The 68886-nt window shown below is 35.9% G+C and overlaps 1 protein-coding gene across 7 annotated transcripts; it reads right to left on the bottom strand.

The window, feature by feature from the left end:
- Positions 1-11387: 11387 nt before the first annotated feature.
- YTHDC1 (YTH N6-methyladenosine RNA binding protein C1) lies at positions 11388-67829 on the bottom strand. Of its 7 annotated transcripts, XR_010409413.1 has the most exons (19): positions 67431-67829; positions 57388-57489; positions 56698-57026; positions 56146-56578; positions 51359-51448; positions 50834-50887; positions 50170-50264; positions 48574-48682; positions 48374-48491; positions 42188-42272; positions 41072-41238; positions 38509-38591; positions 37201-37237; positions 37065-37128; positions 36897-36959; positions 35150-35284; positions 29141-32879; positions 28790-28863; positions 11388-18162 (listed from the first exon to the last, which is right to left on the bottom strand). XR_010409413.1 is itself a non-coding variant. In XM_045881064.2 (17 exons), exons 1-17 carry the CDS (start codon positions 67456-67458, stop codon positions 32655-32657), a joined length of 2217 nt encoding a protein of 738 aa, XP_045737020.2. In that variant the 5' UTR covers positions 67459-67829; the 3' UTR covers positions 11388-32654. The 7 variants fall into 7 exon arrangements, 4 of the variants coding, with proteins under 4 accessions (XP_045737020.2, XP_045737021.2, XP_045737022.2 ...); XR_010409412.1 differs by having other exon boundaries at positions 28790-32879; XR_010409411.1 differs by having other exon boundaries at positions 11388-28863.
- Positions 67830-68886: the final 1057 nt, after the last annotated feature.

The following is a 68886-nucleotide window of genomic DNA, read 5'->3' as shown; positions in this document are numbered from 1 at the left end:
ATTTTTCAATTAAAAAAAAAGCAAATTCTAAACCAGGCATATATCCCCAGGTAGACAGCATGAGTAAATCTTATTTCCTTTTTTGCAATTTTTTATACTTTCGCAAATTTTCTTGCAATAAGCTTGTCATAAGGATGTCAGGGAATGAGAACAACCAGTCCACATCAGTGATTAATCTGCAGAAAATTTATTAGGATAATACTATAGGGAACTATCTTCCACAGCATGGATGAAGAAGCTTTAGGCCAATGAAACAAAACACTGAAAATAGGTAATCTTAACTGTTGCTACAAGTCACTGGAATCACACACACTATACCAGGATGCACTATGTGAGTCACAGGAAAATTCAGTATATTAAAATTAATGCCATCAGGGTGGAATTATACTTTTTTTTTTATTCATGTGACAGAGAGAGAGGAGAGAGGGAATATGAGCAGGGGAGAGAGGCGGAGGGAGAGGGAGAAGCAGACTCCTCGCTGAGCCAGGAGCCTGATATGGGGCTCGATCCCAGGACCCTGAGATCATGCCCTGAGCCAAAGGCAGACGCTTAACCATCTGAGCCACCCAGGCGCCCCAGGATGGAATTATACTTTTGAAGACTGCTCTACAAAATACAGTATACAAGACTACTGAAGTTTGAAAACTGTTTCCTTTCTCTGTAAAAATGATTTTGAAAAGTTTTATGACAATGATTAGGATGAGAAAGTATAGCTTTTATATTGGAAAGCTAGATCATTATGTTCCAGAGAGAAAAAAAGAGATGATGGAGGATGGAGGATGGGAAGGCAAGGCAAGGCAAAAACGTAAAAGGCAAAAAGGCAAAAAGGCACAGGCAAGGCAAGGCAAGGGAAGGGAGGGAGAAAGGATAAGCATATAGTTTTGATCAGGTATCCAGGAAACTACATTTTTCCCCCTTTGGAAGGAGAGTACACTGAACAATGTGGAGTTATTCTAGCATAGAAAGTAATATATATATATATATATATTTTAATTGGCATGGATCAGGAACAAGACAAAATAACTCTGAAACAATTCCAGGCAAACACATCTTCACTAGGAGCTTTATCTAGTCTGAACTGAGCTACTCAGGAGGGTGATTACAGCTCTGCTGTGGTGCAAGTGCTCCCTGGGACCCTCACTGTGGTGATGACTAGGGCCCCGCCCCTCACTGCCAGTCACACAAAGCACATTCTAATGAGACATCAATTTTACAGTATGATTTCAGGGCAAAGGGTGTCATATGTAAACAAACCCGCAATACTGTTACTCAAAAAAGGTAACTACACAATATATTTCTGGGTTATAAAGAAGACTTGTAGGATGATTTCATAGAAATTCCAAACTATAATATGACACTCCTCAGTGTCAGCAATTAGTAATTTAGGGAGAGAGTTTGGGAAATTTTGACAAAGTTTAAGGTAAGGCATAAAGGATTATAGGCCTGAGTTAATGTTATAAAGTTATCTTAATCGTAAGTAACATTTTCTTAGTGCTCATAGTCAGGGAAATGAAATACTAATGACTTATTTAATACTGCAGAAAACCTGTCTGGAATAAAAGCAAATGATTTAGTAGAACTATAATAATAAAGAATTAAAGTTAACTTAAGATCCTGCTGTGTGGCCTACTTCCAAGAATCTACCATCATAATTAATAACATTATTGATAGAGTCTGGGTATACTGTCTATTATTGTCTAAAAGTATCTCCCCCTCACTATTGTGCACAGGCTCTATTTCATTTCTTGCCTACACACACACTCATTTGCACAAATATACATAATAGAAGGAACTGACCTCATGCACACATTTCTTTCCCAAGGACCTGAGGGATTAGGTCTGTTAATAAAACAGCCTCTATTGAAAATAAGGAGTTTTCTCAAAAAATTAAAACAGAATTACCACATGATCCCCCCATTCCACTTCTGAGTATAGATCCAAAAGAATTGAAATCAGGATCCAGATGAGATATTTGCAGACCCATGTTCACAGCAGCACTATTAAGTGCCAAGAGGCCAAAGCAACCCAAGTGGCCATCAACAGATTAATAAACAAAATGTGGTAAATACAATGGAATATTTCTCAGCCTTTACAAGGAAAGAAATTCAACATCTGTCACAACATGGACAAAGTTGTTGTGAGTGAAATGAGTCAGTCACAAAAAGACAAACACTATACAATTCAACTTACATGAGGTATCTAGACTTGTCAAATTCACAGAAAGAGAAAGTAGAATGAGGATTGCCAAGGGCTGAGAAAAAGGGAAATAGAGTTCTTTTAATAGGTATAGACTTCCAGTTTTAGAAGATAAAAAAGTTCTGAAGATTGATTGCACAATACACTTACTGAGTACACTTAGGTACAATTAAGATGGTAAAATTTATATATATTTTACGATTTAAAAAAAAACAGATGCTACTTTATTCCTGATTATATCTGATTTTCTCTATTTGTTTATAGTAATCCTTTCAACAGTGCTTGCTTTGCTGTTCCTCTTTTGTGATGGAGCAAATTCTTTCTTCACTGGAAACGGAAGAGTTTGCCCAGAGCTCTGGAGAAAATGGTACTGTGGTTTTCACTCTGGGGTCAATGGTCAGTAACATGACAGAAGAAAGAGCCAATGTGATTGCATCAGCTCTTGCCAAATTCCACAAAAGGTAGATAAAATACCTTTTAGTGAACAGCTACTTAATGGTCAAACTCTCTAAAAGTTTTGATTACAAACATTTCCTGTAAGAAAGGTAAATTATTACATCTACAATTTATCTCAGATATCAGTTTAAAAACCAAAATATACATGGCAGATGCTGTAGTAGTACAGAGGGTATACTTTAAGACGATAACTTTGACATTAAAACTGTGAGATATATATATATATACATACACACATACACACACACACACATATGAGGTGCAGTATGAAATTTTGGTATTATAATGGTACTGTGGACAGGTACAAAAATCTCCAAATTTTGCTTTGTCATTTGTTCCTTTTCGATGAAGGATTCCTGAGGGCACTGTACACACTATAGATGTTACCAGGAAAAAGTTAAACTTTAATAGTAGCTGTACCAGCACAATGTTAAGCAATACTGATAAAAATCTGAATGCATAATGCAGTTTTTGCACTTTCCATGTAATCCTGGCCTCTTTTATTTCCCCTAAACTTCGGATAGGCCTATTCAGTGTGCTTTTCAGGGTGCTATTCAGAGAAAGGATAGCCAGAGCTCACCAAGCTGTGTCCGGGTGTCCAAGCAAGCTACAATGATTTAGAGGAAGAAAAATCGGTCTGCCCCAGTTGAATGGGCCCTACCAAAGTCTGAAATGGGAAGGTAAAAGATAAAGGGTGGAAATGGGTTCTGTCCTTGAGGTGAGCCCTGACCTCAAATGGACTCTGCTTCTAATCAATCAGATTACTGCTCGTGATTGAGGAAGAAGGGAAAAAAGGGGTCAGGCAGAAAGAAGACTGGCATGAAAAGGGCTCAGATGCCTCCTCCATAAAATATATTAGTTTTTACTAATATATAAATAACTTTTCCTTTCTGATAGAATCTTCACCTAATCACCTATGTTAATTTTTTGCTGAGAATCTAAAGTTACTTTATATTCACATAACAAATAGAAGTTAAACACTAATAAATCGTAATCCAGTTTATGGGGATTGCTTGGGAATTCCAAAGTCGACACCAGATTTTGGTACTGGCATAGGCAATGCTATGTGCCTTTTTTGAAGTGTTAAAAGTCAGCTGAATAAATTTTAGCATTCCGATTTTGGAATTTTTTCAACATCCATGTTATTTGTAAATTATCAACAAGCTCTTTCTAAATCAAAAGAATTTCCAAACCTAGCAACAGTGGTAATACTCCGGGTCCATGTCAAAAATTATCAACTGAAATTTTTCTTGGAGGTATTGCTTAACAATTTATAATCTAAAAGACGTTACACTTACTTCCTAAGCAGAATTAATAAATTATAAGGAAACACAAATACTTCTCACAAGCACCTGATTGCATTGATTAGCCTTTTTGTACATCAAAAAATGTAAAACTCTAATATAAGAACTTGAGAAACAGGTGGATATAAGTAAATTCCCTTCTGTGACAATTAAAAAGAAATACAGGTTAGTATTTAAATTTAGAAAACAAGAGTTAGTATATATAGCAAAATAAATGTATAGATTAATTTGTCACTGTTTTCTGTACTAGAATCATGATTGCCTAACAATTTCTTAAATATTTGAATTTGTTATTGATAATCTATGCCACTATGATTTGTCCATGCCACGATGTGTGAAATGTCATGACTTTATTCCATATCTGAACATAAAAAAATAGGTACATGTTATACGAGCATTTCTATTACATCAGTGTTTTATTGGTTCTCATTACCTAACACCTCCTGTCCTCATTTCCTCAGCTGTCATATGGAAGGCATTTAACTAGATGTCTTTAGATCTCTCTAGAATTCTAATATGCTGTAAAACTTTGAAGTTCAACTCATAGAATAGGTATTTTCTTTACCCCAACAAGTTCTATGGAGATTTGATGGCAAGAAACCACAAACCTTAGGACCCAATACTCAGCTGTATAAGCGGATCCCCCAAAATGACCTTCTTGGTATGACTCCGGAGAACAAATACTGCAAACATGAGTAACAGCTGGTAACAGCTGAGCAGAGCGATAGCTCAACAAAAAACGAATTTATTGAGCATTTACTATTGAAATACTAAAAAATAAAACTTAAGTTATTTGTATTCTTTCTAGTCCTAGGAAAAAATATAAAAGTTAGCATTTTATTACATACAGTCATATTCCTTATGGCCAGAATCAAAATACCTTTATTTCAGGTATAATTACTTCTCACAGGTGAATTTTTCAATAACAACCTAAATTGTTGCTCTCTTTGAATTCTCTCCTTATACCTTTCTCCTACTTGCAGAGGTACTTCAAATGCTATTGAAAAAGAATAGCTCTTCTATTGCCAGCAGTTCTCCATTTTCTATAGGAAAAAAATCTACAGTATTTTTCATTAATAACACATTTTATGATTAAATGTAGCTTCTCCTTCCTCTGGTTCCAGTGCCACCACCATCACTCTTCCTGCAACCCTGACACACCCTACATATCAGACTCAATGACTTCACTATTTCTTTAAGAGAATGTTTCTAACATGCCCTTCTCTTTTTGCACGTTCTTTTTTTTTTTTTTTTAAGATTTTATTTATTTATTTGACAGAGAGAGGCAAAGTGAGAGAGGGAACACAAGCAGGGGGAGTGGGGGAGGGAGAAGCAGGCTTCCTGCTGAGCAGGGAGCCCAATGTGGGGCTGGATCCCAGGACCCCGGGATCATGACCTGAGCTGAAGGCAGATAATTAACGGACTGAGCCACCCAGGCGCCCCACATGCTATTTCTTTTTATCCAAAATGTTCTTTCAATTTGTTTGCCTGCCAATCTTGTATTCATTTTTGAAGTCAAACACACCACTTCTTTATTGTAATTTTCATCTACCTCTCTAGAAGACTTACACGCTTCTTGCTCTGAGTTCTGAAAGTAATTTAAATGCACTTTCACATGTATAATAATGTTATCTAAAAAAAGAAAAACACTGCCTCTAGATTCAGTGCATTACAATGTTCATTTCTCATTTTAAAGATATAATAATTTTAGTGAAATTCACTCAATCCTAGGTCATCCAAAAACCAAAGCCTTTGTAACTCATGGTGGAGCCAATGGCATCTATGAGGCGATCCACCACAGGATCCCCATGGTGGGCATTCCTTTGTTTGCGGATCAACCTGATAACATTGCTCACATGAAGGCCAAGGGAGCAGCTGTTAGTTTGAACTTGAACACAGTGTCAAGTACAGATTTGCTCAGTGCACTGAGGACTGTCATTAATGATCCTTCATGAGTATGATTTTTTTTTTTTACTAGATACTATTTCTAGAGAGATGCTCATATGAAAGCCAGGCAGGAAGCAATGAGTCCAAATAGGAAAACAATTATGACTAAGATTTGCTCAATGCTTTGAAGACCACCATCAATAATCCATTGTGTCAGAGTAAGGTTTTTTTGGTAGTTTTAGGGAAAAAGTTTGTAAGACGTTTAAGGATAGTAAAGAAATTTTTGACATAATCGATAAAAAGAATCACCAAAATGGTTAACAGAAAGACTAAGAGGAAGCATTAAGAATGAGGTTGAAGCAGGGAACCATGAATGCTACAACAGTACTAATCTGCACAATTACGACTTTCAGCGTAACTCACCAACTGTTTTAAACTCTTCTAAAATGGTTTAATTTCTGTAAACCAGCATGGTGTTTATAATCTCAAATTCCCATTAAACACTTCCAAAATCTTCTATGCTAATATTTTGATCCCATCACTGATAAACGATAAATAACTACAACTTTCAAATTTATCCAATTAAAACTTTGTGAATACTACTTATAAATGCAGTTATATTCTTAGTAATTTTGGTTGTGCTTGTTTTGTTTTGATAGAACGATAAAATCAAAAAGTAATTGATTTGGAAGAGATCTATTGGAATATTTTTATTTTTTTTTAAGATTTTATTTATTTGACAGAGAGAAGCACAGTGAGAGAGGGAAAACAAGCAGGGGGAGTGGGAGAGAAGCAGGCTTCCCACTGAGCAGGGAGCCCGATGCAGGGCTCAATTCCAGGACCCTGGGATCATGACCTGAGCCCAAGGCAGATGCTTAACGACTGAGCCACCCAGGTGCCCCTAGAATATTTCTGTTTAAAAGCCAAATTTTCTGGACCAGAAATATTTGGTTTCCAAATTATTTCAGTATATACATTAATTGGTATACTCTTCCTATTATTACTAATATCATAATTAAGTATATGTTTCCCCTTTTTTTTCATGACTTTAAAAATAAAATTTTGTGAATGTTTGGTTATAATATCACAGGGGACATCTGCATTTTAAAAGTAATGTTGTTTAATTTTAATTTAGCCCAACTATTATTCATCCTAAGTAAACACCATGGGAAGCACATTTTTGTGTTTGTTTTTTTTTAAGGTTATCTTTGACCTGGCAGTTTTATGTAAAAGCATATCTTTCTAAAATTGATGTCTTTTTACATTTTTTAATTCTTAATAAGGTAAAGTTGTACCCCAAAAATGAAGAAAATTTATTAGCAGATATGTATTGAATGTTTATGATATTGGTACACACTGTACTAAGTTCTTTGTACGGATTAAGTAACTTCATTATAGTTGTTCCCTACTGTATTACAGATATGTTTCAGGATTACTTCTCTCCTCTCAAAAACCCTGTGGTGCTCTCACTGTGGTTTTCACAGGACAGACAGAAGTTACCTCCATGGTTATTGCTACAGTGCCATAGCACGTTGTGACCTAAAGTTTGTAAGCCCTCTTTATTAATCCTTCTTCTTTCCGTTAGTCCATAATCATTTCAATAGTAGAAACAAATGCAACTGGCAATGCCTGCAAGAGAAATGTTGAGCACTCTCCATATTCTAAAATGACAATACTAACAAGAAAAACCACAATATCAAATACAAATGGAGTCTCTAAATGATAAGGACATCTCCAAGAATCAATACATTATTCCTCAAAATCATCAGATTAAGAAAGGTACTATGCCTATCCATTCAAAAATGAAAAACTGAGAAACAGAAATGATAAAAAAGCGAAGTGTCAGAGTCAAAACTCAAACCAACACAATCCATTCCACACTTACAACCACTAATTCACTGTTATCAAGTCAATACCAGCTCTTGATCAGCTCTGCCCAGACATGTCCCTGAACCTCACATGGATTTTGTCTCCTATCTCTGGATTATGATAGTATTTTGAAACTTGCTTACCAGATCTATTAACAATTCCTTACTGGATAATTCAAAATTTGCATGTCAAAATCATGTAATTTTTTTTTTTTTTTTGCCTTAGGGACTTAACTCATTCCACTTTCTAAGCTAGAAATACTTGTCATCTCCCAACTTTTTTTTCTTCAGTTTGAAATCCTAGACATTCAACAAATTCCAGCCCATAAAGATCTCTATAATTCCCTCTAAAAAAAAAAAATATTCTTCCAGTGTTATGTGGCACTCATTTTTACCATCCACATGAAAATTTCACTTATCTTTTCTACTTTGTTCTGTAAATCATTTGATTTTCTTTCGGCTATAAAGAAAATGTTATGTGGTTATCAACCATTCATCATGATCAGCTTATAAAGCCTCTGGATGGAGCAGTCTTCTGGATTGAGTTTGTCATTTGTCATAAAGGAGCCAAGTACCTACGCCCAGCTTCTTACAGCCTCACCTAGTTCCAGTACCACTCTTTGGATGTGATTGGGTTCCTACTGGCCTTTGTGGCAACTGTTACTTTCCTTGTCATAAAATGTTGCTTGTTTTGTTGTCAAAAGTTTAAGAATGGGGCGCCAGAGTGGCTCAGTCATTAAGCGTCTGCCTTAGCCTCAGATCATGACCCCAGGGTCCTGGGATGGAGCCCCACATCGGGTTCCCCGCTCTATGGGAAGCCTGCTTCTGCTTCTCCCTCTCCCACTCCCCGTGCTTGTGTTCCCTCTCTCGCTGTGTCTCTCTCTCCGTCAAATATATAAATAAAATCTTAAAAAAAAAAAAGTTTAAGAAAAGAAAAGAAAAAAAGGGAATAGACTTTTGAGACATAGTAGGCAAGTAAGCTAGCAAGCATAAGTAAGATCACTCCATTTAATTCAACCACTGTGGATCAAGTTGTGACAGATTCTCCTCCACATTTTATAAGACTTGTGCCTCATCCAAATATTTTACTCTTGGTTAAATATATTGTATTAGTTAATCCATTCTACCCTAAGGGGTAAATGATCCTATGTATTTTTTGACATCTACTTCCCTCAATACTCTTGTCATTATTCAATTCTGTTCATCAAACCAAAGAGACATGCTACCTATAAAGATGGATTATATTCCATTCGCAATTCTCATTTTAAAAATCCTCAAATAATTCTACTTTAATATGGACATATATAATCTCATAACTGAAAAAGACTCACTAGCGTTTTAGTCTGTGACTTAAGAAGCCTGATTATTTTTACCATGCATTTTCAGAAATATCTGCTGTATAAATAAAATCAAATAGAATACATGTGCCCCTGACAAAGAAAAACACAGCTGAATACTTGTTAAAGGTGGCAAGACAGATGTTATTCATACTACTGTAGTAGGGAAGAGAGATTCCAGTATAAACTTTTAACTCCAACTAAGACAAAGGTGACTGATGTTTTTAAAGGGAGAGCAACTGGGAACAAAAAAGAACTATACACAAATAAAAAGAGAAAGGAATAAAAAAGGGACTAGGGTCATATGATACGTGTCTTTCTCTGATTGACTTATTTCACTCAGCATAATACCTCCAGTTGCAGCCACATCGTTGCAAATGGCAAGATTTCATTCATTTTTTTTTTTTTTAAGATTTTATTTATTTGACAGAGAGACACAGTGAGAGAGGGAACACAAGCAGGGGGAGTGGGAGAGAGAGAAGCAGGCTTCCCGCCTAGCACGGAGCCGTGCTCGATCCCAGGGCCCTGGGATCATGACCTGAGCCGAAGGCAGACGCTTAACGACTGAGCCATCCAGGTGCCCCAAGATTTCATTCTTTTTGATGGCTGCATAATATTCCATTGTAGATATATACCACATCTACTTTATCCATTCATCTGTCGATGGACATCTTGGCTCTTTCCACAGTTTGGCTATTGTGGACATTGCTGCTAGTGGTGGGGGGTGGGAGGGATGGGGTGGCTGGGTGATAGACATTGGGGAGGGTATGGGCTATGGTGAGCGCTGTTAAGTGTGCAAGACTGTTGAATCACAGATCTGTACCTCTGAAGCAAATAATACATTTTATGTTAAAAAAAAAAGAAGATAGCAGGAGGGGAAGAATGAAGGCGGGGGAATCAGGGGGAGACGAACCATGAGAGACTATGGACTCTGAAAAACAAACTGAGGGTTCTAGAGGGGAGGGGGGTGGGAGGATGGGTTAGCCTGGTGATGGGTATTGAGGAGGGCACGTTCTGCATGGAGCACTGGGTGTTATATGCAAACAATAAATCATGGAACACTACATCAAAAACTAATAATGTAATGTATGGTGATTAACATAATTTTAAAAAACCCTAAAAAAAAAAAAAAGGGACTAGGGGGCTATGTGGAAATGGAAAATTACAGAAAGGAGTAAGTGGAAAATTACTGAAAATGGTTTGGCTAAGTGAGTTAGACAATGTATGTTTTGTTGTTTGGCAGGATCACATTTTCTTGAGCAAGGACTCAACACAGGAGGTGGGGCCATCTTTAAGGACACAAGCCATGACCTAAGTACAGATGGAAGAGAAGTTAAAGTTTGGTCAAGAGCCTTAGCACAGTGTTTAGACAAGTCCTTTGAGTTTATAGTTCACAACCCTCTTGATATACAAAATATTCTTTCCTGTAAATTTCCTTTGTTACAGGAATTCTGAATGGTTCTAACTGGCTTCTTACCTAAAACTATGCAACCAGTAAAATCTTTCGTTGAAAGGACAAAGATATTTTCCACACAAAGCCTTGGATATGTCTGAATTCCTGTTCTCACTTTATTGAACAACCTTTATAACTGGATAGTAAGACACGAAATAAAAGAATAGAAATGATAGGTGGGGCCCAGCAAGATTTAGTCCAATTCCTCTGGATTATAATGTTAGAAGATTCCCCTCCTCCTATAATAATCTCCCATTTTTTGGCCTTACCCTGTCAAGTCAGATATTTCCAACTCCTTTAATACATGGGATACTGAGGATATCAAAACAGAAACTTACATAACCTTTTTATTGATTCTTTTCTCACATCACACAGAAAAGCAAATTGCAGATGACATAAAGAGCCAAATATTTTGTGCAACAATTTTTAAAGTACATGCATAAGAAAGCATTTGAAATAGCAAAAAGGTCTCCAGCGCTTGCCTTTAAATATTGGTAATAGAGCCTTTAGACTCAGAACACAACTTACAAAGTAAACCACAAAAAGAAAAAGCAAACCAAGTTAAGAGCAGCTCTTCTGCGTGACAGGAGATATATTTAAACAGTTGGATGGAAATGAGGCATTCTTAGCACTTTTGATTATATGGAGGAGATTTTTATAGCATTCCTCTATACAACAAAATTACTTTTAGCAATAATCACTGATGAAACTAATTATAATAATAATATCCAGAAAGGAAACAATGAATATTTTCTTTTATTAAACTTAGAATATATAATCATCTCACTAAAAAGTAAAAAATAAATAGTAAAGTACAAAGAAGAAAAAAGTAATGCATTAATGTTCTTTAATTACATTAATTTCTTTTTGAAAAAATAGTGAGGTGGGGGGGGGCAGAAAAGGAGCGAAACCTTACACATACACGTTAGCCTGAGGCATAATGAAGCTCTGCGTGTACTACCCAAGCTGAATTCCAATCTACTTCTCTTAATGCAGTAACTTCTGCAAATGATGACTTTGTCAAAATTGATCTTTGCAATCCTTAGACCATACAGCCAGATACATAAACCTATGTCCAATCATAGATGATCAGGAATTCTCATTCCTTTTAATTTTGAAAAGTTTCCCATAAAGCGATGTAATACTTATAATTAGGAAAAGATGTAAACATAAAGACACATTCAGCAGAGTCACAAAAATCCCATTATAAATCCCCAAAATTGCAATACTATCCAAGTGTTTCTTCAAGATTGATTCTAGCGGTTCTGGAATGTCTAAGTCCAAAAAATTTAAACACAAAACTCCCAAGTGGTTACACAAAATGACAGAACTGATGTAACTTTTTTTATCTTTATAATCTCTGTGCTAGTATTGTTTATTTCAAATATATTGCTTACAACCAGAATTACATAAGCACCATAGAAGTCGAAGACAAAAATCAAATGATTGATAATAATGTAGGAAGCTGGGTCCATCTATGTCAGGAACTATGTAACCAAGAGTTTTAATTTCCATATTCCATATAGAATGCAATGTTTATTAAAGGATAAGTAATACGAATATACTACTAGTTTTCTTATACTGTTTAGTATATCTTTAGGATTTTGAAATACATTCTTTACATGTTCTTAAAATCCAACAAGAGTCACAAAAATTACTGAATAATAAAGAAAGATGAGGCCTTTAAAGGGATGGGTCCCCCTGACACTATGCAGTCGCCCCAATGTCCTCTACTGATGAAGCTTGACATTTAGCCAGCTGGCAAAGAAGAAATGTTGACAGTGTTCAGATTCAATATCACAAAGCTGAATCTGAAGCTGAGACACAATACACTGAAAACTGGCACAGCAGATGGTATTCCACATTTCTCATTTGTTCGAATCCCAAAGATTTTGTACCTTTGGGCACTGCATCATGGTAAAACTCAGATGAATAATTTTAAAATGAAGTTTGTGAAATGGGGGGTTATAGGGAAGTCCAGCCTCAAAGATGAGGCCGAAGGAGGCCCACGGAGTCTGTAGCCTCATTGATCTCCAAATGTATAATCAGAATAGACACACTAGCAGGCTAGAGTCTTTGTATCAGTAGTAGCTAGGGCAGTAGTGGTTAGAGGGAGTCATTCTGTTAGGCCCACATGTAACCACTCTGCACTCATCACCAATCTGTTCAGCCGGCCATTGAACCAGCACTAGAGTGATCCATTATTTGGTGCCTCTCCTACCGTGGATATGTATTTTACCAATTCAAAAGATATGGAAATGTATTTCATTGATTTAATTGGCAAATCCCTAATTCTTTATCTCACTGGCTATCTTTTTGTATGTTTTTGTCTATTCAGGTTTGTTGTTTGCATGTACTGCACTCATTCTCTACTGTGGTGTTTTTCTACTGACTCTTCTTTGGTGACAAGAAGCTACAAAGGGTAAATTTGTTATCTGTGAAAAATCTAAAGAATTCTGGGGATGACAGTGGCTCAGAGTGATTGACAAAGCAATAAGATCAATGAAAATGATATAAACTGGTAAAAATTAATCAAATATCCTAACCCAAAGATGACGACTTTTGGAGCTATGATTAAGTTACAAGTGTCGGAATGGAATGACAAAAACTGAGGCAAATACAGTGACTCAATCACAAATGCTGCAATGAAGCACAGGATGGGTGGTTAAGGTCAGGAAAACAATTAGAAACAAGAGAGCTTTAGAAGAACAACAAGTAATTAGGAGGGCTCTGATGTAAGGGGCTGGCAAGTAACACCTATATTTTAATCAGTTTACTGGAAATTCCTAGGGCCTTTGTCTAAGGTTCAGTCAGGAAAACAGAAAATTCACTAATTCTCTCTACAACTGGTCTTGTTCATTCTTCTATTCAACCATTCAGTTCTATTTTATTTCAAATAATCAATTATATTTCATGTAATAAATGACTTTCTGATTTCTAGAATTTTAGAATGGTGGTTTTATACATCCTTCTCAACCCAGTCCATTCTTATGTTAACCACTCTTTCATGTCTAAACAACTTTTTTTCTCTATCTACAATCTTTAAGTGCAAATCATCCTATTTTGTACAGTTGGTTATCCCCTCATGTAGTTTTCATGAATTAATCTTAAACAGGTATTGATTTCTGCAAACATTCCACACATCCTGTATTGTGAAAGCATCCCTTCAGAATGTTTTTTGATTGCCTCTGCTGCAGCCTAGCAGGATCACCAGTTTCATTACAATTTACTCTTTTAGCCTGAAGTCACTGCACTCTACAGAAAGAGTAAATTTCGATGCCTACTGTTGAGGCCCTTATCTTTTTTTTTTTGATTCTTTCCCAAAGCCACTTTTTAAATAGCTCCTATAAGCATCTATTTATGGTATTTACTTTTATGCTAACAATTGGCAGATATCCTTTCTTGGTTTCATATTTGGCTGTGTATGTTGTTCTATGTTGTCTATTCTTCAGGATGTATATGCAATTGAAGCAGAAGTGGAAAAGGGTTGAGTCAGTTAAAATCAGCTCCGTCTACTACACTGAATGGTACTCTTAAATGTCTATGTTTGGGGAAAGGGTATTTCCTTTTAATGATTTTTAAAAATGTTACTGCACTATAGTCCAGAGTTGTTTTATAGAGCTACTTTAGAATTTGTGACCCTAAGTTCAATTTTAAAAGTTTTTCATCTGCATTTGAAAAGAATGTATATACATTCTGTGAGCTGCCGAATTCAATTGATGAATCTTGTCACTTCCGTTGCTAAAATAAGCAACTTCCAACTTTTGTTACCAAAAGAATTTTCATATGAATTTTTCGTTTGCTTGATTTATCAGTTTCTGAGGTATACTAAAATCTTACAATTTTTCTTATTTGTTAATTCGTAGTGAATTACTTCTACCCATAGAAATGTTTCTCTTTATCACACGTTGTACTTTGCATCTTTTATTCTACTTTGATATTAATAGTACTACATTAATTTTCACTTAGTACTGGCTAAATACACACATATATAAAATAATTCTAGGTCATTTTGTATTAGTTATTTTTCTTTTAAACAATAAAAGGTGGATTAAAAAGTCTGATACTCGTTCTTCATAGGTGAGTTTATTTAATTCATATTTAATGTAAATGTATTACATTAAATGAAATGAATGTATTACATTAAAGTTTGCACTTACCTGTAACAATTTAACATTTAATTACCATGTTTTTTCTCACTGCATTCTCCTTTTCCTGCCTTTTTGTTAGAATGATCAAAATGTTTTTTCTCAACTGCCAATAAAAGTTACACTGTACATACATATATTTCTCAACTCTGACAGGAAGGGCCTAGAAGCAGTAACATCCTAGCAACAATGAGCATAGCTACAACCCAGATCTTAATTTCTAGGTATTATTCCTCAATAATAGGAACCATAGCTTCCTAGACAAATGATTGATTTTAGTTCTGGAACAAGAAAAGTACAAGATAAGCATGAATCATCTTGAAGTATATTAAATGATGGGAACATGTCAAAAGGAAATACGAAACAACTGGAGAGGGCTCCATTGAATCAGATCTGGAATAATTTGAACAATAAAATAAAAAAAATGATAGTTATAGATCATGACTCATAGGATAAATGAAATATCCATAAATCTATATTGAAAGAAACAAAAATAAGTAAGTGGAGGAAAGGAGGTGTTCTTCCTCATGGTAGAATTCCAATTAATAATTATAGAAGAAATTATGGATACAGAAATCACTAGTAGGCAGACACCACAGTAATATTTGTTTTAGGCAAGAATTATCTATCAATGGATACTAAAATTGGAAGGCAAAGGCATGATGACAAACAGGATATTTACACAATCTCCAAGTATCTCCTTATAAAATACTTAATTTTAAAAGGAAAAATCTAACTTTATGGTGCAGAAACCTGCAGACATCATCTTAAATCAAGTGATCAGAGTTAGTATCATTAATGAGATACATTAACAGCATATGCCTCATGAAAATGATAGCGAAAAGAGCACATCACTTCTGCAATATCCTTGCCAAAAATGCACAATCTGAATTTAATCACAAAGAAACATCAAGCAAACCTAAACTGAAGGTCATTCTATCAAATAACTGGCCAAGAATTCATCAAAAGTGTTAAAATTAAGAGAAAAAGAAGACTAAAAGATTATCTCAGATTAAAAAAGACTAAAGAGGTTTGACAACTAAATGTAACATATGATCCTGGATTGGATCCTGGTGCAAGAAAAAAAAGTCTAGAAGCTAGACACTTATACTATGGTCCCTACACCCTATCTACCTCTACCCTCCTTATTCTCCCCACCACCAAAAAATCTGGGTCCTTTTCTAAAGGAAATAAATTGTCTAGGGTAAAATAAATTAACTAGAATCAATGTAACACATCTAAGTAAAGCCTTTCTTATTCTGACATTTACAGGGCCCCTTAGGTAATGCCTAGTATATACAAACAGCATGAACGTCAAAGTTGGCCAAAAATAAAAGTCTTAGATGAACTTAAAAAAACAAACAAAAATCCATCATTATCAAGTCCTTCACTGGTACAAAGAGATCCCAGTGAGTCATTCTATTGCCTCATTCTTAAATATAAACAGACAACCAAAGATTAGCAAACATTGGGGAAAGCTAATAAAATGGCAATGTGTGTATTTTAGTGCCAAATACACACACACACACCCCCTCACAATGGACCTAATGAAGAGAGAATTTTTAAAAATGAAAGATTAACTGTATTAGTAACTTCAGATATCAAAAATACTTAATCCATACAATATACTGTAAAATAAAACAAAAAAGGGAGAGCTTTTGTATATTTCACACCTCTGATGCCCCATCTCCTATCTTTTCAAGCCCATTTTTTTTCCTCCAGTTTTTGCTGTGACAAGGAGTTACTGTACAGTTATAACCTAATAGCACAGATCTCTCACTTTCTGCACCATGCACCACTGCATACAACTGCTAAACAAACTCATCTAGCACTTATGTGTATAATCTAGCAGTATGTTCAACAGTTCTCTCCTATCCTTCAGGTAGTCATTTGTGGGTATATTCCATAGCTGCTTACTGGGTCTCAGTTGGATTAAGTCCTACTGATGATCAACTTTGTCCACAGTGATGATCAGCTTTGTAATACACAGGTACTGACTTTTTCCCTTTCCTGGACTTTCCTGTTTCACCTTTCCCTGTCCTTTACTCCCGGAACCCTTGCATTTCTCAAAATAAACTACTGCATTCTGATCCTTATCTCAGGCTCTGAGGAGAACACAGACTGATATCACATATACCAGAGCTGGCTTTAAAAGCAGATCCACAAGATGAAACTTGGGAATGGGACAATTCACTCGTAACTGGCAAGAATCATCTCATTGCTGATGACATGTGCAAGGGTGACAACTCCTAGAATTCAGTAAAATCACAATTTTTGATTCATACAGGGGAGTAAAGAATGGGGAAGTAAAGTACTGACTTACAGACTATATGGGCACAACCGTTAATTACATAGTATATAGAGTGAAAAAAGCTTTGTTAACAGTTTTAGAAGGCTTGTAAAAACAAAATGACAGCTCAGTTTAAACAAATATCAAATCGAAAGATGCTGTGAAAGAAGTTCTCCTTGGTAGTGTTTAGACTCTTTTCTTCTAAAGCATCAGAAAACCAGGTTTAGAATTTAATGGCAAAGATAGCAGAGCTACAAAAGAGACCCAACTCACAACCTCAACAGGCTTCCTATGCCAAACTCAGGGCCTGGAAAGAAAAAGAATGGAACCCTGAGACCTGGGGTTGGGGGAAAAGCCTGAAAATCTTGAATCCCCAGATTCTTCTGGGTTCTGCTTCTGAGGGTAGGTTGATAGAGAAAAATCTATCAGGGGACACAGTAAGGTTTCCACCAACTAAAGCTATGACTTGGTCATTTTGGACTCCTCGTATCAGTGAGACAGAAAATAGTTATTAGTGGGGACAACTGACTCTGACAATTACTCTGATTAGGATCACAGTTACATGATAGGAAAGAAATAGGGATTGTTCCAAGACCCAGGAGATGTAAAGGAATGCCTAAAATTCAGAGAGATAGGAACTCAGTGCCTAATGGTTAACTCTTAAGCATGTACTTGCAGCAACCATGTCCAAGAAGGCTAAGGTAACTTGGGGATGAAGGCTCATGTCATCCCATCAGACTAATAATTCAGAACAAAGAGCCAAACTGCTGGCCCACAGAGAGGGAAATATGAAATTTGTAATAAAGGAGGAAGATGATAAATACTTATTCCCTCAGAACCAGTTGCACAGTGAGGACAAAAGGTTGTTCTTACTAACACCCCTTTGTAAAGGCTGAACTTGGCCACCATGTTGAAAACTCTGTCACTGAATGGACTTAAGAGAGGGCACCAAGGGATAAGAGCATTGCAAAATGTAGACTATAGTTATCATTAATTTTGCCCCACCTCACCTCTTCACTGCTATCCCGCCACAACCCTTGTTTCCCTTCAGCCACTGCATTATCAGTCAGCTTCCTTAAAGAGATAACCAATCACTTACCAGCTGTCCTGCACAATCTTGCTTTCTGCCCGAGTCTCTCCGATGTTACTGTGTGGGACACCTATGAGAACCTCTGTTGACCACATGAAGATCCAAATACAGCAGAGATACACCATACAGAACCCTTGACAAATGGGAGACAGGAGCCATAATACATTCTCTCCTCTACCATTATTCTACATACCACTGTAGATGGTCCCAGCAGGACAGAAACCAATTCTCCACAACAGTGACCAGGTTGATACCTTGGTACTGGCTTTCCCTCCTTCCTTATGTCATTTTCCTTTTCCCACACTCCTGTTTCATAGGATCAGTTCGAGAAACAAAATACTAACATGCAAACCTTTGTCTTAACTGCAGCTTTCTGGGGGAAACTAAGCTGAGAGAGACATTCTTGAAAGATAAAAATATAGTGGCTGAACTTGAAATACGTGAAAACAAAAGACATGTTGGAACATAATATAAGGATATCTCTTAGAATGTATAAACAAAAGACAAAGATAACAAAAAGTGTGAGAAATGAGAGAAAGTATTAATCTAGGTAGGGGTCCAAGTAAGATAAACTGAAGAAAAAAAGAACTGAGAAGGTAAAAAGGCAGCAATTAGCAGAACAATGCAATGAAGTTTTCCAGAGTAGACATGTATGTGATCTTCAAAAACAGCCAATGGAGAGCCAAGCTGGATGCATAAAATTTTCATTACTATGAAATTTTAAACGAGGATAAATGGAAGATCCTAAAAGATTTGGGAAGGGAAAATTTCTGATTACCTGCAAAGGAACTGGAATTATACTTCCCCCAGCATCTCATCAGCAACAAGAAATGCTAGGACAACAGATCAATGTCTTTATTTTTCTGAGAAATTTTATTAATCTAGAGTTTTACATCTCTCCAAATTAGCTATCAAGTATTCAGAAAACAGACTTTCAAATATTTTAGGAATTAAGACAAACTCACACATCCTTCCTACATCAGTCAGAATATACTACGTTATGCTGCAATAACCCCCAAATTTTCCAGTCTTAAAACAATAAAGGTGTATTTCTCTCTCATGTTCCACGTCCACTGCAGTTACACTGGAAGTTCTGTGTCAAATTATCCTCACCCTAGAAGCCAGGCTGACAAAACTGCCACTATCTGGTGACTCTCACATAAGAAAAGAGGCTTTTCACTAAAGAAAGCAAGTTAACTTTAGGCAGTAGAAACATACAAACCTAGAAGGTGGGTGGTGTGTGCAGAGGAAAAAAATATATGGTAAACAGCACTAATGACTATTAAACTTTCTCAGGTACTTATGTGAAGAATTTACTCCAATAAAACAAAACTCTAAACCAAGAAACAAAAAGAAATTGGAATCACTAAACAGTGATTCTGTGGATTTGCTGGGCCAAGTCCTATAGTCAGGTTGGAAAAGGAAGACACATGCCTCCAGCAGAAGACCTCTTGGTTAAAAAATAAGTGAAAGAGAGGATGACTGAGAAACTTGAAAAGTGAGGAAATGAAGAAAATTACTGGCAGGGGGTGTTGAAGGGGATTGAGGAGGAGGAAGAGGTAAAGAGATAAAGAGGAAAAAGAGGAAGAAAGATGGGGGGGGAGAAATCCAATTAAAATTTACCCTAGGAATATTATCCCATTCAGGAGCATGGGTGTCATGACATGTAACACATAAAGAAGCAAGCAGTATATTTGGCTTTGGAGTGAATAGTTGCAATATACAAAGCAAAGAAAATGGTATTTATGGACTATGTTAAGAATCAATCTACAAATGACAGAAGCTTTAACTACAGCTACAAAACAACATAAACGTTATCAACCTTGACAATGTAAAAGCAGCATATTTTAGAGTAGTTAGCTGAAGGCAGGAGGTTAATGGAGGTAAAGAGGTAAGTAGAAGGAAAGAAGAACCAATTTCCTCATCTTACAAAATGAAGAGACAAGTGAAACTTTCTCTAAAAAAAAGATAGTGGTCACAGTTTCTCAGTGGAGGAACTGAGACTAAAAATACGGCTGATTTGGAAGGAGGCAAAAGTTTTATGAGGGTTGGATAAATTTATTAAATACATATATATTATCTAAACTTTATAAATTTTGAAACAGCTATATACTATTATTTAGAGATGTGACAACTATCAGCAAAAACAGAAACTGAAATGGTTAAATAAGGCTGATCGTAAGATACTTCTTTTTCAATATAAGCCCATAGATACCATTTGATATGTTCAACCACAAGTATGAGTTCTTAAGTTTTTGCTAAGTTGGTTTTTTTCCCCTTCCTCAATGAAGTATTATCATTAAAGTCAAGAACTAGACAAGAATGTTTAGTTGTTAATCTTAACTATTCAGTACTGTACTGGAAAGCCTGGCCAATTCAAAAGAAAAATATGTAAAAATAATAAAATTTGGAACACAGGAAGAAAATTTGTCATCATTTGTGAGTAATATGGTGTTGAGAAAAATCAAACACAACAAATGAAAAATTATCACAGATTACTTAAATTCTGTAAGATGACCAAATATAAGAGCAGTATCAAAACTCAGTTTATTTCCAGGGCGCCTGGGTGGCTCAGCTGGTTAAGCATCTTGACTCATGATTTTGGCTCAGGTCATGATCTAATGGTTGTGAGATCTAGCCCGACTTCCCTTCTGGCTCCACACTCAGCAGACAGTCTGCTTGAAGATTCTGTCCCTCTCTCTGCCCCTCCCCTCCTGACCCCTAAAAATAAATAAATCTTTAAATAAATAAAAATCAGTTTATTTCCTAAGAGAGAAAAAAAATCAATCATAAGGTATTGTAGAATTTGTCACAATAGCAACAGAAACATAAAATAAATAAAAATAATCCTAATGAGAAATGTGTAATACATATTGGAAGAAAAATATAAAGATTTACTTAAAAACATAAACAAAGACATGAAAAAATGACAAGAACTACCATGTACCTGGATGGGTAATCTCAACATTTAAACTATTCCCTCCAAAGAGTTAATGGGCTCAATGAATCTATTTCAAAATCCCAAAAATATTTTTAAAAGGCACGAAAATGTTATACTGTTATTATGGAATAATATTAAATGTACAAAAAGGAAAACTGAAAGTGAACAATACACACAGGGTGGACCACAGCTTTAAAATACGGCCCTGGTGCAGACATAGATATGGAGATCAAGTATCAGAACAGCATCCAAAACAGAACCAGGTGTATACAGATATTCAGTGTGTGATAAAAGAGGCTTGGAAAATCATTCAGACATGATTACTCAATGATAAATGGTGTTGGGACAATATGCAATGAGATCCCAAAGCCATATTCTTAGAAAAAGAAATTTCAGATCAAATAGTACACACTTAAAAAAAAAAAAACTTTAAAATTTAAAAATATATAAAAGAAACTGGCAGTGAAAACGGCAGAAAATCAAGAGCCCATAAATAAACTACTTACGTATTTAACCGTATGAAGATTTAAAGTTTTGTATGAAGGAAGATACCATAAACAGATAACTGATCATTAGTAGAGAATACACATCACAAACAATTAATATTCATGTGTGTATTATTCACATACTTAAAGCATAATAAAAAAGTACTCACAAATCTATGAGCAGAGACTAGGAAAGGCAATTGCCGTGAAAAGAAATATAAATGGTTAAATGAATTTATGAAAAGATGCTCAAATTTATAAGTAAGTATGGAAACACAAACTAATACAAAAATGAAATAATGTTTTTCTCCTGTTAGACTCACAGGAATTTAAGGGCTCTAAATATTCTAGTACTGATAAGAGAATATAGTAAATGGGCAAATCTCAGAGACTGTTTAAGTAAATTGTACAACTGTTTGAAGAATGACTTGACAATACCTATCAAAATGTAAAATGACCAAACCATATCATTCAAGACTATCTTATGAAAAATAGTTTAAGTATTAAAATATAGGTACAAGAATATTCATTATAGCATAGTTGTAACAGCAACATTTAGAAGTTCTGTAACTGTCCAAGGATAAGTAAATGGATAAAAGACATTTTGGTACATTCATTATTAGAAAATATGAAGCCATTAAAAAGAAAAAAAGGCATTCAATACACACTAACTGAGAAGAATGTTCATGGTACACTGTGCAGTGCAAAAAAGCTCTTTGCAAAAATATACATTATTTTCTAAAATAATAATCTTAAAACAAAGCATACAGATGATTATATAAATATTTTTAAAAAGCCTGGAATAATAAATATCAAACTGATAACGCTGCCCATGGAAATTAAGATTGGAAAGTGAGACTATCACATTTTATGTACTTTTTGATTTAATATTTGTTCAAGGGGTATCTACTACTGTTGTAATTTCAATAGATAATTATAGTACTTCAGAATTTTCCGAAGTATTATTTACATTAAAAAAAACAACCCCAGCAAATAATTCCTGGCAATCTAGCTCTAACATAGCCTTGAATACATTTTCAACTATAGTCCTCTCCCATTTCCAAAACCCCACCCATACGTCTATACCATTTCTAAATCTCATCCACTTCCCCAAACAATCCTGCTTCATCATCTGAGTTTAAACTCACATTCTCCCTGAATATGTATTTTATTTTTTATTTTATTTATTTATTTATTTTAATTTTATTTATTTATTTGACAGAGAGACACAGTGAGAGAGGGAACACAAGCAAGGGGAGTGGGAGAGGGAGAAGCAGGCTTCCCGAGGAGCAGGGAGCCCGATGTGGGGCTCGATCCCAGCACCCTGGGATTGTGACCTGAGCCAAAGGCAGATGCTTAACGACTGAGCCACCCAGGCGCCCCCTGAATATGTATTTTATCTCCATATAAGATTTAACCTCCTTGAAGGCAAAGATTGCCTTTTTTTTTTTTTTTAAGATTTTTTTTATTTATTTGAGAGGGAGAATGAGAGACAGCACAAGAGGGAAGAGGGTCAGAGGGAGAAGCAGACTCCCCGCTGAGCAGTGAGCCCGATGCGGGACTTGATCCTGGGACTCCACAATCGTGACCTGAGCCGAAGGCAGTCGCTTAACCAACTGAGCCACCCAGGCGCCCAAGATTGTCTTTTTTATCTCTTTATCTCCCAAAGTATCCCACTGAAAACGTATCATACATTTTTGTTGAATTTAATGTAAATTTACTGACATGCTGTATTGAATATACTTACAAATACTAGTTCAGATTTGCTTAACCTTTTTAATGAAGCTCTAAGACTAGATAGTGTTTTTGGAGGAGGCAGTTCAAGATAGTAACGTACAAAAGATCCTGAACTTGTCTCTTCCCACAGACACATGGAATCTACAGCTACATATGTAATAATTACTTCTGAGAAAGACCTTAAAACTAGCTAAGCAATGCCTTTACATTGGGCAAATGAGAAAGAGGCCACATTAAGGCAAACAGGAGAGCTTGAGACCCAATCTCACTTAAACCCCACCCCCAGTGCAGTGAACCACAATTGGGAGGGAACTCACAACCCTGAAACTTCTTCCTGAAGAGCAAAGGCTTAGTCCCCCAAATTGGACACCCCAACTTTTTTTTTTTTTTAAAGATTTTATTTATTTGACAGAGAGAGAGACATAGCGAGAGCAGGAACACAAGCATGGGGAGTGGGAGAGGGAGAAGCAGGCTTCCTGCCGAGCAGGGAGACTGATGCGGGGCTCAATCCCAGGACCCTGAGATCATGGCCTGAGCTGAAGGCAGACACTTTAACGACTGAGCCACCCAGACGCCCCTGGGCACCCCAACTTTAAGACCCCCAAAACGCATGGTTTGAAAGCTAATGGGCTCATGTCCACAAGACCCAAAGGACTGTAATGAACTGAGAAACAGCTCTTAAAAAGGGTTCGCATGCAGAATCACTCACCACAGGGCCCAGCGCAGAAGCAGCTATCTGAAAAGCTTCCAAACCTGTGTGAAAGAAACTCATTTGCTAACCTTAAAAGCACTGGCCAGAAAGGCAGGAGTTTTTTGGGATACTCTCAGGGGATGGAGGCTGCTGGGAGCCACTTTTGACAACATCCCCCCCCTCCTCATCATGTTCATACTCTCCCTCTACCAACCACTCTCCAGAGTGCCAGAATTCCCCAGAGGGAAGCTTTTACACTCCTCTGATCCCCAATTTTTACATCTGGTGTCCCTGACCTTATGGCTGCAACTCAGGGGAAGCCCTTGATCACTCAGCCCTGGGAGGCCTGTGGGGCTTTCATTCCTGGGTCCCATGGGCTATAACAACTGGAAAGGCAGCTCTTGGCAGATTACTATCCCAAGGGTACTGCACAGATAGCAGACAGAAGCACATCCTCAGTCTTTCTGAGAGAGAGGCCTATTTCCAGGAGCTTTGGCCTAAGGGCCAGCCTTCTGGTATAGCACACTTCTAGAGGCCTATAGAGATGCTCTCAGGAGACTGTTAAAACTAATAAATTCAGTAACGTTAATAGGCTACAAAATCAATATACAAAATTTGTTGCGTTTCTACACACTAATAATGAACTATCGAAAGAGAAATTAAGAAAAAACATTTACAATTGCATCAAAAAGAATAAAATACCTAGCAATAAAGTTAACCAAGGAAATGAAAGACCTGTATACTGAACACTATAAGACATTGCTAAAGAAACTGAAGACACAAATAAATGGAAAGATACTCTGTACTCACAGATGGGAAGAATTAATATTGTTAAAATGTCCATACTACCCAAAACAACATATTCAATGCAATTCTTTTTTTTTTTTTTTAAGATTTTATTTATTTATTTGAGAGAGAGAATGAGAGCACAAGAGAGGGGGGAGGGTCAGAGGGAGAAGCAGACCCCCTGCTGAGCAAGGAGCCCGATATGGGACTCGATCCCGGGACTCCAGGATCATGACCTGAGCCGAAGGCAGTCGCTTAACCAACTGAGCCACCCAGGCGCCCTATTCAATGCAATTCTTACCAAAATCACAATGGCATTTACAATGGAAACAGAAGAACAATCATAAAATGTGTATGGAAACAAGACCCTGAATAGTCAAAGCAACCTTGAGAAAAAAGAACAAAGCTGGATGCATCACACTCCCTGATTTCAAACTGCATTACAAAGCTATGGTAATTAAAACTGAAGGGTACTGGTGGGGCGCCTGGGTGGCTCAGTCAGGCAAGCATCAGACTCATGATTTCAGTGTAGATCTTGATCTCAGGGTCATGAGTTCAAGGCCCACAATGGGGCTATACGCTGGGCATGGAACCTACTTAAAAAACAAAACCACAAAACAATGGAACAGAATCCAGAATCCAAAATTAAACCCATGCATATATTGTCAATTAATTTACAACAAAGGCAAGAATATACTATGAGGAAAGAAGTTTCTTCAATAAATGGTGTTAGCAGGGAAAACTGGACAGCCCCAAACAAAAAAATGAAACTAGATCACTATTTTACACCATACACAAGTTAACACAAAATGGATTAAAGACCTGAACTTAAGACCTGAAATCACAGAAATCCTAGAAGAAAAACATGGGTGGCGAGCTCCTTGACATTGATCTTGGCAATGATTTTTTAGATAGGACTCTAAAGGCAAAAGCCACAAAAGCAAAAATAAAAAGGTGAGACTGTATCAAAGTAAAAAGCCTCTGCACAGCAAAGGAAATCATCAACAAGATGAAAAGGCAACCTACAGAACAGCAGAAAATACTTGCAAATCACGTATCTGATAAAGGCTGAATATCCACAATATATAAAGAATTAGTAACAACTCAATAGCAAAAGAAGAATCCAATTTAAAAAATGGGCAAAAAGGGACACCTGGGTGACTCAGTCAGTTAAGTGTCTGCCTTTGGGTCACGTCATGGTCCTGGGGTCCTGGGATTGAGCCCTGAGCTGGGCTCCCTGCTCAGTGGAGAGTCTGCTTCTCCCTTTCCCTCTGCCCCTCCCCATCTCCACTCATGTGTGCTTTCTCAAGGAAAAAAAAATTCTTAAAAAAAATTAGGCAAAAGATCTGAATAGACATTTCTTCAAAGAAGGCATACAGATGGCCAACAGATACATGAAAAAGTGCTAACATCACTAATCATCAGAGAAATGCATATCAAAACCACAAAGTATTACCTCACACCTGTAAGAACGGCTATTATCAAAAAGACAAGAAATAGCAAGTGTGGTTGAGGATATGGGGAAAAAGGAACCCTTGTACACTGTTGGTGGGAATGTAAATTGATTCAGCCACTGCAGAAAACAGTGTTAAGGTTCCTCAAAAAATTTTATAGCTACCATGTGACCCAGCAATTCCACTACTATCTACCCAAAGAATATGAAAACACCAGTTCAAAGATATATATGCACCCCGACTTTCACTGCATTACTTAACAACAGCCAAGACATTGAAACAACATAAGTGTCCACTGGTGAACAAATGGGTATGGGTAAAGACAGGATACACGCATGCATGTGCACGTGCACACACAAACACACGCTAGAATATTACTCAGCCATAAAAAGAATGATATCTTGTCATTTGAGTAACACGGAGAAACCTTGGGGTATTATGCTAAGTGAAATAGGTCTAACAGAGAAAAAGGCCATATGATTTCATTTATATGTGGACTCTAAAACAAAAATCAAACAAAACCCAGACTCACAGAGAACAGATTGGTAGTTGCCAGAGAGGGAGGTGGTGGTGGGAGAAGACATGGGTGAAGGCAATTAAGTACAAAGGTCCAGTTATAAAAGCAGTCACAGGGATACAATGTACAGCATAGGGAATATAGTTAATAACATTGCATTACTTTGTAAGGTGACAGACAGTAACCAAACTTTCGTGATGACCATTTTGCAAAATATATAAATGTCAAATCCACTATCTTGTATGCCTGAAACTAATATAATGTTGTATGTCAATTATACCTCAAATTTTAAAAAATACGATTGTGGGCTATTGAGTTAAAATAATGAGGCTCAAAATAAACAACAAAAACCAAAAAGCCTGACTTTATTGCATGCAATAAAGTCTGAAGCACCCACCAGAGATGATGATTAAATGTGACATTATAAAAGTTCTCCTTTGATTTTCCTCCTTACCCTATTTTTTATTATGCAACTCCAATGTGCTCTGAGCACCTTTCCTCCACATCCACACTTGGATCTGATGAGTCCAGTTACAAGACATATCCCTGTATGACTTCTGGATAAGCTGAAATGTACTTTAACATAATGTGTTTGTCCCTAATGATCCTGCGCCCTCATCCTCTATATTTTATTCAGATCTATGACCTCTTTCCAAATCCTTGACTGTACTTGCAGGGTCTTTGTTTCAAGGTCCAGTGAAAAAGAAAAGTTCCTCAAAGATTAAAAAAAGTTCTATTCTATTCTATCATGCAAGGTAATTCGGGCTTTGTCTTCTTGTTTGTTGGATTCATCTTAAACCAGTTTCCTGAAGCTGGCAAAATAGTAGAACAATTCCAGGCTTCAGTCACATACTTTAGTTCCCTGAGGTGAAAAAGTATCTCTTCTAGTGTCTGTCTCCTGAGAGCAAATAAATCTCTTTCCCAGAAATCCTCAGAAAAACTCCCATGGCATTTCACTGGCCTATCTATGTATGGTAAAACTGCTCAGTTCTAAGCCAAGCCCTGGCAAAAGGAATGCCATGCCCTTACTGATTTAGGAGTTCCTAGGGGAATAAACTAATATAGGCCAATCAAGTCTACTCTGAGGATGGGGCCAGCTATTCCTAAATCCTCAAGTCTACTCTGAGGATGGGGCCAGCTATTCCTAATTCACAAGGTGGGACAGGATACTTAAGTGACAGTTAAAGAACTGTCAGGATAAATAAAAGAATGGTGGCCATATAGGAAATCAGTAACATTCACCATAACCATTATTTAACATTTAATAATAAAAAGTTAGTGGGGTCTGTTCTCAAATTCTCAAAACTGTGTGTCCTCATGGCAGTAATGACAGCTGCTATATTACAATGTAGGTTTCTAAAGATGTCTGCTTACAAAGTATGATGATAGCCCCAGTTTTTGCATGAGGTTTTCTATACAACAGAACATGGGTATGTGATTTTGAAATAAGACATGACAAAAATGGGGATTTAACCTTATCCAAAATCCCCAAAAGGAAGTCTGTATATAGTATATATTTCATATGCATTTAAAGTTTGAAAACACAAAAATAAAAAAAGAACAAGTTAATGTTCTAAGCTTAAAATTAATCCCAATAACATTCTATCCCCATAGATTTCAGTTAAAAACTCTCTAAAGTTGAATAGATGGAAAATACTTCATCTAAAGGGAATGTTCCCATAAAAACCACTTAAGTCTTAATTTGTATCAGGGCACCTGGGTGGCTCAGTTGGTTAAGCATCTGCCTTCAGCTCAGGTCATGATCCCAGGGTGCTGCGGGCAAGCCCTGCATCCGGCTCCCTGCTCAGAAGGGAGCCTGTTTCTCCCTCTCTTCCTCCCCCTGCTTGTACTCTGTCAAATAAATAAAATCTTTAAAAAGTCTTAATTTGTACCAAAATTCTCATCTACTTCTCAAATATACTACAAATGAACAGGAAGTACACATCTTTGCATTCGAATAGCCAGTTATTTGCCAACTGATTTAATATTTTCAGCTAAAAACAACTTACATTTCAGAATCACTGAGTCCCTTAGAAACTTTGAGAGGCTAACTGTAGCCGCCTGTCTTCTTGCCTACCATATAATTTAAAAATAAAGTTCCTTTCAGTGACATCAGTGGAAGCCAAATCTACGACAAGAGTTTACTGACCTGTTACACCCTGAATATCATTAGTAGGATTGAACAGTCTTTCAGATGCCACACAGACACACAGAAAGAAGAAACTGAAAGGGAAACACAAAAGTGTGAGAGTTAGAAACGAGGAGGAGGCAAAAAATTAGATGAGCCGGATGACTGTAAATTAAGCTGTTAAGATTCCTATCCCTATTACAGTGAACTTGAGGTCTAGAAGTTTGCCACCCACCCCACAAAAAGGAAGTTTGGCCCAATAATGTCATGTGTCTCATTTTAGTAAGTGTACCAAATTGCATTAGGCACTTTTTCTATCCAAATCAATTTTAAAAATCAGGATAAAACAATTCATGTGTCAGTCACCCTTACCTTGAGGTCAGGAAACTAGAATAGTCAGTGAAATGCTGGCAACAATTCTCATTTCCTTTTTCTTATTCCATACATCCAACATCCCTTGGGGTAATTTTAATAGTATGACAAAGCAGGATCTATGTCCTTCAGAAGAGTGACCAATGCATTCTACAGCAGGATGAAAAGAGATATCCAGAAGAAAGCTATGCCTATGACAAAATATTCTCAGTGAGTGAAAAGTCAGACATTCAGATAATAGTTCTATGAGATTGTGCATTAAATTTGATCAGACATCTGTTACTTTGTCATTTGGAAACTGCCCTTCCTGATGTAATTCCCCTGGAGCTGACCGTATTATCACCTGCCTCTTTTGCCTCCCACACTGGCTGGTCAAAGAACCCCACTTCCCTGAACACACATTAGATCAGAACTGGCTCCATGAAAACTATCATGGCTATTCAGTCCTTCTGAGAAAATGATACAGAACTCAGTGGAAAACTGGTCTCTCTCCTTCTGACACTGGTTAAGTATATGGATAATGGAAGATTGGAGGTGGTGATGGACATTTTTAGAACACTTAGACTACAACTAAGAATAAAGCCATTATAGAGGGAAAGCAAAGCCAAAAGAGAAATGACATACCTGAATGCAATTTCATTCCCTTGAACTTTTACTCCAGATAATAAAATCCCAGACTGATTTCTAAACTTTGAATAACTGAATTTTCTGTTTTTGACTTGAACATATGGGACTGTATGTTACCAATGTAGAGATTTTTAGAATTAACATCACAGAGTCCATGGAAGAAACCATGCCTCTCACAGTAAGAAAAATTATGTCTTCAATTAGCTAATCAAACATTTCAATTTTACAGGTCTATTATTTTGACTCCTCTGCATAGGGGAAAAAAATTATAAAGCAATCTTTTATACCATGTTCCTGTCAGTTTTCTCATCAAAAAAAAAAAAAAAAAATCAGGAGAAAAGTTACTGTGAGGATTAAATGAGCTAACATAAGTATACAGAATAATGCCTATTAGTAAGAACTCAATACATGGTAGCTTTTTAGAATAAATTAAGTGGATAGTTAATAAGCTTAACACCCAAAATACAAAGCATAGGTTAACTTCTAAGTGACTGGACACTTCAGGAAAATCCTCTCCTTAATAAGAAAAGCTAGAAGAAAATATGTTTAATATCCTTAGTAGAACCTAGCACCATTGTTTTAAACATATATTATGGTCTATTTCTTTCCAAAACAGATCAAATGGCTTCCTTGGAAACACCAAATTAGATAAAAATATGGAAACTTGCTCCATCAATTGCTACTTTTGTCCTCTTGGGCAAGTTTAATCTCTCTGGGCCTATCTCCTCATCTATAAAATAGGAAGAGGGATGTTACAGGAGGATGAAATTAGTAATGGAAGCACAAAGTACCTTTAACTGTTCAATATGATTTACAATTTCTTATTAGTATTACTATTATTTCAGGAAAATGGCTTATTTCTTAAGAAAACATTTTGGGGGCACCTGGGTGGCTCAGTCGTTAAGCGTCTGCCTTCGGCTCAGGTCATGATCCCAGGGTCCTGGGATCAAGTCCCACATCGGGCTCCCTGCTCAGTGGGAGGCCTGCTTCTCCCTCTCCCACTCCCCCTGCTTGTGTTCCTGCTCTCGCTGTGTCTCTGTCAAATAAATAAATAAAATCTTTAAAAAAAAAAAAAAATTTTTGGTGATTCCACTACATCTTAGAAGTTTTCAGTTTAAAAGGCATGGGGGAAAAAAAAAAACCCTTAGCTATTAACTTCTATTAAGTTTCTGATGAATACAAACATCAGTGAAGTGACCACCAATATCACCGTTTTCAGTCTAATTGAAGGCAAAGCAACTAGAACCCAGGTTCCCTATCACCTAGAGAAATGTTCCTTCTTCTCTACCACACTGCACATATTTAAAATAAATCCTTAGGCTTTATTTTTGAAACAGGTAAATAAAACTACTGATTATGAGTGCATGGAAAAAATATTCTAAATGCCAGGGAGAATATAAAAGAAGTAAACTGATAGTTTTAAGTATCTTTCAAGAGTGAAGTTTCTGCATTCCCCTTTTCAGACCAATACAGATTAAATATAAAATTGTGATCATGATTTGGTACAGACTGCAAGGTAAGTAGGACACCATGAAAAAAGTGGTCATATACTTAAATACCCCAAATGTTTTAAATATTCAACTTAATAAAAGCCAAAATTTCAGGTATAACTCAAGAAACTGAAATGCAAAAAAATCTTTCATAAACTATATTCTTGTGCGGCCCTTTATTTTATATAGCTTGTTACTATTGGGAAGGATTGATGGATAACTTAAACTATGTACCTGTAAGAGGTAACTTAAAAGTATATTTTAAAAGTAAAATAGAAAAACATCTTTAAAATAGTCCACTTATTGCAGATGAAAACAACAGAAAACCCGAAATAAGAAAACAATCCTGTGACCAGAGTAGATCCAAAAATGTTATCAAAAGAATAAATACTTAACCAAATATCAACATAATTCCATCAAGTACCATTAGTACTTATATTAGAAATAGAACTACGCTTTTAACATAATTGGCCTAGGGCAATCATTTCTGCCAAAATATGCAAAAAAGGGGGGGGGGAACCAGGGTTCCTACACTTCCTAAACACAAAGCATTATGTTATGTCCACTAATGCCTAAGAAAACAAACTTGCACCCAGACAAGAAAGAAGTACAACAGGTTAAGTGTCAATCTTTACCAATTTATTTTATACAAAACAGTAGCAATGTAGAATATGGGAATTATCTTCCGCTGCCACACACGCAAGTTGTGAACATTCCAAGCCAATGTATACAGTTTGGAGGGGAAGGCTAAATGACAGCATCAACCATGCTACTGAACATAGGAATTTTTTATTTAAAAAGATTAAAAATTAGATAGCAATGTCTTCTTAATATTGCTCTCATCATTGAAGACTGAAGAAAAATAAAAAGTGACTTTTTAAGATTAAAAAAAGAGGGAAAGGGAGAAACAAAGAGGCTGCTACAACACTGCCATCCTGTCAAACCATCATACTTCAATATTTGCATACTTGATAGCAGCATTATTGTTACTGAACCGTGTGCAACTACGTTTAGAAACACATCAAAGCAAAATATCATGGCAGTCATCAATCAGGATCCAAAAAAAAGAAAAACAAAAAATAACTCTAGGATGAACACACTATAAGTAGATGAACATTTATGGAGAATGAATCAATATCTACATTCTTGGACTGTTCCATTCTGCTCCAATAAAAGTGTCAACTCAAACTGTCAACTGTGCATTTTTGGAGGATTTGAGTTTTTCCAGTTCTTATTATACCGCATGCTTGGAACAAAGAGGGATTTAATTAACCCTTCTACACAATGAACTTTAAGTAGACCGCTGAAAATAAATTTACTACTTGTAAACACACACACACACAAAAAAAATACAAGATTTTTTTTATCTTTAAACAATCAGTGCTTCCAAAAGCGCATTATCTTCTATATCGACCTCTCTCCCCTCGGTCTCTGTCCCGGTCACATAATCGCTCTCTTTCTCTTTCTCTATCACGCCCTCTATCTCGTTCTCTGTCTCTTCTGTTATCTCTAGGGCGGTCTCGCTCTCGCTCCCGATCTCTTTCACGGGGTCTACTTCTCCGACCACTGACAACAGCTTGTGTGCGACGAAGGAAATCATCCACCCTCATGTCATAATCATGCTAGAAAAGGTAAGAAATGGGTTAGGTATGTCAAAAAAAAAAAGGAACTTATGGTCCCTATATTGTAATTACTGTACAGTAGAGAAAAAAATCTAGAGAAATGCACTAATGGATTAATTCACAAAATGCAATTTTGATACTGCTTAGAAAAAGGATTTTGATGTCTTACTAGGCACCAACAACAGATATTATTCAAATCCTGTTGAAACTCACTTCGTGCAGTTTGCTATATAACTTCAATGACTTTTCCATCTAATTTTTTAAATAAGATTCAGGCCAAAGTAACAACGATCACAGATACAAGGCTGATTGATGCCAACTATGCTAAGTTTCATCAGTGTTTTTCTGCAATAGGTGAACCCTATTTTTTTTTCCTTCTTTGATTCTACAAACTAACTTGACCCAAGTCTGCCCTCTTATGGTAAAATGAGGAATTCTTACCTTCCAAATTTTTTTTCCAACTAAACCAGTTAATGACAACTTATGAAATAGGACGTGATTTTAAGAAAATACTTTTAGTAAGATTGTTAAGTCTACTCCACACAGATCTAATAATACATAAAAGGCTGAGGAGGATGAGAGAGGGTAAGATGAGCAACTGGCCAAGTTGTCACTGTGGCTACTTATAATCTTGTTCCCTGCTCCAGCTTTCTACTCTTGGTTCTCAACTCACCTTTACTTAACTGAACTTGGTCTTTCTTCAAAAGTCAGCTCAAATATTCAGAATGTAAGGTTCAAAACCACGGTTCCACTCTACCTCTCACATACAATGAATACATGAATATATTAGCATAAAATATATACACTAACCAAAAAATTACATAAAAAGGACAAGTACCCTTTAGTAAAAGAATCTTAGAATTCCTATTTTGAAAATTATGTAATCATTTATACCACCACAACTTGGGATGCCTGGGTGGCTCAGCTGGTTAAGCATCTGCCTTCAGCGCAGGTCATGATCCCAGGGTCCTGGGATCAAGTCCCACAATAGGCTCCTTGCTCAGCAGGGAGCCTGCCTCTCCCCCTGCGTTTGTACTCATTCTGTCTCTCTCTGAGAAATAAATAAATCTTTAAAAAAACAAAAACAAAACAAAACAAAAAAACACCACAACTCATCTTAGCCAACTAAGATTTCATCATACATAGGCTGTGTATTTCTTCCTGTGTGACTGAAAAAAAAAAAGTCTATTAGTCAATTAGGATTCTCAAATTGTCTCACAGAATATTAAAGATCCTAAAAGGATCTGATTTTGAAGAATTAGTATCTTTACAAGAATAAGAAAATAAATTAACATAAAAGTATCTCAAAGATAGGCTGGGCTACTCCTGACTGGCCCTCTCAAATATGCATGCTCTTCAACTAAGCAGGAAGATAAAGAATGTTTATTTGGCCCAACCAAAAAACTCATGTCAAGTACAGTGGCGGGAAGGAGGTCGGGGATGTCCAAACTGTACATCCTACTTTAACAACCAAACTACCTTTCTAAAACTATCAAATTTACACACAAAGGAATTATAACAAGTACAAGGAGACAATTTCAGTTTAAAAAAATAAAAGTACTATTAGAGGGAAAAAAAGAATATCAACCATTTAATAAACAATCTCTAACTAGTATAATGAAAACCCAAGAAATCTCCAACTAGAGATTGCCTTTCATTCATTCTGTTTTGAAGTTATCAAAAAAAGCTTTCCATATCAACCATATCAAATTATTAGAACCAGTAATTACTAAAGGACAATTACTCATCTGCCTTTCTTAACATCTGTTTGTCATTTGTTAGCATCGTCTTAAGAATCAGACAGAGGAGGTGAATTGATAAAATCTGGCAGAGAAACAAATAACTAAATGAGACTAGAGATGACCTGTTAAGTAACTTAATACACACCATCTATCCTGTGAAAACTAAGTCCGAATATACAGAAAGCTTAGAAACACCTATTTGCAATAATAATTAGTTATAACTGAAGACCCCTGTACCAAAAGAAAATATCCTAGTTATGATATCCCTATGACATTAGCTAAGAGTTACAAGTAGAACTTGCCTCAACTTGCGCAGTCTGCTTGATCAGTGAAAATAAATACAGTCTATTTAAATAATCCAAAGGGATTAGCCATTTTTAATTAAAACAAGTTGTGAATTACTTCAAAACAGCATTCAGTAAGAATATGAAACAGTCCACCACTCAACATAATCTAGTATCCCCACATTTAAATTATCAACAGAATTCAAAGTAGTTCCCTCATACTTGAGCCTTCTCGTGCACTTACTACTCTCTTATCTCTGTATCTTGCTTCATGTGGTACTGGGTGATGTCCTGAGTAAGGGGGATGAGCTTGAGGAGGTGGAGCATGGTGTTGATAGTAAGGATGGTGTGGAGGTTGTTCCATTCCAGGATAAGGAGCCTAAAAAAAGAAAACCACTTCCATAAACATCTACCAAATAAACCATTCTTAGAATTCCCCTATACAAACCACCTATCCCAAACAATTAATTTAATAATCTGTACGATCCACTTACTCTGACATAAAGGTTCTTCAAAATACCCTTTATGTGCTTGTTGAAAATACGTGCATAATGAACTAGTTATACATCCTTTAAGATTTTAAATACTAAGAGAACACAACAAACCATTACACAGTGCTTACAATGAACGAGGCACTGTCCTAAGCACTTTACACATCTTATTTCTCACAGCAACCCAATGAAATAGGTACTGGTATTCCTAGTATACAAAAGAGGAAACTGAGCCACCAACTGGTTAAGTAACTTGCTTAAAATCACTGCTAGTAAAAAGGTGGATCTGGGACATAGCATCAGGCATCCTGGCTCTAAGATCAATCATTAACCACTATGCAAACATCTACCCTTAAAAAATAAAAAGACCTCCAGGACATACTGAATTTTTAAATGCCATTATAAAATGAGTTAAGGGCAAATCGAAGATTACTTTCCTAGTTAGCGCCAAGATAATATTCTGACTTTTTAAAAATTTCACAGAATCTAAAGGAAAGCCATCCTATAATTCATCTATCTGTATACAGTACCTTAAGTGAAATAAGTCAGATGAAGAGGCCACATTACAGGCAGCATTTAAAAAAAAAAAAAAAAAAAAAGATAATAAGAACTACTTAAACTTCCAAGTTTTTTATTTCTCAGGAACTAATGCTTTGGCTATCCTCAATACCTTAAAAGATACTCTAAGAATATTCAGTTTTCTTACAAAAAGAAAAAAAACTAAAAATCATGCACAAGAAAAAAAATTATGCACAGGATTTAATTACCTTAATTTTTTAAAAGATTTTATTTATTTTAGAGATAGAGAGCACAAGCAGGAGGGGGAGGAGAGAGAATCTCAAGCAGACTCCACGCTGAGCATGGAGCCTGATGTGGGGCTCGATCTCATGACCTGAGCAGAAACAAAGAATCAGATGCCTAACCGACTGCACCACCCAGGGGCCCCTAACCTTACTGTAGAAAGAATTTACTAAGTATTGGGATCAAGCACTATGCTAAACTTTACATATATTTTGTAAATTATCTTCCCCACACTCCCATGAGGTCAACACTGATATTCATTAAATTTCAAACCATACAAAGACAGACACAATGTCCATTTCATTCACCAACCCAGCGTAAAGCGGAGTGCCCTGCACAGAATGGGTACTACATATTAATTTGATGAGCCAAAGAATGAACAAATGCCCACTGAGTTTTACAGATAAGGAAAACTAAGAAGAAACTTGTCCAAGGTCACAGAGTTGAAAAGGGAAGGCACTTGAACCCAGGCAGTTTACAATACTAGCCACTACAGTAGTAAACCATAACACTTAAAACTTGCATTAACACAAATCAAATTATTCATTAGTCTTTAGTTTTAAAAATAGCCCTCCAACTGTTTAGATTTATGTTTTAAGTCTCTTAATGGGTAACTGTAACAATCACATTCCAAATAAGCATTCAAAATATATGGAACTGCGAATGAAATTAAATAATTTGCAAGAAAAGAATACAAACCATTCCTTGCCAAGGTGGTGGTGGTCCCATGTTATGAAATTCCCTCACATAATCATTGTAGGACTAAAATGAAAAATATTAATGTCAATAAAAAAAATCAAACCTGAACCATAAAGTAAATCAGATCCTGGTTTTATGAACATTAAATATATAAAATAAAATACTTACCCCATTTAAAAACACATCTCGGCGAACTCCTGAAAATCGTCTGTTGGGAATAAGATTTGTGAAACTAAATTCAGGTAATTCATAAACTAGTTCCAAGAATGTAATTTAAAGCTAAGCAAGAGTGAACCCAACTTACCTGTCTACTTCCTGGTATCGTGGATCCTTTAAATACCCTGTTCAAACATCAAGCATTTTAGTAAATCAAATTTATATTTTTTATTATGGCATTATAATTAAACCTTCCTTACCACTCATTTCAATTCTTCCCATGAAATATAGTGATGCTATTAAGTGATGCTATTATTGTATTATTCCATTTTCAGATTTTCTTCTCAGATTACATGATAATCTAGGAAGTAACTAAATAACTTACTGATATCACAGAATTATAAACTGCTAGAGAGGTTTTCATATGAATCTTCTAAAATCCATACCCCAATTCTCGCTAGATAGAAAATTTCTTCATGCTGCACCATAAGGAAAGTAAGGGCAGAAGAATTATCTTGAGGACAATGGTAACAGGACTTCCTTAAAACAAATGTTTACCTTCCATCTTAGGTATACACAAGCTTTGCTAAGTCAACCAGATAGTTTTAAAAAATGCAAACTTAAGAGGGAGAAAAACAAAACTGCAAAAGTCACAAAAATGAAGATTATACATTTTAAGTGAAAGAACCATGGTGAAAAAAGAAATATTCTCTCTCCCCTTCTTTAGTAAGGACTTAGCAAATTAAAATGTAAAAACATTTGCGTGGCCATGTTACTGAGGAAAAACTAATTTCACTCTCTGGACTATCCCATTTTGGAAAAGAATAAGGTTTATCAAGCCACTTGTTATGTAAAAATGCTGTAATGCTCACTAACACCAATTTTCAAATTGCCTAATTTTTATAAGTGTATTACTGTTTTAAATAAGTATCTTCTCTTAAATACAGTTTGCCTTTTTTAATTGGTAAGGGAAAGACTAGCTGAAAAGCTGCTGTGTAGATTAAAACCAAGTATTTCTCATTCCTCTCTAAAAACATGATGTTAAAGATTTTTATTTAGAAAATATAGTGTAACTTCAGTGTCTAATTAAAGTTATATACCACATAAGATATTAAGTATAATAGGAAATAAAAAGCATAATAAAGGGTAAGATCACTGCTTTCCCTAACCACTTTTTAATCTTAAAACATATGTGCAGTTTCCATTGTGAAATAATTATAAATTAGCAACATCAGGTAATTAACAGATTATGATAATGAGTCACACTAAAATAGATAGCCTTCACAAAGTAGAAGAATTTAAGTGACAACTATTGATAATTTCCTATGGTTTAAGGAGTCACATCCTAAAGTTTTCTCACTTTTAGAACTATAGGATTATAATAATGTTTTTGTGTTGTTGTTGTTGTTGTTTCATAATTTTAAGTCAAATATCTGCAGGATTATAAAATATTAACCTGGTCTCTGGTGAAACTCAGGGGCATAGTCAATCCTTGGTTTCTTTCTGCTGTTATGAATATCATAATCTTCTGGTCGACGCCTACACAAATTAGACACATTAGAAATTAAACCAAAAACTGCTGGGAGAACAAACAGCAATGCAAGAGTTTCTGACAGAAGTAAGTACAAAGAATAGCCCATTATTTCCTTTAAAATAACATCCTAATTTCCGGTGAACAAATCTTAAAGTTTCTAAATTTTAATCCCTCTAATTATTATAAATCAATCCTTGAATGTATTGCTGGAAATATTCTCTGTAATCCTCATACTATGATGAAAAACTTGGAAAGAATAGTCTGATCAAAATATGTAAATCAAATTTTAGTATTCTAAACAAAAGTAAATGAGCGGCCCTCAAACTAATGTAAATATCAGGTTTAACAAAACACTTTCTCAAATAAAGTCTCCATTCAGGTGAAAAAGGAAATTAAAAAAACTATCATCATTACACACAACACGTTAACTCTAAAATCTATATATTCAAAGTTATTAGAAGTCTAAACAAAATTAAGAATGTCTTATTTCTTTTTGCTTTGCACAAAATTATGCTTTTCACATGATCATACAAAAAATTTGATACGTACTAAGTGACTTTACAGGAAAGTTTTGAAACTCTTGATACTTTGAAAAACTAATTTCTATAGTTAATAACATTTAGAGTTAAGGGAATTTTTTTCTAGAGACAATGCCTTAAAATAAAACTGGAACGTAATGGGGCAGTTTTAACAGAGTTCATAAAACAATTTCAAAGTATATTCTTTAGAAGGTGAAATTTTACTGTCTACAGAGGGCTGCTCTTTACGGTCTCCCATAAATCTCAATGGTTAATGTAATACATCATAAATACACTTCATTTTATTTAGCATTTGATAAAGTACTACACAAAATAAAAACAAAAATTCCAAGTTTTTTTGGTAATAAATATCTTTTTACCCTTTATGTCAAATAAAAATTCTGTAATAACCTGGCATTACTAGTTTTCCAGCTATTTATCAACTGCTTTCATTAACTTTTCCAACACAAGTTCACTCAAACTGCAAAGTGCAATAACCCCAAGCCCCCCAACAAAATAAAAACAGTTTCATCTACAATAAATAAGACTAAGAAAATGAAAAGCTGGTTTAAAAAATAAACATACCGCTTTCTTGTAGTTTGGGGAGTGCATTTACGACCGGTATAAAACATGATAGTAACAGTTCATATAGTAGTCCAACTACTGACTTTAAGCTGTAAGCCACATACATATATGGAGGCCCTGGCAGGCTTGAGAGAAGGTGTAGTGGTGTAATAAGTATAGTTTGCAGTCCATTGCAAAACTGAGGTAAAAACTTCACTTGTATATATTGTATTGCACTGGAAACCTCTTAGCTTAAAACTTCAAAAGACATCTTGGTGTTCAGTCCTTTAAGGCCAAAAATAAGGGGCTCTGCCAGGTTTCCTCCTACCTACTCGACAGTGTCCTTTTTAAGCTCAAAGAAATGGGGACTCTTGTTGGATTATCTGTACCTACCACAGGATGTTTCCACCAAAAGGAAACTTAACCAAAGGTTTCATCCCATCAACCATACATCCAACAGTCTTTAGCAGAATATTTTAGGTTTAGCTGTATGCAAATCTACACAGGGAAAGGTGTTGGGTAGAAGGGCTTAAATCAGTCCTTTGCAAAGACTTCTCCAATTCTGTAACAAGTTAAACCCCCTTTTCCTGGAAAATGCTGCTTAGTTCATAAAGTAGTGATCAATAACCATGGCGATCCTCTAAAAAACACTTTAAGTCCACAGGTACTGCCAGCATCTGGAAAAGTTGTAAATAGACACAGCAACAGCCCTTCTTTTCGGTTTGTTGCCGGGTCTCCCAGGGCCACTTGATCCCCTTTGGAAAGAACCTATTGTTTTCAGAAGCTCAGCAAGATGTGTGAATTCACTGGGTACATGTTAGAGAATATTTGGCAATGGGGTTAACACATCACGGTGGTAAAATTTGAAACAGTCCCAATAATGCTCCTCTTGAATATCAAAATAACTTAAAATATTTTATCCTCTAAATGAGGCGTCATCTTCTGAAAAAACATTAGTGATCCTTTATAAAAGTCCCATATCTGATAAGGCTTATCCAGAGACACACCTGAAAGAAAGGGCTTTTTACAAAATATTAACAATTTTCGCAAATAAAGACTTCCTCCTCTTCCTCCTTTCTAGCCTGTTCTTAGCAACAAAGGCCTACCTCATTTCAATTGTATACATTGTATGATCAGAATATTATCTAATTTAAACTGGTTATCACTCTTTAGCAAATAATTTTTTTCTGCATAAGGAAAGATCCCCATTTTCCTCTTGAAAAATGACTGAGACCAAGGTGACCATGTGAAATCCTCAATGAAGCCACAAACTAGTCCATGCAGCTTGATTTGAGGATTTTCTCTTTCTTCTTTACCGCAGGACAAACTTTTGACGAATCACATTCCTCCATCATGTTATTCTGATACATGTGCCTATTATCAGTCCAAAGAACGTTTCTAACCTTCCCACATCCCGGACTGGTTCTCGACGGGATGGACGTCCTCTTGATCGGGGCTGAGAATGCATTCTTCTCTTGTGACGCATTTTATGAATGACCTGATACAAGTCAATACTTTCATCAGGGGGAAATAGAAGACAAAGCTGGGTTCCACATTCAAGTTCAATTTCCTAGAATAGGAAAGTAGCAATTTACAAGACGAAAACAGGAGAAACTTTCAATAGACTTGTTGTATTTTCCTGAAGTACAAGAACAAAAACTGACTTGGAGACTTCCTTCTCAAGGTTGATGATCATATGGGATTCCAAAAACTTCCTTGATATTATCCTTATATAAGGGTAAAAACTGAAAGTGTAGAATCTCCAAAGTTTAATACACCAATGCAGTTGCTTAAAACTGTGACAATTGTCCTCTACAAACAAAGGAAAATTTCTTTGTGCAAAATACAAAAGTATCAGAACAGGGTATCTACCTTAACTCAGCGGAGGAAAAACATGTTAGTGTGTGCCAACAACTTTGATAATCAGGAACTGCGACATACACTAAAATACATTAGATTAACTACAAAGAGATACTGATGTATGGACTTTTTAAAATGAGTTTTTATTTTCAACTACCAACAGTTTCATTTATGAGCAATCAAAGCACACCAGTTGTGGTTCAAAGTTACGTGTAGAAACTATGGGGGTCAAAGATTTGAGTTTATTTTAAACCACCACACTTTTAATTTCATTTGCAGACTTGAAAACCTGGGTACATATACTTTTCATACAGCTTCCTTCTATTCAGAAAACTTGAATGAAAATGTTATAATGGCACTCTGAAAACGCAGAGTGCAGTAATAATAAATGAAAAACAATTTAAAATCAGGACCAGAATTTCTCTCAAAAAGTTTTCTTTTAATTGTATTAATGAAAACACCATATAAAGATGCCTTTCAACATTTATGGAGATTTTACTAAACGGTCAAAATCACAGTAATCATGAATTCCAAGTAAGAGTATTTTCCCTTAATCTATCACATGAATTCTTTCAAAAATGGCTTGGAAATGCCCTTCGATAAAACTATCTAAAAGGATTAAATGTGTGTGTCTTAAATAATCAATTAAAACAACAAACCTGTCCATCACGTCCAATCTTTACTGGTTTATGTTCATTCCAAGGATTGGTGAGATGAGCTGACTTAGTGAAGGGTAATTCACGCCTAAATACAAAGTAATGTCAATTATATTCTTTTGCAGAAATCTTTAGGGACCTTAAACTACACTTCAGCAATTAATCTTGATTTAAATGTGACTAAAATTTAAAGAATCACTTAGACTAGTAGCATTTATTCCCCAGGGAAGGAGCCCCTTTAGAGATGTGTTCTTTCCACATTCTCCAGTGTTCTCAAAAAAAGCTAATTAATATAATGCTTAAGAACATGGTTTAAATCCCAGCTCTCTCTTAACTTCTCTCTGAGCCCGAGTTTCTTCAGCTTATAAACAAGGGTATCACTACCTACACTTCATACTTGTTCTAAATAGTGTGCAAAACGATATATGAAATGTTTAGCTATCTCTTGCTTGTGTACTCAAAAAATTGTTTTTATTAACTAATCAAAAGAGCTGAACTTTAATCAGTTAATACTAAATTAAAATAAGTGTTCTCTATCCTTGGTTCAGAGCTGCTCTCCCAGATTCAAATGTCACCGCCCCCTTTTTCTAAATAAATCTGAGAGAGAGTTCGAGCATGGGGGGGGGGGGTGGAGCAGAGGGATAAGAAGACACACTGCTGAGCAGGGAGTCTGACTCTGGCTCGATCAAAGGACCCTGAGAGATCATGACCTCAGCCAAAGGCAGACACTTAACTGACTGAGCCACCCAGGCACCCCAGTTCTCCCCCTTTCAATAAGGCAATATTCCCTACCACCCATGGAATGGCTCTTGACAATATGAATATTTACTTAGAAATTCATCTATCTGCACACATTAATTATGCCCTTCACTTACATTACAGTGCAGTACCTATATAACTTCAACAAACCCTGGCTCTAAACTCTGAGCTACAGGGCAATTTGGTCTCACCAACATAAAAAAGATATCCTGTATTTTTATATTCTTTATCAACCTAGCACAATGCTGAATGTAAACATGACATGTTAATTGTCAAGGAATAATCAAATTAACAGCATTTGATAAGGTTTTATCTATGTGTACATAAAGTGAGTAATGCCAAATTAAATAAATGCTTTAAGGAACTATTTATTGTCATCTACGATACATGAAACTGCTCAGCCCAAAGACATACAAATTTTCTTCCACAGCTATCAAAAAAGAATAAATAAGCACACACAATTATTTTGGTAAAAGAATGGGTACCACAAATAGACAAGTTTTGTTGTTTTTAATATGGATGGCCGTATCTATTTTAAAGAAAGAAAATAATCAAAAAATGCTTCCTGGAAGTAGCATATCCCATATGCTCAAAGAAAAGTGACCCAAGAAAAGCCAAATGTTAGGAGTTAAGGAAGAGTTACATTTGAAGCAATGAGAGAGCTTGTGCAAAGGTATAATGGAGAAGAAAAAACACAAACAAATAACTCTGATCCAGTGGATAAGCTACATAACCATTTACTCTAATCTTACACGAATTTTCTTAAAGATGAATATAGAATGCTCAAATTTTATAACTTCCTTAAACCTTGGAAAAAAAGAAATGTGTATCTAAAGTCAAAGTAACAGGTGGCATGCTCTGTGGTGATGGTGATGTGAACATACAGGGGAAGTGGCCTATGAGGAACGGAAATGCCCACTAGGTATTACTAAAAAGCTTGAATTCTTAGTGTAATATTGATCTTACTTCACAAATCAAGAGTGGTTCAAGAATGTATACATACACATACACAAAATATATACACACGCTTTTTTTTTTTTTTTTAAACTTTTCAGGCTATCGGAAGTTAAAAGAAAAAAAGACTATACTAACAAGCCTATACCAAAGTCTAGAGTATCTAGAGGGAAATCTCTAGTTAATTCTTTGTACTTTAATACTTTCTTAGATTATCCCTCTAAACTGCCAGTTAAAAAACAGTTATAGGAAAGGAATAACCTACAAGCCACCAAAATATAGGAAAATTACAAATTATTACTGTAAAGTTATCACTGTTATTTAAATATTAGCAATGGAATACTGAAGGTCCAAAATAAAACCATACATTGAGCTGGTTGAGTCAGTTGGGGTTAATCTTTGGTGGCATTGGTTCTAACTAGCTAGATTCTAGAGGTATTTTTCTGTGTTGACAAATTAAGCTCAACCAAGAACTCTGAGTCCCTAGGCAAAACAGGACTCAGAATACATTAAGAGAAACTGCAGGACTATGGTCATCACAACTACAGAATAAGCATCCTAAAAATTACCTTTTGAACAGACATATGTAATGATGAAGCCCTAGCTTTACTGTGAGTACTCTAGAGAACGTGGAAGTAACTCACTGATTTAAAGAGCCTGGTTAAGTGGGGGCAAATTTAGCAAAAGAACATACAACTGTACAAAGGTTCTTAGGTACTGGATAGTATTAGATTCTTAAAAGTTAAAAGGAGTAATGGAAAAATTCTAAAAGAAAAGAGAAAATGGGTTATCTAGAATGGTCATTAAATGAGTGACCATAAATACCATCAGTTTATTTAATTCTGGAAGAATGACATTTCATAGAATATAGCCTTATTTTGAACTAACTCCCAGTGACAACTTAAGTCACTTTTTGTGGCTCCTCTCCTATCTGCTAACATGCATCATGTGGTTGTGAACTTCAGTGTGTCTAACAAAATACCTGAGCCATCAGAAATTCATCGGTTTGGGGTGTGTCTCAAGATTCTACATTTTAACAATCAGATACTACTGATGCAAGTAATCTAGGAACCACACCCAAAGATACTTTTGTCTAATTATTATTAAATCCAAAGGGTGCTTAAAGAAGTCTATCATAACTACTTTATCTGATAGCAGTTACAGCAATTAAAGCGTTAGTTGTTTATAAAGTTTGATACTTTTAACTCTGAGTCAAATATAATTCTCATTTTATAATGAAAATTTAAGAGTACAAGAGATTTACCCCAAGGAAAATACCAATGTAATAAATATTACAAGCCCCTCAGAACTCTTAAGTATTATAAAACTACTCTTGAACATAAGTGATGAGTATTTTCAAAATTAAAGCTATATATAAAAAAATTAAAGTTATAATTTTATTTAAGAATATTTTTTCAGAGGGCGCCTAGGCGGTTAAGCATCTGACTTTGGCTCAGGGTCCTGGGATCAAGTCTGGTGTCTGGGCTCCCTGCTTCTCCCTCTCCCTCTACCCCTCCCTCCCCCTGCTTATGTGTGTGTGCTCCCTCTCTCAAATAAATAATCTTAAAAAAAAAAAAAAAAATTTGTTCTGAGCACGGGGTGGCACAACAGTCAGTTAAGCACCCAACTCTTGGTTTCGGCTCAGGTCATGACCTCAGAGTAGTGAGATCAAGCCCCTTGTCGGCCTCTATGCTCAGCGCACAGTCTACTTGAGAGTCTCTCCCCCCCCCCCCACTTGTGCACACTCTCTCTCTCAAATAAATCTTTTTTTTTTTTTTTTTTTTTTTTTAAGATTTTTATTTATTTGACAGAGAGAGACACAGCGAGAGAGGGAACACAGGCAGGGAGAGTGGGAGGGGGAGAAGCAGGCTTCCCATGGAGCAGGGAGCCCAATGCGGGGCTCGATCCCAGCACCCTGGGATCATGACCTGAGCCGAAGGCAGACGCTTAACGACTGAGCCACCCAGGCGCCACTCAAATAAATCTTAAAAAAAAAAAAAAAGGACATTCTTTCCAGGTACACCTAAAACTTAAATACAATAAAGAAACTTTACTACCCAAAATTTTGTACAAAATGTTAGTAGGATCAACTTTTGGGTTTGTACCTCTTCTGTTGGTATATGCATTTCAAACAAGTTAATGAAATAGCCAATAAGTCAATGAAGAGGAATAGGAAAGCAATAATATATGAACAAATTAAGCTCACCTTCTGAAATAAATTTCCTTATCAACAATTTGGAAATGAAGATTAATAGAACAAGTAACATTCAAAATAAAATTTGCTTCCTAATCTAGGGCAACATCATCTCCAAATATTTTCCAGTAACACCAATGATGTTTCTAATCATAAAACCATAGACTAACAAACTTCTTGGGCCTTTACAGTTATAGTCATCCAAATAAATGACTCAGTCTACCTCTGCTAAAAAATAGTAAGCACCTTGTTTTCCCTATAAAGTGCCACTGGATTTTGAAATTTTATAATTTTAATTTGATTATAATTTAAGTGTAACTTAATTACAACCTTAATTTCTGAACAGCCATAAATTTATTATTTTAAAACCCTGGGTGCAATGGAGCAGGGGGATATCACCTAAGGTCTTAACACTGCATTCCCACATTATAATTATGTAATTTTTTTATTTGTTATGTTTTTCCATGTTATTACATGGATAATTCTGCATTTAAGTGACAAACCAAAATTTAACCAATTTCCTACATGGAAGAATTTAGTTTGCTTCTAATTTTTCCCTATAGAAAGTAATGATGGTGTGAGGAATAATGATACATTTTCATGCCGACAGCTTTTTGCAACAGTATCAACAGTCAACCTAATGCACTATTTTTAACTATATAGTTGCCCATGTATCTTCATAGTCTTTCACTGTCCCGAAAGTAAAAGTTTAAACTCCTTAGGCTGGCCCATATTATTGTTCATCTTTGTCTTTTGTTCTCTTTATCACCTGCTTCATAAAAAAAGGTGGCTCCCTATCACACTCACATACCCCCCGCCACCCTCCCACCTCCTCAGCCCAATGGTTTGTGTTTCCATGCTCTTCTGCTAGTTTGTCTTCCAGAACATGAATAATATTTTTCATTCTCCATCTCCATCAAAATCTAACACCTAAGCTAACTTTAACTTACAAAAAATACATACGGTCTGTTTCAGGTAATTTTTTTTTTACTGAAATTAATTTTATAGGCAATAGATGTATGCATGTCATTATAAAGTTCACTCAAATAATTAGCTTTTTATGTTAAAATAACTTTCTAGGTCCAGGATGTAACTGCTCGTGCCCAAGGTGCCATGCCAACAGACTGAAGCTTAGATTTAACTTTTGTATCCCTGTGCTTGGCTTGATCAGAAATGCAGTATATCCAATCAGCCAATCCCCAAACACCAAGCCACCCCAGTATGGGCTTTTTATCCCAAACAAGGTTGACAACATAGCCCTATCCAACCATTTTCTATTTGTCTCTTCCTTGTTCTTTATTCTTTATCCTATAAAAGCTTTCTGCCTTCTGCCCCATTCTGCAGTTCTCCACAGGACACTGACCATTTCATGAAGTGTTAAAGTCTGTATCACCTAAATTTACTTCTTTAATCATTTTTTAACATTGCACAATCATTCAGTAAGAACATAAAAATAGTGGTAATAACTTGGTGCTCAAAATGAGTCTTTTTCTAATAAACAAATTTAAATCTTGATCACATCAGTTCAAAACATCATAATGCCAACTAAACATGATATGCTAACTTCCTTAAGAAATAATAGTCGCTGGGGCGCCTGGGTGGTTCAGTCGTTGAGTGTCTGCCTTCGGCTCAGGTCATGATCCCAGGGTCCTGGGATCGAGCCCCGCATCGGGCTCCCTGCTCAGCGGGAGGCCTGCTTCTCCCTCTCCCACTCCCCCTGCTTGTGTCCCCTCTCTTGCTCTCTCTCTGTCAAATAAATAAGTAAAATAGTAAAAAAAAAAAAAAAAAAAAAAAAAAAAAAAAAAAGAAATAATAGTTTTTCACAACTAAATCAGTCACCTCCAAAACATTAGCCAAGTTAAAGAGTGACTACTAATTTCCTATTCCAGTTACTAAATGACATAATTAAGTCACTAAAATAATACAGATCTATCCAGGTAACATATCAAGCAATTGTCTAATTCATGACAAACTTACTACTGTATTACTAATATAGAGAACAAATGAAATACATAAAGCTCTCGACTAAATAAACCTTTGCCCTTTACATCATGTATTTATGAAGACAGTGAACAAGACAAGCAAAACATACTGATATATTTTTACTTTAACACTGCTAAATTTTTTGCATTCAAATCAGCCTAGGAATGAAACAAACAAAAAAGAATGATAATCAGAAAGAATAAGGTAAAACTAAACTGTGGAGTTTTAACATTACTGCCAACTGGTAGCCCATTCAAAACAAGGGCAAATTTTATTATCTCCACTAATGTATAATTTACCTGCAAATCCAGTCAATTTTAAAAACTCCTCCCAACATTTTAGCATTCATTCCTGCCGGCAGCACCCAATGTATAGGAGATCCTCCATGATGTGATTCTGAAGAAAGTCTTGCAAATCCTAAGGGAATCAAATCACAATATAAAATACAGATGCTAATATAAATGATGTTTTTATATATCCGAATTATTTTTATTCTTACCTTGAAATTTTCCACTCTCTCTGACAGAAAATATTAATATAACACTCCTTGCAGATCTGAATGCAGCATTTAATTTCTTCTCATTTACAGGCAGCGTGGACCAAACACCCTACACAAATGATATAAGGATCATAGACAGAAATTAATGAAAATCTTTTATCTTTGCAATTATATTTGCAAAAGACCAAGGTTACTGATACTGTTGTATTTTAAATTCAAGTAAGCTATAATAAAGGTCTTATTTAACAGGTGTTAAAATAATGTACTAACTTATTAAAAACTCAGGAAAAATATGGAGAAAATTCCGAACCTTAAGCAAAATCATTAAAGCAACTAGAAAACACCTTGGGGTGGGGGGGTGTCAAATCTTATGGGCTAGAATTCTACATAATAGAAACAATCACCTACAATTATTTTAATATCACAACCATTTACTGTGGTAAAAACATGTTGTTTACAGATGAATCATGGTAAGCGCATTTTTCTCCTTAAAAAACTGCCTAACCAAAATAATTAAAAAATACTGTATTAGTAAATCCATCAGTGAAGATTTTTGTCCAGTTCCTAGCATTTCTCATTTCTTCTATTTAAGTTCAAATGTTTATGCATTAGTGTGACTAGAGACCTGTGTTGTACACAGAGCCAGAACAAAGTTATTAATCTCTAAAGAATTTTAATCTATTATTTGTTCATGAAAAGATCAGAAGAAATAGCATGGTAAAGGCAGAAGCTCTAATTCAGTTCATTCTGCTCATACAAACTAGATCTCATTCATACTAAGTGCTTAATGTACTTCTGCCTAAATTCACTCTAGCGGAGGAACAGAATAAACTTCCACTATGTAGTTACTTGGTATATAGCTTCCATTTATAAAGTCTGATGGGTAATTATTATTGTGAGAAATATTAAGATATTAACACTGACAAAAATATGTTTAGAAAAATTAACTTTCTAACAATCAGTAGAAGCTGTAATGACTCATTTTAAACGAAGAAAAGAAAAATTTTATAATGGTGTGACAAATGTATTTTTGCAGCAAAAACATAAACATAAAATTAGTATCTTACAACATCCTACAGCAACTGGACATATCATTTTTGTAAAGCATTGGGGTGGGCCTTTAAGCTCTTTCCCTTTTCTTCTAAATTCAAGTGATGTTACTTCTAAAACTAAAAGAAATTCTCCGTAAAAGAATGATTTCTTCTCAAGAAGATCTCAAGGTGTAAAACCAGCATCAATATAAAACAAAAAAAAGGTTAATTACAGAAACATTTAAAGAAGTGTTAGTACAGGAAGTTAGCAACTGAATACAGAAACACAAAAATCTAAAAAAATACTCTCTTACGGTACAGAGTATAAAACATACATATTCTTCAATATCAAATATTTTGACTTCTAAAAGCATCTTTAGAAGACTCTAACTGAAATTACTACTAGGTTGCCTAACCAGCCACAAAGCAGATCCTAAACAGCAAGTGGGCTATGGATCTTTAAAGTTTTAATGAAAATCACAGTATACTACTAAGATACTCAAGTCCACCTTCCCATTTAAAATTTTCAAGACTGGGATAGTTTCAACAGAACTGATGCTAATACCTTAGCTTTGGCAAGAGACACATTCTCATGGTTGTTACTCTTTATGAGAAAAAATCTTGCATCCTGTAGGACATATTTGAGTTTACTGGTTTGATCTGAAAAAAAAAAAAAAAAAAAAAAAAATCCAAACCAATTAACCAGAGGCCATTATCACAGAGGTGTAAGCTGTACTGAAATTAGCCCTCCACAACCCAGCTAAACTTTTAAAATTCATCATCACCCATTCGACCTGGAAAGCTAAGCCACAACACATAATAAAGCAAAGCTAAGAAAAGACACCAGCATTCTGCAAGAAGTTAAACCTAATCTAGTGATGTTCCGATATATCAGATTCATATTTAAGTATGAAAATAGCTATAAATTTTATAGATTTCTTTTACCAGATTATTCATTTAAATAGACCATTATGCTATTAAATATATATATATAAACCATCCACTGTGTCCAAAATTATAAAATATCCTAAGATGTTTGCTATTGTTCTAAAAGATATGCAGTTAAGAAGTAAATGTGGAGCTGTCTGTTAAGACTACATTATTAATTCTTTTAACATAATATATCAGAACATTACTACATTAAAACCAACCATTAATGGAGAACTAATAAGGCAAAATAATGACTTTATGCAGCATGCAATGAAAACAATTTCAAATTTAAATGATACCTTTTCGGACAGCACGAACGGAAGATGATAATTTCTCATGCTTCTTTTCTGAACCTGTATTTAGCCAAAGTACATTTGTTCAGATTGAGCTTTAATAGAGATAAGACAAAATTTCTACAGTCTTGTCACATAAAGTTCTCATTCAAGACAAATTATTCTTCCTGGCGCACCCACACACACACAAAAAAATACTTCTCAATGTGTACGAGTGTTTTTGTTTTTTGGGTTGTTTGGATTTTTTTTAAAATATGTATATTTGAACAGTTTCCCACTCAGAAAACTAGTCACTGAATCATCATCTTCCAAGGAAAAAAAAAGTGAAATTCCACTTAAGCAGTAACAGAACAGGATTAAAATAATAAGAAAAAGCTTAGTTTCCTCTAGAATTATTACACTGAACATGCCAAAAATCAATACTAATGAACATCAACAAGTTCACACTAAACTACAGCCTCCACACTTTCTACAGCAAATTACATTAAAATCAGTCAGATATGATCACAAATAAAAGTAAAATGAGGATACCTGCATATGACTCTGATGCAGAGCTTCCACTTCTATCAAAAACAATTGGAGAGATGCCTCTAGCTCTCTTCCTTTCCTTCTTTTTCTCATCTAAAAAGAATTCAAACAAGATTTTTAAAAACATTACAATATAGGTACAGGTACTCGAACAAGAATATATCATGTGCCTGGTTTTTGCACAATCCTTAAGTATTAGTCATTGCTAATCTCTCCCCTAACCCCTCAATTTCCTCAGAAGGTGTTCCATTTCAAAGGCACTGTTCAAAAAACAGAAACATATTGCTTCTCCCACCAACTTCAAATTAAAAACACATGACCATGTAACTGAGAACTACTTATCCTCTACATAAAGGTAGTCTTAAAATTTTCAAAAAGAGGGAAAAATCTGCAAAGCAAACACATCTTTTATTTCAGTCAAATATACTGTGTTTCTTTCTCTGTACCAGGTACCACTGTTCTAAATCCTCTCTCTAAAAAGTATACTATCATTCTTCATTACAATTCCAACTGATTCTTAGATGTCTGACAAACCCCAGAACCCAAAGCTTTAAAAAAAAAAAAATAGTAATAATAATACACTATAGTAAGTTAGTGATTCCTCTTCTGGTTGCCACTGCTTTTGTGTCTTCAATTCCATTCTTCGTGACCATATCCCTCTTGGATTACTGCTGTTGTTTTCAAATTCAATTTAAAATTTATTCCTAAAATGTTATCAACAGCCTATGTATTTCTACTAAAAAGCTGAGAATCTTCGGTGGACAGAAGAGGTTTTGCATTACCTGTTATTTAAGAACAATTTCAAGCTTAATTTGGAACTTTATAAGCATATAAACAAACACCTAAAATGGATTAGGCTCTCCTGTCTCTGTTTATTGGTATTTTAATTATACCATTGTAAGTTCCTTTACTTTTCAGCTAGAAGATAAGGAGGAATAAGTATGGAAAGAATATGCACACATTTACTTTTATAAAAATAGAAGGCTAACAAAAAAAACGGTCCTGCATATAATTTTCCATTATATGACTATAAACAGTTACCTATTTAAAAAGATTTAGCTAAATTATTCCCCTAATCCTCCTAACAAGCTCATGAAATACTTAAAGCCATTATTCTCATTTACTGAAAAGAGGAGTGGTTAGGCAACTTGGCCAATGTCCCACAGTTCCTGGATGGCAGAACCCAGTATCAAATGCAAGTCCTCTAACTTGAAAGTACAAGCCCTGAGTTCTCTTCTTATTGAGCAAATAGAAAAGATATTTTACTACTACTACTCCTGAATGGGGATTCCAGGTCTAACCAGTTTGAAGATGGAAAATTCCAAGGACATTCTAAGTTCCTTTTCATTTAGTTTAAGCATCTTTCCCTTTATCATGTACTGCTGTCTCTCCAAATAGATGTAACAAGAAGCTTGTAAGTGACAATGATTTTCCTAACACAGGGCTGAAAGAGCAGAGCAGGAAAACACATACTGGCACAATTACAAAGCCAAGCCCATTTAAAGCAAGCAACCATGGGGGCATCATGATATCTCAAATAACTAGCTATATATTTATTTCCAGAAAAGCATTTATTTCCGGGCTCACTTGCTTTGAATGATACCTGAACTTTCAAAAGTTTTTTTTTTTTTTTTTTTTTTTTTTTAAGATTTTATTTATTTATTTGAGAGAGCAAGAGCAAGAGAGATCAGAGGGAGAGGAACAAGCAGACTCCCTGCTGAGCAGGGGGCCGGACACAGGCCTCCGTCCCAGGACCCTGAGATCATGACCTGAGCTGAAGGCAGACACTTAACCAACTGAGCCACCCAGGCACCCACAAACTTTCAAAAGATTCAGGAATCCTTTCCCTCAGGGCCAACTGTAAGACTTCAAGTGAACAGACTGAAGCTTTTTAATATAAAATGACTGAAAAACCTCACCCAAACAGATAAGAAACAGGAAGTTTTGTAAAATCCTAAATCTCTTTCTCATACATGTGTTTTGTTCACTGACTACACATTCCTATATAGTGCTTAGCACTGAACAGAAACCCAATTCAGTAATTCAATGAATATGACATTCAAAGAGATTAAAAATAAAATCTTGTTAAGTTTATTTTATATATAAATTATATTTAAAATTCTAGCATCTTTATCATTTTTTCTCTCTGAACATGTAGGAGTCCAAGCATTACGAATTGAACACTAATAATACACCTTTGGTTGATAATTAAAAACAATATTTTATAAAGTACTAAAAGGATCTCTCACTAACATGATACAGAAAAAAAAAAGCAAAGTTAAGATCCTGCCCGTTTGTTTTTTTTTAAGAGAAAACTTCCTTAACTTTTAAAATAAATACCATTAGAAATCTCCAAGGATTTTTCATCTTTTTTTTTTTTTAAATAAATAACTCCTACTGTTCTTAAGTTTATGATCTCCTCATTAGTCTCAGGTTGAAAGAACAATGAAAGTCATCTAACATATAAACTTTTAATGACTACCAAAGTGTGCCACTTTTATATATGTTACTGAAAATTCTGAAAGAAAAAAAAAATAAAATAAACTAGAAGCTAGAAAATTCGTAACACAGAAACTAAACTGTGATCTCTTCTGTTTAAAAATAGACATCTCCTGGGGCGACTGGGTGGCTCATTTGGTTAGGCGTCCAACTCTTGACTGCAGCTGAGGTCATGATCTCAGGGTCATGAGATCTAGCCCTACATCGAGCTCCACACTCAGCAGGGAGTCCGCTGGTGACTCTCCCTCTACCCCCCCCCCCCCCGACCCCGCACGTGCTTGCGCATTCTCTCTCAAAATAAACAAATCTTTAAAAAAAAAAAAAAAGACATCTCCTAATTAAGGAGTTCCAAATCCACTCCCATTTTTCTTTCAAACATTTTTATGAAAAACTACTCCATGATTAAAAATAATAATTTCCTGCACACTAAACACAGTCTCTAAAACATGTTCCACATAAAAGGATCTTCCAAGGAAAATCCAGTTTCTTTTAATAAGCAAAGTAAGAATTCCAGGTATCTCTTTTAAAACAACAAATTCTTCAATAAACAGCTGATATCAAGGCTCATGAAACTATTGGCTACCATTTAATCTGAAATGCCTTATCCACAAAAATATAAAGTATTATCAAGTACCTTGCTACAGTATCAGCATCATCTAGGAGCTTGTTAAAAATGCAGATTATTTTAAGTCCTACCCATTCAAATAAGTCTCCCTTGTTTGACTTAAATAGGACAAATATTGTTCCTAACATAGATACCAAAAAGAAGATTCCTAAAATAAAATATCCCCTACCCTACATGGATGTTTCACACATTCATCACAGTAAGTGAACATTCATTCATATTGTCAGTGCACCTTTTGTTCTCTATCCATTACTAAATTATAAAAGATATATAATCCCATCAGTTTGCAAAAAGTACAATGGGAAAGTACAATTAAAGATTCCACAAAGTTTGGGGCGCCTGGGTAGCTCAGTCGGTTAAGCCTCTGCCTTCGGATTGGGTCAGGATCCCAGGGTCCTGGGATTGAGCCCGACATTAGGCTCCCTATTCAGAGGGAGCCTGCTTCTCCCTCTCCCTCTGCTCCCACCCCTTGCTTGTGCTTTCTCTTGATTTCTCTCTCAAATAAATAAAATCTTAAAAAATATTCCACCAAGTTTTATATCAAACTCAACTACTCATCTACTCAGTTTAACTCTTTATCCCCCTTTAAAATCCTCTCTAAACTCCCAAAACTAGAACTCCAATGAGCAAAAGGTTGAAAGCACTTCAGTTACCAATCTCTAAAAAATAGAAAATAGCTGGCCATTGGATTTATCACCTATACAATTTTAAGAATATGACTAACGATGTACTTTTAAAATGATATACCAACAATGTACTATAAAATGATAAAATTTTATAATAATGAAGTTGTAAAGATCCTATATAACAAAACAATAAAATTTTTCTTACTATTCCAACTTTTAGTTCATTTAGAATACACAGCAGATCTGGCTGCATCCGGACATAAGACAGCTATGACAGTATGCATAACCATCATAAAATGGCAAGGGATCTCTTAAGTACCGTGACCTCTCCTTGTTGTACGCTCTGAATTTCCCCTCAAAAGAGGGTCCCACCTGCCTTAGCCTAGTGACTGCAACTACCTACCATTCCTATATTTACATCTCGTAGATCAGATAGTGATAAAGTGGTAGGACTTGTAGTACTGAAGGAATGACCAAGACAGCTCTTAAACAATCTCCCCACAAAAATCTTAAACTCTTATTTTCCACCTCTTGTACTTTTACACCCAGCCTTTGGGAGATCCCGCCCAAGTGTGTCAACCCACAAGTACAGAATTGGAAAAACACTGTGTACTCCCTCCAAAAAAGTTAAAATTTCTATTACCATATGATAGAAATCTAGAGACATTTAACATGGAATTACTGTAATAACTAGTAGACAGGTTCCATATCAATATACTTCAAGTACATCAGAATCAGTGTTTAAATAAGCTGTTGACTAGCATGAAAATCTAAGAATTTATAACATTAAAACCTGAAATACATTTCCATATAGAGAAATAAACAGACTTGTATTCATTTAGAACACAATCAATTTGAAGCTGGGAAACACATTTACTATTACTCAAAAGTATATAATTACAAAAAAAAAATCCCAAGACAACCTTATTAACATCCCCATCTCAAAATATTTTGTAATTCAATTTAAACATGTTCAGAAATAAAATAAGGTTTTAAAAAAACAAACAAACAAACAAACTTATAAATACAAAAAGTAGTACCTGATCCATCTGTGCCTGAACCAGATCTGACAGATCCATCTGTGAAAGAAACGGATTCAGAATCAGAGTCGCTAGCTTCACTTCGAGTATCATAATCATTTCCCTCTTCCTTCTGGTCTCTCTCATCCTGTTCATATTCTTCCTCCTCCTCCTCCTCCTCTTCCTCCTCCTCCTCTTCCTCTTCTTCCTCTTCCTCCTCCTCCTCTTCTCCATCTTCATCCACTTCTTCATCTTCCTCTGCATCTTCTTCTACCTCTTCATCTTCCTCCACATCTTCCACCCCTTCCTCTTCATTCTCAGTATTGTTGCCTTGCTCATCGGAAGAACCACTGCTGCCAGTCTCATGGTCAGAGCCATATTCTTCAGAGTTCACTTCTTCCTTAGAAGATTGGCTGGATCTGCTTGCACGTCTATCCACTTCAAGCCCAATTCTCTGATGTTTAAAGAAAAAGGGAATCAGCAGTCATATAACAGACAAGGTCAGAGTGAATAAATAGTTCTAAAGCCTCAAAAAGAATTGCTTTGTTTTACATCTGCAATAACATTTACTACCTCAGAACCATCTGGCATAGGGGATTTGGTCCTCCTATCAGGGTCCCTTTTCCGGAGACAAGTTTTTTCAGGTTGACTCTTATAAGGTTCTCTAGAAGCACTGCTTGACAAACGAATCTTCCGATCAGCTTCTAGACGCTTGCTTCTTTCAGATCTTTGATATTCCTCATTTTTATACTCTGCAACTGACTTTCCTTTAGTACTAACTATTCTTTTGTTATTGCTAACAGATGAGCTCAGTGGCTTAGAAATCAACTGTCTTGAATGAACAGAAGGCTTTTGTCGCTTGATGTCAGTAGATTCCATTCGGTCGCTTTTTCTTTTTGATCCTTAAAAATACAATGTAAAGAAAGCATATAAATATATTTTAGGCATTCTATTTGTTTCACCAAAGATTAACAAATAATATGTATCAAAGAGGGAAAAAAGGCTCATTTCTTTAAAATATCTTCTGAAATGTTAATCATAAAAAAACAAAGCTTGCAAATTTTGGAATAAATTCATGTATGAGACATTTCACACAACTGAAAAAAAAATAGATCACTTTTATTCACATAGAATTGGGTACAGTTTGTTATGATTGTACTTTTGGTGTTAACGGACTCAAGTAATAAGAACAAAAACAAAGTCACTTTCTTAATAAATTAAATCTCTAAACTTATTTTTTAGAAAATTAAAAATATTACATACCCTTTTTCTCGTTTTTATCTTGTTCACTCTCTGGATTATACAGTTCATCATCCTGTTCTGGTACTTCAGTCAAAATATCATCTAGTACATTTAGTTCTCCATCTGAAAGCAAGAAAATTAAAAATAGGGAAAAATCATTACCATTAGCATTTATCTTGAACTACTACATTGGGTCTACATAAATATGAAAACATAACCCTCAAAGACATTTTATTTCAGGATCAATACACAAGACTAATTTTATAAAACCATACAAAGTAAAGGACATGACACAGACCTCTGGTCTACAAAGCCAGGAGTAGTATATACCCACCCCATAGGGTATGAAAGGATATCCTGGAGTACAAAAAGAAAATGTTAAGAATTTCTGTATCTGTAGCTCATTTTCTAATTTCTAATTTTTCTAACTGCTTTAAAATGTGCACAAAAAATAAGTACAGAAATACACGTGTGTTAACATAAACACACACTTACCAAGGATTGTGTAATCCTCAAGATACTTACTGATTACCAAGAAAAAAAATAATTTTACAGTGGAGAAACATGACAGATTCCAACTTAACCACAGTGAGTCAAATCAATATCAAAGACCACCTGGCAATGAGGCACAACAATTCTGTGATACTCCTATGCAAAATTCAGACTCTGAACCTATATGTGAGAAAACATCAAATAAACCGAAATGAAGGGTCATGAACTACAAACAGTAAGAAATTACTCCAGATTAAATGAGAATAAAAAGACATGATAACTGAATAAGGCACATAACCGGGAAGCTAGTGAAATTATAATAAGGTCTGTAGATTAAATATCACTGTTAATTTCCTGAATTTTGATAGTACTATCAATAAGTAAAAGTCCTAATTCTTAAGAAATAGATACTTAACTATTTAAGGACAAAGAAGTATCATGTCTGCAACTGACAAACGGTTCAGGAAAAAAAAGTGTGTCTGCATATGCATACGTCCTCAAGAAAAACAATGTGGTAAAAAGTTAACATTTGTGGAATGTGGTTGAAAGGTAAAAAATTTTTTTGTACTATTCCTATAGCTATTCTGTCAAAAAAATGTCAAAAATAACATTAAAAGAAAAAAAAGGAACTTCTGTGCTACACAATCAGAAACATTTCAGACTACTAGTATAAACTATGAAACATGTTAACTTGTTAAGGCAAGTGAACTGTTGACTATAATTGACATACTGAATGATCGTGAAAACCTGTAACTCAGTTTTCTCACTGCATCCCTACCCCCGCCATTTCCAATAGGACAAAATAAACCCTAGAAATACATGCAAATATTTACTACTTTAAAAGCTGATTTCTTTTATACGGGCGCCTGGGTGGCTCAGTTAGGCGTCTGCCTTAGGCTCAGGTCATGATTCCAGGGTCCTGGGATAGAGCCCCATGTTGTGCTCTCTGTTCAGCAGGCAGTCTGCTTCTCCCTTCTCCCTCAGGCCCTGCTCATGTTCTCTTGCTCACTCTTCTCAAATAAATAAAATCTTTTTTAAAAAAAATATTATTTTTAAATAATACACTAAAGCTAATGATAAATGCTTTGAATACTAAGTATTCTGGTGCCAAAAATATCTTTCCAAATTTAAAGTGTGGTAAAGGGAAGGAAATACAAAGTCATGAACACTGATGAGATAGGACATTTTATTTTATGGCTCCAACCAAAAAGCAAAGCCCATTAAAAATTATAGCAAGGGTAATAATTAACCTGACCTGAGGTCTATAAACAGGATAAATGAAACTAAAATATCTCCAAAGGGTGACAGAAATCAGTGACTGAAGAGAACTAAAATACTTAATGTAGGTATAAGAAAGTCAGATAGGATACAGAAAAAGTAACATCTCAGTATTTGGAGTCAGACACAGTTGCTATTTAAGAACACATCTTCCTCAGTGTCTTGTTAGACAGTTGCTGCTTAAACATCTAGGGGCACCTGAGTGGCTCAGTTCTTTGAGAGTCCCACTTGGTTTCAGCTCAGGTCATGATCTCATGGGTCATGGGATTGAGCCCTATGTTGGGCTCAGAGCTAAGCGGGGAGTGTGCTTGAAATTTCTCTCCTTCTGCTCCTCCCCCACAAAGCATGCACGCTATCTCGGTCTCAAATAAACAAACAAAATTAAAAAAAAAAAAATCAAAAACTACATATGCTGGAATGGCATAACAATTGACTTCTTTGGTGGTAAGAGGGCACTTTACTGTTTTTCTAAAATGAATATATATACTATATGAATTGTTTTTATTTTTACTTATAGTTCTCTAGTCAGTAAAAAAAGTGTATCCAACAGGGGCACCTGGGTGGCTCAGTCGTTAAGCGTCTGTCTTCGGCTCAGGGTTCGAGCCCGAGCCCCACATCGGGCTCCCTGCTCAGCGGGAAGCCTCCTTCTCCCTCTCCCACTCCCCCTGCTTGTGTTCCCTCTCTCACTGTGTCTGTCTCTGTCAAATAAATAAAATCTTAAAAAAAAAAAAAGTGTATCTAACAGATCTTCACAAGAATCAACAACATTTCTGAACCAAAAACAAACAAAAAAACCCTATCAGGATGAAATAGGCAATTATGTAAACATAGTGCTACACAAATCTTTTCATGAAATCACTAGCTCTATATTAGGAATATCAACCCAAAAGCCTGAATATTTACATGAAATTATACACTTTATATGTGCTAAATCTAACACAGAATGAAGGATTTGTGCAGGTTAATTTAAATCAATTTAAATTTCAGGCACGTTTGAATCATGGTTTCCCTATTTTAAAAAAAGAATATTGTTTAAAAAAGCCTTAACAAATAATTTTATTTGTCAAATGCAGAGACTGCAGTTTTAAAAAGCAGCCATAAATTTTTAAGACAATAAATATTAACCAATGCTTACTTTTTTTAAACATTTTACCACTTTCACATATATTATATACATACATAAAACACCTAAAGTATGTTTTATCATCCATTACCTCACAGATAAAGAAACAGGAGCTCAAAAGTACAAGGTGACCAAATTCATGTGTCTAGAAACAGATGGGTACAAGCCTACAGTTCAGGTTTTCTAAATCTAGAGTTAAATTAGATGGGGAACATTAGAAAAACCTTTAAACAAAGTATAAACAAACAAAAAAGCAAATTATTATTAAAAAGTCATGTGCACTAGATTAATTTCAAATTAATGCACCAGAAAGCTCTGTGTAACTGACATTATAGCATCTTGAAATTTAAGATCAAACACTACATCCTCACTTGATGGTCTACATTTTTATCCATATTATATTTCATGACATCAATACCTGTGTTTTATCACAATACTGACAAATGAAGATCTGCAGAATAAATTCAGCCTATGGCTTATTTGACCAGCAAGATAAGAATGGCTTCTGCATCTTAAAGGTTGTGTTTGGGGGTGGGGGGGTGCAAAGAACAACATGTGACAAACCCTTGTGGGTTTTTCCAACCCCTAATATAAGTGACATTTTAAATTACTTTTCTCCATTACTGAAACCCCTTATATATTTACTGTAATATAATATACAGAAGATCTGGATTTGGAAGAAAATCCAGGTTATCATTTAAGAGCTAGGTTATCTTCAGAAAGGTCCCAGTCTGAGCTCCAGTTTCTTCACTTCTGGTAAGAGGCATTTAGAATAAAAAGATCAGTGTTTGGGGAAAGGAACAGGAGCACAGTTATTTGAATCTCTTGAGTTTTTAACCTTTCCTTTATCACTATCAAATTCTAATAAACCCTGCTTGCCACAAACCTTGTGTTAATGACCAGGATACATTATACACAAAATCTGGTCCAGAACACACAAAAGAATTTTTTTTTAACAAATATATACATGTTCTAATTATCTATTGCTATGTAACATGCCATCCCAAAACTTAGTGGCTAAAACAATACAATCATTTATTATTATTGCTTATGGTTCTGGGACTCAACTAAGGTGTCTCATGTGGCTGCAGTCAGATGGTGGGTAGGGCTAGAATCACCTGAAGGCTTGTTCATTCACATGTCTAGCTGACATCTACACCAGAAAGACTCAAAACAGCTGAGGCTTCTAGGGCATTTCTTTCTGTGGTCATGCTCTACCATGGCAGCTTCAGGGTAGGCAGACTTTTTACATGGTGGTTTAGGGCTCTAAATATGAACATCCCAAAAGAGAAAAGGCCAGGCAGAAGCTCGGTTCAGTATTTAATTCAGAGGCAATCACAAAAGTCTACTCAGGTTCAAACAGAGGAGACACAGACTCTACCTAAATGATGGAGAAGTGTCAAATACTTGGTAGGTGTTTTCAAAGCTATCACCATCTACTTAGTTTTGTTTAAACTTAAGGATTTTAATTACAAACGTAAGGTGTATTTTTAAAAACGAAAATACGGTTTTAAAATGAGAAAGTTAACAGTATTGGGTTATAAAGCTAACTTAAGCTCTTTCTCTGACCACTTCTTTCATTGGCTAGAAAAAGTACACTTTGTACATATTTCAATCCACTTTTTCAACCCAGAATGAATTATAAAGAAAGTAAATATTATTTTAATATTCTCAGAAGCTACTGCTGCTGAAGACTAATCATCATTGGCATATATATCCCTTCTGGAAAAAGAAAAATAATTCTCTTTAAGAGATAAAATAACACCCATTAGTTTTCTAGAGTGACCTTCTTTAAAATAACTTAATAAATTTAATTCTTATTTTATTTTTTTAAATAAACTTAATTTTTAAGAGTTTTAAATCACTTTGTCCTAAAATATACACTGTATATTTTAATATTCATTATTATTCTGTATATTTTAAATATTCAATTCCTTCATAGCAGCTTGACAGCAGCACCCCAACCTAAGAATGTTAAACAGTAAAACAGCAAAGGTTAGCAAGTGCCAGATTAAGAAGAATTCTATGAACATACAATTCATGTACTACAAAAATAACTCTAGCATAATATTTCTATAAGATAAAGCACTTCACATAGTTTTTGGATAAGTCTTTACAACGGATACAATATTGGGGCACCTGGGTGGCTCAGTAAGTCGGTTACGTGCCTGCCTTCAGCTCAGGTCATGATCCCAGGGTCCTGGGATCAAGTCCTACATCAGGCTCCCTGCTCAGCGGGGAGTCTGCTTCTCCCTCTCCTCTGTCCCCTGTTCATGATCTCTCTCTCTCTCAAATAAAATCTTAAAAAAAAAAAAAAAAAAACAGTATTTTTTGAAAATTATTTTAAAGACTCAACTGTTTAAGATGCCACAACAAAATGAATTGTCACAATGAATTAGCTCAAATGAAACACAAAATTATTCATTAAACAGTGTTTCTATTTACAGCTAACATTCAAATTCATCCAAAAGTTATACACTAACAATTTATAGTATGAATCTAGCTCTTGGACACTGTTGTTAAAACTCCAAGGATTTAATACAAAAATGCACACCTTGCATTTTTTAAAAGGACGATTTGGTCTTTAAGGAACCAGATTCTCACCTGAAAGCAACCAAAAGGAGCAGTCCTGAGACAGAAAAGGTAATATATGTCATGGTTTTGCAAGAGACAATCTGGGTTTATGCCTGGTAAACATGTGTATTTACGAATACCGCCTGCACACAGACCATGCTTGCTCGTTTACTTTTTTTTTTTAACCTAATACCTATTAACTATTAAACAAGTACTTTATCTGTCTGACCCTAGTATGCATGTAAGCCTGTAACTCCTGAATAACAACGTTAAATAGCTGCAAATAAATTTGGTATGCATGATACTTTGTGAAAGAGTAGAAATGGTTAAAGAGGACAATCCTACACACCTCTAGTGGATTAACTGCCTTAACAAAACTCAAGCACCATGTTGTCCAATCTTCCAAAGTTTCAAAAGGATTCCCAAATTCAGATTTTCATTTGCAATTGACTTATTAAACACTGCCTCAAAAACAGAACAAAAATGCAGGTTGTTGCCAGCGTGACTACTCTGTGGAAGTGCTATCTGTGAATGTTTTGTTTTCACAATACAAGATGTAGATGGACTTCACTATCATCACTGATGCAAGCTAGCCACAATCTTATTTATCATCGCAAACTATTAGCAAACTGAGTTTTGAAATAAAGGTACGGATCCAGGGGTACAGGAAGCAAAACAAGAAAATAAAAAGAATCACTGTCTTTAGAAAGCCTGTTCAAAAAATGTCAAGATGTTAGGAGTAACAAGGCTGTTTTTTATTGTTCTATTGGGGGATTTTTGTTTGTTTTAGATAATCATGGGAAACTGGAAATCTAACTAGGTTTCAAAGTACTTGAACCACCAGGTTCAAGAATCCCAGAATGAAGCCTACAGAACTGAAGTGACTTAACTAAAATCTCACAACTATGAATCCAAATTTAGTGCTCTTTGCACTACACCAGAATTATGCTTTAATCTTGAAATTCCTGGCCCAGGAAGGCCACTCCCAGGGTATCAGTGTAGAAAATTAACCTTTCTCTGAGACACAGTGCATTGTTTAGGACCCAAAAGCTTCTGGGTCAGGAGATACAAAGTATTATTTGAGGGTCCAGCAACAAACTAAGACCTAGAATATTTAAACAAAGACAACCCGGCAGTTAAATATACCACACGTTCTTGTTTTACAACACAGAACACCAAAGTACATTTTTTTATTTTATTTCATTTAATATAATCTTAATGGACTTTGACAAGAAGAAAGAATTCCTGGAAACTCCCCTTGTTACATTTTACACTAGACCAGTCTCAGTTACTGTTTGTCATTCAAAACTGTCATTCCACTAAATGAAGCGTAGAAACTTGCGTATCCCATCCCACACAAATTTGCTGCTCTCCAATAAGCATACAATTTGAAGTCTAAGGAGAGCATTTTGAATTTTTTATCCTATTTCTATTACGGGTAAAACAAATACACTGGAATATCAAATACATACTCTATTGCTTTCTAAAGTCCTAATTAAAGTGGACCAAGGAAGTCAACCTTTTTCTAAGGACTTACTATAGTGAGGGCTATACCATGTACATATAATATGTGTTTATGTATCTATAACTGTGTGAACATATTCATATGTACCTGCCTATATGATTGTGTGTGTACACATACAATTTAAACTGAGAAAACCCTTAGCTTTGACAGCAATAGCAAATGTCTCATAATGAGTTACCACTGAAGTCCAACCTTGAAGTCATTTATTCAAGGCTCTGAGTCATGATTAACTGTTCACCAAGAACCTGGTGAACAAGAGAGACAGACTCCTGGCCCTGATGGAGCTTTCAGTCTGGAAATGCAGAAAACATATTACTTATTAAAGTGGTTAACTCATTACCCTCATTTTGGATATATTAAACTTTCACACTGTTTTTCGGAGAGAACTTCATAAGAGCTTAAGAAATAAAATGAATACAAGGTGTTTAAAATAGAAAAGATATGTATTCCTCATATAGAAAAACTAACAGTTAACACCACCAACAGTGCAGTATCTTTTAAATCCACTTTTTGGACATAAAACACCATAGGAATGAGAGGGAGTTGGCAATTTACACAGGCTTCAGCTTCTAAGTATGGGTATTATAGAAGCATTATAGAAGTTAATGTTTATTATACAGTTAATATGCAAAGCCCAAAAATCCAAGGACTCTATAACCAAGTCTTTTAACTGTTCTGTGACTAACAGCAGATTTCTGCAATTTAAACTCATTTCTTAACAAGATTCTGTATCATTCATGAAATCATTTAAGGCCTGTGACAAGTCTAAGATTCTTACAGGGCTTAACTTTAAAATTTCATAATGTTTCATATAAGATAAGTAATAAGTATTTCACTTCCCACTTTTCCTTGTTGAAGTATGAGAAGGAAGAGGGAATTAGGTATTCTAATTCTGGTTATTATTCTAGCTGAGTGACAATGATCAAGTAAGTGAGACACCCTGGACCTCAGTTTCCTTACTGGCAAAATGAATTATTCTAGAAATCTTCTCATTACACCATAAGCAATTCCAGTAGGTTTGTATTTGCCAGCTTTCCCAGTAACCTAGAGACAATCTTTGATCTAAACTATGAAAATAAGCACTTACATCAGAGGTTTTAAAATAGAGATAAATTCAACTACAGATATTAAGTTAATTTTTTTTTAAAGATTTTATTTATGTGAGAAAGAGAGAATGAGAGAGAGAGAGAGAGAGAGAGCAAGCATGAGAGGGGGGAGGGTCAGAGAGAGAAGCAGACTCCCTGCCAGCAGGGAGCCCGATGCGGGACTCGATCCCGGGACTCCAGGATCATGACCTGAGCCGAAGGCAGTCGCTTAACCAACTGAGCCACCCAGGCACCCCTAATTTTTTAAAACTATACAAATGTGAGATCTTGCAAAAGTTGGACGACTTAATCTAAGTATAGCTAATAGGTGGCATTATAAAGTCCCTAAGAATAGTTATAAAGTTTATGTATTTGGACTGCACTTTCATCACTACATCCATTTCTAAAACAATTTTTAAAACATAACCTACTTTTCTTCCACAGTGTATGTTACTGTGTCTATTACTGACTTAACAACTATGTTCATTTTAACAACGAATTCTTGGGAAGTACTGGACTTTTACTCATTTTGTATTTGGTTTACCTCACCCACCACAACCACCACCCACTCCCATACACACAGCTCACAGATTACACTCTGATACAATCAAATGTTGACTGAATTAATTTTTATTGATTAAAATCATCTATTTCAATAACTGACTTTACTAATTAAGAGCAGTTTCTTTTTGTCACTAACACCATGTTGTAACCTGAAGTTTACATCCCTTTCACACTTCTCAAAATGGGTGGTGAGGTGGGTTTAAGATTTAAGGAAGGTAAATTAAACTACTACAACCTAATCGCTGAATTGCCTTAACATAGCAGCAATATCTTAAACATATTCCCAAACACACCACTTCCCAAGCTTGTCCCTATCCTAGAGCAGTTTACTGAAGCATGAAGACTCTTCTTTCTCTTAAGGAGAAAAATTAAAGAGATCATAGGCCTAATACAACTTGACCTTAGAATCCATTTAACAAATCCCCACCCCCAAGTTAACTAGCCACACAAAAGAGTGTATCTATGAGATACAGGGCAGCAGCTGTGCCATATTTTTTATCAACTATAACCTTTCCAAAACTATCATGGTAATCCTTAAAGTTAGAAAAGACCCTAAAGGCAGCATCTAATCCAGACTACTCTCCAGACGGGTACTGATCCAGGATATTCATTAATATCTGTAGGGCCTGGGAGGTCGGTATTTCAAAAGACATGACATTCCATTCTGCCAACATCAGTTCTCCTGTATCTCACTGTAATATTATTCCCCCAGCTCTCTCTAAATTACATCCGTTTGCTCCCGGTTGTACCCTTTGGATGCTAGCACAATGTGTTTCTATCAGAATAGTGGCCAGGATTATTTTTGCCAACCCTGTATCATGTAAATATCTCTTCATACATCATGTTTTCCAAAATAAGTATTCGAGGAATTAAATGGACAATTCTTGCCACTTTGCCTATTTAACAGGAAGAGCCATAAATTACTTGTAGATATTTCTCGACATTACTAATCCACCTGTACAACTTCTTAAATATGGGCACTTACTAGACTGCCATCGTTTTGATCGTGGCATTAAGGATTTTCGAAATTTTGCCTGAGAGAAAGAGTTGTTCTGAAAATACGCATTACATCCGCATAATCCTACCAGGAAATAAACCTAAGGGCCTGCCACTCAGCACAGGCCCTCTAAGCCGCGCCCAGGACTGCTAAACGGAAAGTGAAGAGGGGAATAGGATTAAAAAAACAAAAACAAACACACACACGAAAACCAACCCTAGGCGAGATGAAGTGCTAGGTCAAACGGAGATCGAAGACCAAGGGCAGGCCTGGGTTCTTCCAGGGAGTCCAAGTGTCTCAGGTGGGAAGGATCGGCTCCGCGCGGGACAAGCTAACCTCCCCAACCCCCACTCCGCAACGACGACCACGGCTCCATCGACCCACTACAGAGCGTCGCCTCCACCCGTCACCTTTCTCCGCACTAACCTTTCTCCTCCCGGCTGTCGGCCGCCATTGCTCCCCTCCTGTTTCCGCTGGTGCTGCTGCTGCTGCTGCTGCTGCTGCCGCCGCCGCCGCCGCCGCCGCCGCTTCGACGCGACTCGCGCGGGCGCCGCAGCCGCGGCAGCCGTAGCACGGGCACGTCCGTCAGTCCGGCCGCTGGGCTGCGCGCTTCGCACCTTGGCCTCTACCGCTCACCGTTCTCGACTCACCCTTTTTCTTCCCGCTTCTTCCCTTTCTCCCTTTTCTCCTTTTACTCCAACCTCTAGCGCCCCAGGCCCAGCCTTCTCGATGGGGTTTGGGGACGGGAGGGGGTAAGGGGGAGGGAAGGGAAACAGATGGCGACGGCGGGCGGCGCTAAAATGGAGCCTGCTTCCTGCGCGAAACAATCCCGCTCCCAAAATGCCCTGCGCTGTTTACGCTTCGTTCCTCCCTGGGAGCGTCACAGTGCGGAGAGGGGCGGGGAAGCGGGAAACGTGATAACGTTTGCACGTCGCTCCGTCTCCCACAGCCCGGATGTCCCCGGCTTGAGTCTCGTTTTCAGTGATTGGGTCGCCGGAGTTATAGCTTATTGGCCGTCCGCAGCGGTGCGTACACCCAGGTGTCGCCGTTTTCTCACCTGAAAAGCCTACTGACGGACCTCACTCAGCGCAAAAATGCTTCCGGTTGTTCCGCGGAACTTCTGATCCAATTCTGGAAACCAGAGATTTAGGATAAGTCTGGGCCGGTCCTTTGCAGTCGCCACTTTGTTCTCTGGTTGCCAGATAACACTTTCTAAGTTGGTGCCCTAGGCTTAGCCAAAGGCAGCGCAGGATGCACCCCGCTCGCTTGTCACAAAAGCCTACTAGTTTTGTTGTTAATTGGGGAAATTAGTTCTATTGTATTTTAGTATAGCTTTGTAATTCATATAGTAGCAAATTTGATTTAAACATTTATCGAGGCGCTGGGGTACAGAGTTGATTTAAACAAAGTATTGAGAAATTGAAACTACAGAAGTGACCAAAAATTACCTAACTACATGATATGATAAAATCTGCAAGGAAACTTTCAGAAAGTTCATTGTCCAACAAAGGAATGAAAATGTCATTTTGCTTCACTGTTCCATAACTGAGTTTAAAAGGGAAGGAAATTTTGAAGGGAAGAAAAGGTAACATTGTTATATAAAAACAAACTAAGCATGTTCAAAGAAAGACAAATAGTATAGAGTGTGCTGGCCATTGTAACAACTTGAGACCAAGCTAAAATCTGTGGAAAGAGTTTAAGGAGGGCCTGCAGGAAAAAGAGGAAGGAAAAACTGGTAATATAAAACCCAGCTATGTATCAGATGCTTAGGAATGAAGAGTACACAGAACAGTATTTCTGCCTTTAAGGAATTTTCCAGTATAATATATGGAAGAAATAAGTTAACAGAAAATTCGTGTGTAATAGTAACAGCTGAAAATTA

Source organism: Mirounga angustirostris, unplaced genomic scaffold, assembly GCF_029215605.1.
Source record: "Mirounga angustirostris isolate CCGP_5_RB_7025 unplaced genomic scaffold, mMirAng1.0.hap1 SCAF_2, whole genome shotgun sequence".
Taxonomy (NCBI): domain Eukaryota; kingdom Metazoa; phylum Chordata; class Mammalia; order Carnivora; family Phocidae; genus Mirounga; species Mirounga angustirostris.
The sequence above is the reverse complement of the archived record's forward strand: the minus strand, read 5'-3'. Positions and strand labels throughout refer to the sequence as shown.

Coding starts and splice junctions, on each gene's coding strand:
- YTHDC1 (XM_045881064.2), bottom strand. CDS start 67,458: ATGGCGGCCGACAGCCGGGAGGAGAAAG. Junction 50,265..50,833: donor CGTTCGTGCTGTCCGAAAAG/GTATCATTTAAA, acceptor TTTTTTTTTCAG/ATCAAACCAGTAAACTCAAA. Junction 48,492..48,573: donor AGAGAGTGGAAAATTTCAAG/GTAAGAATAAAA, acceptor TGATTCCCTTAG/GATTTGCAAGACTTTCTTCA.